Source organism: Alexandromys fortis, unplaced genomic scaffold (genome assembly GCF_014885135.2).
Source record: "Alexandromys fortis isolate MF-2015 unplaced genomic scaffold, M_Fortis_MF-2015_v1.1 scaffold_5, whole genome shotgun sequence".
Lineage (NCBI taxonomy): Eukaryota > Metazoa > Chordata > Mammalia > Rodentia > Cricetidae > Alexandromys > Alexandromys fortis.
The window spans coordinates 4549702-4621101 of NW_026067924.1; the positions used below are offsets into that span (position 1 = coordinate 4549702).

At 45.9% G+C, this 71400-nt stretch overlaps 2 protein-coding genes across 3 annotated transcripts in view; both read right to left on the reverse strand.

Moving 5' to 3' along the window:
• Positions 1–366, reverse strand: part of Snrnp48 (small nuclear ribonucleoprotein U11/U12 subunit 48) — an 18330-nt gene extending 17964 nt beyond the window's left edge. The window contains exon 1 of the mRNA XM_050142471.1: positions 169–366. Within this exon, the coding sequence (XP_049998428.1) occupies positions 169–324 (156 nt within the window). The 5' untranslated portion in view covers positions 325–366. The remainder of the gene's footprint in view (positions 1–168) is intronic.
• Positions 367–4564: 4198 nt separating this feature from the next.
• Positions 4565–52012, reverse strand: Dsp (desmoplakin). 2 transcript variants are annotated; one of them, XM_050142225.1, is made up of 24 exons: positions 51506–52012; positions 38654–38756; positions 35837–35985; positions 34765–34939; positions 30027–30155; positions 29083–29133; positions 27769–27930; positions 26528–26632; positions 25590–25685; positions 24336–24461; positions 23705–23857; positions 21659–21813; positions 20772–20898; positions 19782–19983; positions 18950–19176; positions 17662–17828; positions 17209–17347; positions 16062–16255; positions 15082–15244; positions 14433–14516; positions 13377–13484; positions 12649–12747; positions 9539–11833; positions 4565–8454 (listed from the first exon to the last, which is right to left on the reverse strand). In XM_050142225.1, exons 1-24 carry the CDS (start codon positions 51700–51702, stop codon positions 5218–5220), a joined length of 8643 nt encoding a protein of 2880 aa, XP_049998182.1. In that variant the 5' UTR covers positions 51703–52012; the 3' UTR covers positions 4565–5217. The 2 variants fall into 2 exon arrangements, with proteins under 2 accessions (XP_049998182.1, XP_049998183.1); XM_050142226.1 differs by having other exon boundaries at positions 11336–11833; positions 51506–52008.
• Between the last annotated feature and the right edge of the window lie 19388 nt (positions 52013–71400).

Below are 71400 nucleotides of genomic sequence, written 5' to 3' on the forward strand. Positions count from 1 at the left end.
AATCCCCAAGCCCACAAGCCCACAAGCAGCACCCCCGGAACGTGCACCCCACGAGCCCTGTCCGCCTCTGCACCGCACCGGGATGGAGCGGTTGGAGAGATTTGGGCGCGTCTTCCCCTCGGCGAGAAGCCCACAGCTCCGAAAAGGCCAGGCCACCGCCTCCCTCACCTCGGCCGCCGCCTCGTCCCCAGGGTCCAGCTGGTCCAGGCTCCATCCCAGGGACGCCGTCACCTCCTCCAGAGTCCGGCAGCAGCTCTCTACGAACTCGCTCAACTCCTCCTGCAGCCGCCGCCGCTCCTCCAAAGGTGGAGGCTCAACCTCCATGGTCGCCGCTCACCTCCCGCAGGAAGTTGTCGAACTGCTGGCCGCGCGCGCCGACTTCTGGGAGCTGTGGGCGGGGCCTAGGGATGACGCCAGCTTATAGGAAAGAGCCGCGGGAACCGTGGTTTTGAAAGGTGTCTTCCGGGTTCTTCGGGGCCAGATTTCGTTTGCTAATAGCTGGTTTGTACTTGCATCCTGGCTTGCCAGAGCATCATTCTCCACGCCTCTTCAGCGTTTTTAGGAAAAATGATTTATATCGACAGAAATGCTTAAAGACAAACAAACAAAAGTATCGGTTTAGCCTTCCTCCAGCTCATTAGCATTTTGCCACTCTTAATTACTCTAAATGTCTTCATATCTTCTTGACTCTTCATCCCTGATGTTAGTATGCACGTCCTCAGAACATTTTCCTACGTAATTGCAATGCATGACCAAACACAAAATTCGTAAAATCATGTAACGTATAGTTTGCTATCTGCCGAATTCTTCTTGTATTATTCTTGTATTATGTTTCAACCAATTGACTATTAGTTATAATCTCTTCATTTAAGACAGCCTCCTCTCCTCTCTCTACAGTTCACCCTTCCCCTTTCTGAGACAAGAGTGTCACTATATAGTGTCACTGTCTGGCCTGGAACTCAGTTTGGATACCAGACCTAGATCTGCCTGCTTCTGCCTTCCGAGTGCTGAGGTTATAGATTTGCACTAACCAGTCTGGGGTAGTAATAGAGAAGAAAAGAGAAAGAGGACTGAAAATTTTCTCTGGGGCCTTTGGTGGGCGGTTACAAGTGGTAGCTAGGAAAACAGAATGATGGGATGTCAGATGACAGAAAAATATTTCTCACACCCAATCATTTCTGAGCATGGATGGGACAGAGAAAGCAAGAATCTTAAAAAACAAACAAAGAAACAAAGTTACCTTAGTACTGTAGTATTCAGATGGTATTCATAGATACTGCTTTGAATATTTTTTTAATTTTAAGAAGTGTATTTTTATGTGTATAGGTGTTTTGCCCGTATATATGTCTCTATACCACATGTATGCCTAGAGCCTTTGGAGGTCAGAAGAGGGTGTGAAATCTGCTGGAGTTAGGAGTTACAAATGGTTCTGACCTACCATGTAGGTACTGAGAAATGAAACTTGGTTCTCTGGAAGGTAGCAAATACTCTTAATCTCTCAGTCTTCTCTCCAGCCCCTGTTTTGCAAATCCATTCCCTAATAACATCGCAAGAAATTTTATTTAACGGGATTTATATATTTTCATAGTGACACAGTAATCATTTGTGTGGAGGTGGGCCCCTCCCTCTTGCTTCTCTTGTCATCCATATAATGTAACCTGAACATGCTTATCCAGCTGTAGCTCTTTAGGGATAAAAATCAATGGCTTTATTAAGTATTAGTCTTCGAGATTTAAAAGAAAATATGACTTTCCATCACCTACAATATGACGTCGCTGTGTGGTTGGTCTCAGGACATATTTGTGTTTGGTGTTTCGTTTAAGCTTTTAACTTTTTTAACTTCCTGTACGGGTGGGTGTGCTTCTGTCTGACCTGGTACATCTTTCTTTCTGTTTCAGCACTTTGACTTCAAAGTCTACTTATGCGGTGCGGGTTAAGACTAGAGTGGCAATTATGTGATCATTTTCTAAAATGGAGTTTGATATAGGCAAGCTTGATTCACTAGAGCAAAATGTAAACATTTTTGTTTAAAATTAAATTGTCAGAAGCAAGTTTATGAGCCACCCTGGAGCTCACCATGTGATTGTGTCAGCCGGTGCGACCTTACGGATGGCTGGGCGTGTTTATCTAAGGAAGGGTCATCGTTAAGAAAGATACATGCTATACCTTCATAATAAAAGACATGAAAAAAATACTATCCCTCACAGAGGGATTCGTGCTCAGAGGTTCATCTCAGGTAACTCCAGATTTTGTCAGCTTGACAGGTGACACCAACCACCCTAACGTTCTGTCTAGTCTCCATTTTATTATTTATTTCACCATAGATATGGGGGGGGCGTTTTAAATTTGGGTTTTAAAATGTAGTATTGTTATTTCACTATCATTATAATTCTGTTAATAGCCAAGTTGCCATAAATCTGACCAGTGGAAATCATCCCTCCCTCCTCCATGTCTGTGACACAGCTCTGTTAGTGTTCTGCACTTCGCTTAAACCCAGGCGAATCTCTACTTTTATACGACTCAGCCTTTCGTCTTCCTGTCTTATTTTGATCCCCAGAAATGAATATCTCTCCTTATCAGACCCATGCTCCCCTCCCTGTTTCCTTCCACCAGGGGAAGAACTATGAGGGAAATTTTGGTTGTCAGTCATTTCCAAAGGCAACCACCTTTTAATTTTTAAAAATGGTCATTCAGCAAACAATAAGGAGAGTGTTCTGAGGAAAACATGGCACCAGTAGAAACGGAAGGGGGTCAGCAGTTTCAAGCAGATGTGGAGTTAGGGTTGATGCTCCACCCAGAGTCGTTGCTTTTTTGTTTTATTTTCATAGCCAAGTGGTAGATGTTGATCACAGACCCAGTAGCTGTGCCCCCTTCCTTTCCTGGCTCTGCCCTCACCTTCTCTTCCAGAGTGCAGGCTGCAGCTGACTAACCCCTGTTGTGGAGGTTAGAACACACAGATGAGGTGGGTAGGCGGCAAACCAACCCAGCCCGCTCCCACCCCCACAGCTGCATGGTAAACTCACGGTTCTACCCAGCAGAGGCTCCTTGGCATGTATGTGGGGTGGAACTTCACGCCAGCAATCCTAAACTAAAAGTCAGAGTCTCCTATGTTTGGGGGAGATTTCTCTGTAGGTTTGTTCTCTCTCTCTCTCTCTCTCTCTCTCTCTCTCTCTCTCTCTCTCTCTCTCTCTCTCTCTCTCTCTCTCCCTCTCCCTTCCAGTTTCTCCCCAGTTCTCCCTGTCCATGCAGTCCACAGGGGAGTTTTTGTTTGTTTGTTTTTTAGGTTTTTCAAGACAGGCTTCCTCTGTGTGACAGTCCTGGAACTTACTTTGTAGACCAGCTTGGCCTCGAACTCACTGAGATCTTCCTGCCTCTGCCTCCTAAGGGCTGAGATTAAAGGCGTGTGGCACTACTGCCTGGCGAGGGAGACCTTTTTTAATCATCCACTTTAAGCTCTCCTTCCTAACCCTGTCTCAACCCCAATAGCTTATCTGATCTTATTCCTTTTCTAGCATTTTATTTGCGCTTCTATATTTTATCTCTATGAAATGTGTTTGAGTGTGCATATCCTGTTGGTGAACGGAAGTTATCCCGCTGATTGTTTTAGGTGTCTCTTGTCCCCATCCAAACTGCAAAGGTCTTGCAGTTAGTAAATTCTATTGAATTTTTTAAATATTTATTTATTTATATTTATTTATTATGTGTACAGCATTCCTTCCATGTGTGTCCGCAAGCCAGAAGGGGGCACCAGGTCTCATAGACGGTTGTGAGCCACCATGTGGTTGCTAGGAATTGAACTCAGGACCTCTGGAAAAGCAGTCAGTGCTCTTAACCACTGAGCCATCTCTCCAGCACAGTATGTGTTTGAAATGTCTTCCATAGGCTTGTCGTGGAACAGTTGGTCCCCAAATGGTAGAGATGGAACATACTTAGAGATGTTGGAAATTTTAGGGGGCAGAGCCTAGATAGAGGAAGTGGGGTTACTGGGCGCATGCCCCTCCCCCCCATCTCCCCGCCCTTTCCTGCACACCCTGAAGTATCCTATCATGTGCTCTCCATGTCATGAAGTTCTGCTTCCCTATGCGTCCAGAGGCAGTGGAGCCAAGGATTATGGACTGAAACCATGAGGCAGAATAAATCAGTCCTTGTTCATAAGCTCATATTTCATTTTTCAGTTTAGAGTCAAGAACTCTTCAGGGACCATCCTCATAGATTCAAGAACACATTTTTCCTTTTGAAGGATAAAATGCAACGTTACTTATTTTGAGGCTCTCCAGAAAGAAATGTCAGCCATTTTATTTTTTCCCCTATTTTATTATGATTTATTTTGCTTGGTCCTTAGAAAGATTACTTCCATAAGCTTCTTTGCAAGGAGCTAAATTGAAAGAACTAGATTCAGAAGGCCGTCTCTTCTTTAAAACAGTAAGTTCCAAACTAGTATTTTCAGGGGTTTTCTTACGACGTTAGTTAGTAAATAATCGTTGAAACCTATTTAATGGCACATTAAAATCAGTCACTAAATTTCCTTGTATGTAGAAGGCCTAATTAAGTCAAAACACAAAGATTTCCAAAGTCTGAAAGTTTATTGCCAGAACAGCAAACTTCATAAAGACACCTTTCTAAAGCACATAGAAAATGACAAGCCAAACAAACAGAAAACCTTGACTAACAAAAAAGCAAAGTTTGCTGCTGCTGTGGGCATAGTCAAAAGTAATACCAAACCGAACAAGTGCATGTAAGAGGATTCAGGTAATACAATCTATGCTCTTAAACTAAAGGAAACTTGGGCCTACAAGCTTTGGAGTGGGGAGTGAGCAGTCTTTTCCTCGTACAGAAAGATGACTATTTAGGTGGGAAGCACCAAAAAGGCACCAGCAGTCAGCTTCGCTTCTATCTCCAAGTGTAGAAACTGGACCTTATAGGCCAAAGAAAAGTTACAGAAAATTGATCAAAACACAGAAGAGAAGCAATAAATTCTAAATTCAATCTGTGCCATCCTTACAAGTGATTGCCGCTGCACATTCGCTTCAGGGAAGGATACTACATTAGCTGAGCCAAAAGCTGCAGAGCCCAACGAGCCTTTGCTACGGGAATTTTATTGCAGCTACCTTTTAAGCCTAGAACTTTCTACCGCTATACTGCAAGCACCAGGTTTTCTTTGTCATTTAAGATAAATTCGTACAAATGATTCTAAAGTATGGCCACCACTTCTGACCACTAGTGCCCAATGGAGCTACTGCTAAATGAATAGGAGTAGGAGTAGGAGGAATTCCCGGTAGCGTCGAAGCTTCCTCTCCGAGACCCGCTGCGGGAACCAGAGCGGGAGCCTGAGCGAGATCCGGACCGCGAACCAGAGCGGGAACCTGGGGCAGACATGTTATAAGGGCTGGGCAAGCCCTTGGAGGACACGGAGGCAGCTTCCAGAAGGCGCAACCCAGTGATATCTTCCACCATGGAGCGATTCATGGCATCCTTGTAGGAGATTTTTAACTTGGTTTTGGGGCAGGTGAGGATTTTGGCATAGCTGCTGATGTCCTGCAACCTCTGAGCTGCACGGCCATCGATGAAACCTTTCCGAATGGCTTCTTCGGTGCTGATCCTCCCATGCACTTCCGGGTCGACAAGGCCTCCAGTGAGGAACTGGAACTCCAGGAAGCGCTGGCCTGCCTCATAGGGGAGCCATTTTTCTTTCACTGCCTCGGCTGCAGACATCTTCTTCTTTCCCTTCACACCTTCAAAGCCAATGAAGGCTTTCTGGGCAGGCTTCAGCCTGGTGGCCATATCTTGGTCGATGAGACCCTGGGAGACCGCATCTTGAAGAGACAGCTTCTGACCCGTGGTCGGGTGGATGATGCCGCCAGTGCAGGCCTGAGCCTCCAGAAGCCTCTGACCAGTGATGCTATCCACAATGCCCCTCTCTATACCCTCTGTAATAGAGATCTTCTCCAGGTTTTCTGTGTCAAAGATGGCCGCGATGGGGCTTGACTCCTCCAGGGGGTCAGACAGAGAGCTGCTTCTGATGGTTAAATTTCTAACGCTGGACACGGTGGAGATCTTACTTACTGACTCATGGCGGGAGCTGCTAAAAACATCATCGTTGACACCGCCGCTGCTCAAGCCGCCGTTATTCCCAATGCCATTTTTCAAGGAGATCATATCAGCAAACTGCGTGAGGCTAAGGCTGCCGGATCGGTACTGATCGAAGAACTTCCTGTCAACGAGGCCTTTGTCAATAGCATCTTGAATGTCATACTGGCTGCCTGTCTTCCTGTCTACCAGGACCACCCTGGTGGAGCCATCTGATCCCGTGATGGTTATTTCTTCCCATTCACACTCCTGCTCACAGAGCTCTTTGAAGGTTTCGTAATCGATAAGGCCTTTCTTGTAGGCCTCCTGAACAGACATCTCCTTGTCGGTTTCTGGGTCAACGATGACCACTCGCCGCTTCCGGAGGGTGTTCTTTTGTGACGTCTGCACCTGCTTCTTCTTTTCTCTCAGAGGCAGAAGACAGAGCCCTGTCTCCTCGTCTTTGATGCATCTCTCCTTCAGCTGCAGATAGGTGAGGTTTTCTTCAGTGTTTGGATCAAAAAAGCCTTTGGTATCATCACTCGGGTCTGAGAGGATCTCACTCAGCTCCTCATTAAAATATCCCCTCTTATACGCCATGTCGACCGGCAAACGGTGGCTCTCCTTGGGATCGATGATACCGCCAGTGGCGATCTGTGCTTCCAGTAGGCGGATGCCGTGGCCCTTCTCGATGAGTTCTTTGTTCATCGCTTGGAACAAAGAGATGATGTTTCCGGTTTCAGGATCGTTGTACCCCGTGACGGCTCGCTCTGCAGACAGCAGCTTCTCTTTGAACTCAATGCCCACCAGACCTCTTTTGTAGGCTTCCTCCACGGGTAACCGCAAATTGCTGACGGGATCCACTATAAAACCAGTAGCTGCCTGGGCTTCGAGCAACTCCAGAGCGGTACCGGGTCGAACTAAGCCAATCTTCATAGCCTCGTAAATGCCAAGCTTCTGCTTAGTGGTCTCATTATATATGCCCGCAATGCAGCTTGAACCCTGGAGGAAGTCCTTAATTCTCTCACCAACCTCGTCGTAAGAAATCTGACCCGATTCCAGTTCATTTACAGTGGATGGTCTCAATATGCCGGAATTAACCAGCTCAGTGACGGTCACAGGTTGTCTGATTCCCTGGAAGGACATGCTTCTCCTCTGTACTGACAGGAGCAGCAGACCCGTGTGGGGTTCGATTCTGCACCGTTCCCTCAGCTGCATGTAGCTGACCTTCTTCTTGGTGACTGGATCCACAAAGTTTTTCTGACTATCCCGGGGATCATTCAGGGAGCGGTACAAATCTCTGTCAATCAGCCCACGGGCCAAGGCGACATCTTTTGGCAAAAAGACGCTGTTGACGGGGTCTACTACACCCCCTGAAGCAAGCTGGGCTTCCAGCAGGCGCATTCCGGTTTCTCTGTCAATCAAATTCTTCTTGATGGCTTCCGAAACAGAGACGGTCTTGCCTGAAAACGGGTCATCAAAGCCAGTGATGGCTTTCTCCGCTGTGTAGATCTGCTGCCGGTCGTCAAAGTCAATGAGATCGCGAGCTATGGCATTGTCTACGGTGAGCTTCTCATTCCGATGGGGATCGATGATACCACCCGTGGCTGCTTGGGCCTCAAGAAGCATGACCGTGGATTCCGGGGTGATGAATTTCTTTCTCTTGGCCTCCACCAAAGAGTATTTTTCCTTGGGAGAAGCGGAAGCACCAGCGATGGCCCCTGCGCCCCGGAGGAAAGGTTGGATCTCGGAAGCCACCTCCTCCACTGACTTCTTCCCCTTCAATAGCTTGTCCAGCGTGGCCTTGTCGATCAGCTGGCACTCATAGAGCTGCATGGCCGTCACCTTCTTCCTGAGCCCATCAAACACCAACTTAGAGGAATCCACAGTCCACTCATACTCTGTCTGGGTCTCCCGATGGGACCCATAAGGGCGCTGCCTGAGTTTGTCAATCTCCCTCTGGAGACGGCAGCGCTCAGTTTCCAGCTGGGACTGAGTCTCCCTGGTAGAATCCTCCAGCTTCCGCCTGCACCTCTCTTCAATCCTCTTGATCTCCGCTTGGAGCCTCTCGATCTCACTTCTGAGGCTGTTCTTCTCTCTCTCGCTCTTCTCTCTTTCTGACTCTATCTTCCTAATGGCCTCCTCCTTGCGGGAATACTGCGTTTTCCACTGGTTCAGGTCGTTCTGGATCTGCTGCTTCTCACTCTCCAAGCGTTGCTTCACCCTGCTTTCTGCCTCCAGCGTTGCTTTGGCACGGTTCAGCTCGTCCTCCAGCCTCTGCAGCCTTGCCTTGTCTTGCTCCAGGACCTTGATTTTCACCAGCAGGCTCTCTCTCTCCTGAACCACTTGAGTGCACTGACTCTTTGACTCCTGAATCCTATTAGATGCCTAGAATTTAAAAAGAAAGAAATGGAAAAAAAATATTGTTTAGACGCTAACATCTGATCATTGTAATTTAACCTCTCTTCATATATATACGTATATATAAAACATAGTCTCATTTTTCCTGTCTGTATTTTCCCTGCATACTGTTAATTTGTTACCTTACACAGTTCTGGAAAAAAAATATGAAAATGTAGATTGCCACTTTGGTAAATGGCTTCATACTTACTGTTTTGTGTTCCTTTTCCATAGACAGAACTAGAAGTTGTAGGCCTGCCTTACTTCTAACAGTAATTATAGTTTGAAAAGGGGGGGGGGCAATAATTTTCTTCCAAGTTAGCATCCCTGCTGTACCTACATCTCAGCTGGTATATTATACTGACACATTTAATAAAGCAATACAAATTTACAAATACACACACAACACCCCGCCCCACACAAATATTGTCCACAGAGGTCAAATATATTAGAGGTTATTTTAAAATTAGAACCTGTTATAGGAAGAGAAGTCAAAAAGAAAGAAATGTTAGGCTCCTAATCAAAAGACAACAGGATAATGCATGCAGAAAAGTCATCTAAGCAAGGTGGAGATTTAAAATTGTGTAAGAATTAATAAATTTCACTGAGAAAAAAAATTGAATTAAAGATGTACATACAGACCATGAAATAAGAACCACCTCCTATTTTAGTATGTTAAAATTTTGATGTTGGGAATTGAACCCAGGACCTTGTGCATGCCAAGTGCATGATCTACCTACCACTCAGTGAGAGCCCCGGCCAAGAGCAACCCTCTAGAAGGAGAGTGGGACATTCATGGGAATATCTTAGATGTTTTTCTCATGCTAAAGCTTTTGAAGTAGGACCAAGCACAGGCTTCCAATGGACTGGCATTGAACACAGCGACAGAGCAGAAGGGCACACGGCATTAGAATTATTTTAAAGCCATAGTATAGATCTAACAAGTAGTAAGTGCGTGAACAGGAAAAAGGAAAAAATTATATATTCTAATAGCAGCAAGAGAATAGGTCAGATTAGAGCTGGCGTCAGTATTTGAGAAGCAGTGAAGCTTTGATCAAATATTTGTGAATACCTCTAAAGCCTGCTTTTGGAATTTCTCAATTTCCTGTCTCAAATTTTCCCTCTCTCTCTGTAAATCATTAATGAGCCCCTGCAGTTCCAGGGTTCGGTTGTTGCTGATCTGCAGCTGGCTCCTTAGCTCCGAGATGGTTGCGTTTTTATCGCTGTCTGCTTCGCTGCGGCCTCTCCGCAGGTCGTCGTACTCCAGCCTCAAGTTGCGCAGCTCCTCCTCCAGCATCAAGTGCTCCTTGGTCAGGTTCTCGGTGAGAGACTGTAACCTCTCGATCTCTATTTTACTCTCGTTGAGGCTTCTGCTTTTGTCTTCTATGGCCTTCTGGAAATGCTCGTTCCTCAAGTGAGCCTGCTTGACATTCTCCTGTTCCTGCGCCAACTGCCGCCTGAGGGCCTCCACATCCAAGGAGAGCCTCCTCAGCTCCTCCTGGGTTCTCTGCTTCTCCCTGAGGTGGCCATCCAGCACATCCCTCTGCTGTCTGAGATCGTCCTCGCTCCTTTTCTTGACAATGGACGCCTGCTCCAGTTGCTGGGTCAGGCTGGTGATTTTAATGGCTTGCTCTTTCAAAGACCTCCTCATGCCTTCCAGCTCCTCCTCCAGCATCTTCCTCTTGGAGGAATCATCAGAGGCTGTTCTTTTCAGCCTGTTCAGCTCCTCTTCCACCTTCTGCTTCTGCAACTGCAGATCCTTCAGGGAGCTCTGGAACCTCGTGATGTCCTGATCCTTCACGGTCCTCTCCTGGGAAACCCTTTCATAGTCAATTCTCAGGCGCGTCAGTTCCTGCTCCGTCCCCTTCAGTTTGCTCATGGCCTCGGCTGCGCTGCTGTTGGCTTTCTGCAGATCATACTGGACTCTCTGTAACTTGGAGTTTTCGTCCTCCAGACATTTCCTCTCATTGGTCTCTTTTTCTACCAGTTGTTTGAGCCTTTCGATCTCCTTGTTTTTATCCTGGATGGTCTTGGCAGCATCATCTAGGGACTGCTTGTATCTCATGCTCTCTTCAGTTCGCATCTGTGTGACCTGTCGTAGCTCCATCTCCAGCTGCTGTTTCCTCTGAGACATCTCTGAGCCAGTGGCCTTTTGCTGCTGGACATTTTCTTCGACCCTCCTGAGATTCTCGGTGGTCTGGGCTAGTGTGTTCTTCAGCCTCTTGACCTCCTCGGACAAGCTCCTGTTTTCTCTGGTGAGGTTGTCTATCTGAGCTCGGTAGCCACTGGTGTCCTCTTCCTTTTGCATGGTCAGCTGGTGGATGGTGGTCTTGGTGATGTTGATCTCCGTCTCAAACTGGTTTTTTAAGCTAATGATCTCCTCATCGTAACTGTTTCTTACCTTACTCAGTTCATTTTCGTATTCCCAGCGGCGCTTGGCCTCATCCTGAAACTCGGCTTTGAGCCTTTCGATCTCTTTATTTTTGTCCTGAATCGTCTTAGCAGCCTCCTCCAGGGACTGCTTGTGCCTGGCATTGTCCTCCGAGCGCTGCTGGATGACCTGCTTCAGTTCGATCTCCAGGTGTTGTTTCTTTTGCATGATTTCGGAGCCACAGGCTTTCTGCTGAAGGGCGTTTTCCTCGGCCCGCCTCCGCTGCTCTGTGGCCTGCAAGATGCTGTCGTTGAGCCTGACAATCTCATCCTTGAGATCTCGGTTCTCCCGGGTGACTCTGTCAAGCTGGTTTCTGAGATTCTTGGAATCGTCTTCCTTCTGCATCGAGATCTCCTTGATGGTGGTCTTCGTAATGTTAATCTCTGTTTCATACTTGTTCCTCAAATTACTCATCTCCTCATTATAGTGGTTTCTTACCTTTGCCAGCTCATTTTCGTATTCTCTCTTCCGGGCGCCCTCCTCCTGCAGCAGAACCCTCAACCTCTCTATCTCGTACTCCTTCTCCTTGATGGCTTTCTCAGACTCCAGCTTCTGCCAGCCAAGGTTCTCCTTCTCACATTGCCTTGCCTTCTGCAACTGGTCATAGTCATTCTTCTGTTGGTCAAATCTGTCTTCCACGGTCTTTCTCCTGCGCTTCTCATCTTCGATCTCGTACGTCAGCCGGGTGATCTTCTCATTGAGCTCTTTGATTTGGCCGTAGCACTTGTCTAGGTTTTGCTTGGCTGATTTCCCATCCAGCTCAGCTTGTCTCTTCAGCTCCTCCAGGCTCACAAGCTTTGCTTTGAACTGGGAACACTCTGCCTGGTATTTCTGCAGGTTCTGATCCAGGAACTTATTCTTATTGCAGTTTTCAGAGTTGGCATCTCGGGCCAGTCTTAGCTCCTCTTCCAAAACTTCAATCTTGGTGTTTTTCAGCTGTGGATATGAAATTAGAAATCATATTGAAAAGAAAGCACTTTGTACCACAAGGAAGAAACAGCACTTTTCCTCTTCAGACCGATGTGTATTTTATTTACACACACACGATATAAGATGAAAGTCACCAGAAAAAAATTCAAAGACCCTCCGTGCCTATCGTAATCTTCCATCAGCTACTCATCTGATCTTAGGGAATGACATACCAACTTTGAACTCCAGTCTCCTCCGTTTTTTAAATGAAGTTGTTTCCCCCACGATCAAAAGCTTACGATTAACTGTGCATGGTGGCACATCCTATAATCCTGCACTTCTGAGGCAGGAGGATTGTGACTTTGAGGCCAGCCTACTTTTGTTTTTTGTCTCAGAAACAAAATCCAAAAGCTTATGACTTGATACATCCATGTACCTTTTATTCAAAAGATACAGAGCAAATATCCATGTGAACTCAATTCCTCTCTCAAAAAGGGAGAATAAATTGAGTAATTACTTGATATTAAAGATTAAAAGCCACCTAATCCACGGTGAGCTTCTCTAAAATTTTACATAAATAAAGCAAATTCCTCAGCTAAGCACTGAATGAAAACATGGTGTGGGCAAAAGTACTGTAATCACAATTTGGCAAAAACTACCTAAGTTAACTTGGAACAGCCACACAAGAGCACAGCACTGAGCCCAGACTCAAACTGTGTGATACCAATGTTTGGAGGAAATGCAGCTTGACAAAACCATGTTATAATGAAGCAGAAATAATAAGGTCCTATGCTGTTTCTTTCTTTCTTTAAAAACAACAAAACTCCAAGAAAATGAGTTACCTTCAGATCCTCCAAACTCTTCAGCATCTCGCTTAAGAACCTATAGTAGTCTCCAGATCTTGTCAGCAGTTCTATGTACCGTGCATGAATATCTGCAGCCTTGGGGAAAAGAGATAAAATATATATATATAGATAGATAGATAGATATAGATATATAGATATTTATGTATACTGCAGTTTTAAAAAGTTCTGTGCAAAGTGATTAATGATCGTTCTCTTAAAATAATAAAACAGTAGCATTATAGTATGAAGAGTGAATTCCCTTCGGTCAGTTGTGCTGGATCCAGAATCTAGAACTATAGCCACACAAAGGACCAGAGAGTTTCATCCTCACCATTCCAGGCATTCCCCCCAGCCCACAGCGGACATTCTCTGACATCTCTGGGGAAAGCTGTCATTTAGAAGTATACTACATAACTTCCACTTCTTATTAGGAGTCTACCTTATCCCAAACACAGCAAGTCAAGTTCAATATATACACGACACATGTGGACACCGGGATCATTTCCTAAACTGTGTCATGTGTAGATGGCTCTCAGGAGAGGGAGCTCAGAACTGCTAATAAGCCTTGAATTTCAGTGGATCCTCTATACCAGGCATGTATTCAGGCATGGTAGGGAAGCTGGGCAGGAATCAGGGAAAAGACAGGCAGGAGGGACAACAGACACGAAGGGATAAGCAACGACTTTTGATGGCAGACATTAAGAGCTACGTAATGACTTATATACCTCTTGAAGAATCACCCCAGATGGGGACTGAACCATGGTCCTCTTGATAGGTATGTTCAGTAGAGTTTCCAGGCCGGAGGTGTATGATGCCAGCTGGAGTTCATAATCCTGCAGAATAATAAAGTTTAAGAAGGGCATCTTTATTTTGGTGGGTATTCAAACCCAGGATCTTGTGTGCCAAGCAAATACGACCACTAAGCTATACCCCGGCCCTTTATCTTTGTTTTTGCTTTTGAGACCAAGTCTCACTCTGTATCAGAATGGCCTGGAACTCATTGCCTTGTTCAGGCTGGCTTGAATTCACAGCAATACTCCTGCCTCAGCCTCCCGAGTGCTAGGGCTGCATATGTGATCCATCACATCTAGCTCAAAAAAGTCTTAGGAGACCTAAAAAGTCTAACAGTTTATAATTCCGCAGATCTATATCACAAATTATTTCTTAAGATTACCTACAAAGGCCATTGGCAACAATCAGTTAATATTGTTATTAAATGAAATGCTCATTTTTGCATAGAGCGCCAGCCCAACGGATAAAGACTTGCCCTTTGCACAGGGATATTTCCAAAGTGCAGTGATTCAAGTAAACAAGACCCAAACTTTGTCGGAAGTGTGGGCCTTGAATGGTTGAGCTATCTCTCCAGCCTGAATTCAAGTAAATGAATAACAAACTTTCACAGGTTTTTCAGGTCAGAATATATACGATTACCACCTTTAAGAAGTTTATAATCTTTAAAGCAAAAAACAAATGAAGCAATTAATAATATTCTTGATGAATAACAACAACCTTTCAATTTTTGAAAGATTTACTTTGAGGTTATACATGTGGAGGTCAGAGGACAACTTGTAAAAAGCCAGTTTTCTCCTAACACATGAATTCTGGGGATCAAACTCAGGTTGCAGACTTGGTGGCAAGCACCTTCCTCTAAATGAGCCATCCTGCCAGCCAGCACCAACCACTCTTTCTTCGATTCTTTGGTAGTTTCATACATGAATACAGTGAATTCCAATTCTATACCCTCCCCCACTGTACCAGCATTCTTAATGAAACCAATATACCTTAATTGAGTTTGCGCAAAGTTCAGCAATTTTACTGACTTCTTCTGATTTATCTCGTTTGCCAGATATCTCACCGTGCAGGTTCTATACAGAGAATGAGACACGTGCAGATGTTAAAGCAGACAAATGCAAGCGTTATTTCACTTTTACAGCGGTTATTTTTTTCTTTCTGTTTACTGCTCTGGGGACTCACATTCAGTAATGGCTTGAGAGAAGAACTTTTCTCCATTCAGAAAGGAGAAGAAAGCCCTGCGATCTATTACTTACAAGGGGATACTTTCAACCAGCACAACTTCACACGCCTATCACGTCTTTTTTACTTTTTCTTTTCTTTTTTGAGATAGATCAAGGGTGGCCTTGAACTCAGGGACCTCCTATCTCAATTCCCAAGCCCTGGGACTACAGGCATTCATGACATCAGCTCAACTCCAACAGTTCTTCACCTTGACATGAAAACAACCTCCGTTGTTACTATTTTCCAGTTGTATTTCTTCCTAAACATCCCAGTGGCTTCTCCTCTGTGCACGCTTTAAACATTTACAAGGTAGATTCATAATATGAAATATTTATCATTTCAAACCAGGCACAAAGACAGTTTAAAACCAACTAGTCTCCACAGAGAGCTTGGGAATGACATGTGTGTTTATACCTTCTGCTCATTCAAAAACCGCATGACTGTGTTGGAATCTCCAAACTTCATGGACTCCAAAGAGTCCTGGCGGCGCTTGGCGTCATAGAGCCACTTGCAGAAGCTCTGGTAGTTATCGCGGTAATTCCTCAGTTGTTTGATCTGCTTCTCCAGGTCCCACAGTCTGGGGAAAACGGACAAAATGATTGAGACTCTCTTATTAGCTTCTAAAATTCTTCTTAAGAAACCGAAAACATGCAAACACAACAACTTCAACGGGAATATTCATCATCGCATGTTTCATCCTATCCCTAATCTAAAGCCGCAAATGTCCATCAACTGTGGTACCATTCCAAACAAAGGGATAGTTCCGAGCCATAAAAAGAGATGAAGAACTGGGTGTGGGAGCACTTGGGTAGAGGCAGGAAGATCAAGAGTATAAGGCCAATCTTGGCTACATAGGGCATGGGAAGTCAGCCAGTGTTATACAAGGCCTGTCTTACCACCTCCCCTACAAAAAACTAAAAAAAAAAAAAAAAAAAGACCAAGTTCAACTTGTGGAAAGTTAATACCATTTTTTAAAGACAGATGAGAAGAAAGGACTCAAGTGAATCCGAGTACTCAAGAGGCTAAGACAGGAGGATCGCAAGTTCCAAACCAGCCTAAGCTACATAGCATGGACCTATTTCAAAACCCCTAGGGCTTGGGGAGTAGGTCAGAGGTAGTGCACTTGTCTAGAAGGGGCAAGGCCATGGTTTCAATCCCTACTACCAAAGACATAAGCAGATAAGAGGAAATGAACTAGGTGCACAGAACATGCCACAGTAGACATGAAGCGTGGAAGCGACTCACAAAAGTCTACACGCTGAATGAGGACACTGCACAAAACCAGGGACAGAGAGCAGGCTGGCCAAGCAAAGGCTCTGCTTTTGGACAACGGTGGTTTCTAGTGGCATTTGAACCAGCGAATGGGAAGGCCAGGGGCAAGGATGCTGACACACCTGAAGTCTATCTGTTTGTCTATCTTCTGCCAGCGGTCCGTCAGCTGCATCACTTTCTCGCTGAATTTGCCCAGGTCCAGGTCGTAGAGTGGATACTGCTGCGAGGACTGAGCATGGATCTGCTGGGCCTTCTGCAGCTCTGTCTTCATGGTGGCCAGCAGCGACTTCTTCAAGTTCAAGTCACTTTTTATTTTCTGCAAATTAAAGGGGGGGGGGGGAGTTCATACAAGTGAATCTCTTCCTCCATTGCGTGCCACCCCCAAGCCACTGTTTATTTTGTTTACCTGTTTATCTGTTTCTGGTGCTGAGGCAAATAGCATCCTACGACTCACCACAGAGCTGCATACTGGCTCATATCACTAACTGTGAAAGAGGAAGGCCTACGGGTACAGCCCGGCCTTGGAGCAGGAACTTCACAGCCACAAGGCTCTGGGCTTGATCCTCAATATCTCAAAGACAGTAATCCCTCTGCCTCTGCCTCCCAAGTACTGGGATTACAGGCATGAACAACCACATTTGACGGAGAGGTCCCAAAGGGAAGAAGTCATTCTAACTCTGCACTCTCTCACCGATTCCCGCCATAAACCACTTCTATACCCGTCCACTGACAACAGAGCTCCCTGTCAGCGACCGACATCAGCCACATGTGGCCAACAAAAGCAAGAAAGTTTCGAACCCCATAGTCCTAGGTGCACATATGGATAAAGCATGGGCTGTGGGTGCGTCAGGTGTGGCACACCTGTAATCCCAGTGCCGGGAGGAAGAGGCAAGAGGATCAGGAGTTCTAGGCCAGCCTCTGCTACGCACACTGGTGCTTTTGAGACCAGTGTGACATTCATGGGGTGATTTCTTTAAAAAGGAACAAAAGGTGTGGATTTAGCCTGTAGTAATATGTCATCACCAACTCACCAATTCTAGCAAACAGACCACACAAATACATGATGCTGACCCTAAAAGGAACCAGACCCAGGGTATATGGGCTCTATCCTGTTCATTTTCCTATAAGCCTATAATTATTCAAAAAGTGTATTTTCAAAGAGTGAACTAAAATAAAACATTCATGAAAACGGAGTGAGGTTTTGCTGCCGAGGGCCAAGTCCCCGTCACTTCCTGGAGGCCAGGCCACAGCTGCGACCCCTTGCGTCACCTTCAGTCCACAGCGGTAAGCCTCCACTTTATCCAGGTCCAGACAGACAGTTTCCTCCTCCGTCAGCCTCGCTTCGTAGACCTTCAGCATGTCTTCTGTTTGCAGGACGGCCTGGAGAAGAGCTCTCACGGAGCACAGGCTGGAAAGAGCAAGAGAGGCGGATAAAGTTCCCAGTGACATCATGGGGGATGATTATCGGCTCTCATCACTGTTCAGGAGACAGGATGACGCTAATACACCGGGGGTCTATAAGGCACAAGCTCCAAAAAGCGCCAAGCACATACAACAAATGAAGTCAGGCACGAATGAAGCCTAACGGGGCTGGGTTGGGGATGTGGCTCAGTGAGAGAGTAGTCACACCGGATCCTATCCCACTCCCACCCACACCAACAGGGAAGGCAGAAGAAAACTTGAAAACACAAACTATTCTTGAGGGATATTAGCCGTGCTCACCTGTTTAAGTAGCCATCTGTGACACCGTTGATATTTTCCAGCTTCTGGAACAGTCCGAATATCTCGTTCTGCAAATAGCAGTATTTTTCAGACCCTCGGAAGTTGGCGAGCATGTCTTTCAGCTGATTGAGAACCTCGGCGATGGCTTGTGAGTCATTCTGTACGCTCTGTCGGAAAAGAAGGGAAGCGCATCTCACTAGCTGTGCGATTGTTTTAAACTCATTTTCGTCACGCGCCTTTAAGGTCTGCAGCATACTATTCTGCTCTGCACACGTATATGCATATGTGTGCATACGTGTACCATATATACATATGATAATAAGCATATATTATATATGCAAGTCACGTGTCAGGTGCCTGACAGGTAAGAGCACCCAAAGTCTAATCCCTCAGCAACACTCAATGAGTATGTTATCACCCACAGTCCCCAGCTGCATGCCAGATCTCGGACTTACCTTACTGCAAGTGTGCAGCCTCAGACCTACATCTCCTCACTCCCTCCATGGCCCCAACCCTGGTCATCGCTATCCATCTGTTTCTCTATGTTTGACTCCTTTTTAAACTGCACATGTACGTGAGACCACAAACTGTTTGTCTTTCTGCACTTGGTCCATAACACTCAGCATAGCATCCCTCAGGGCCACACAATTCTCAGTTTTTCTTTCTTCTTTAAAACTGAGATTTTAAAACTAATATTCCATGTTGGGCTGGAGAAATGACTCAGGGGTTAGGAGCCTGCACGGCTCTTGCAGAAGACCTGAGTTAGGGGTCCCAGAACATACCTGGGGCAGCACACAACTGTATACAACTTCAGCTCTAGAGGATCTGACACCCTTTTCCGTGGGTACCCATAGTCATGTGCCCATGTCTCTCTGATCTTGCCATAATTTAGAATAAACACATATTCCATAATGTAGCAATACCACAAGTTTAACAACCTGCATACACACACACACTGCACTGTAATTGTGTGATTTTTTGGGGGGTGGGGGCTGTGTTTCTCTGTGTATAGCCCTGTCTGTCCTAGAACTTACTTTGTAGACCAGGCTGACCTCGAACTCACAGAGATCTGCCTGCCTCTGCCTCCCAAGTGCTGGGATTAAAGGCATGTGCCACCACCACCCAGCAGTGATTCTTAAGATTAGCTTTTAATCTTAAAAACATCTCTAGTGTAGCAATGGAAAGCAAATAAACTTGCCTGTAAACATGTAAGCCATGGGGTTTTTCCTCATTTACAGATAAGCATGAGGCCCCGTGGACTCAGGAGACTGACGTGAACAGATCCTACCTTGAGCTCGTTGATTTTCACTGTGATGTGATGTGTGGAGCCTTGGTCTGTGAGCAGGAGATTTTTAAGTGTCATCCTGCCCTCGCAATGCTCCATCTGCCTGCGGACCTTCTGCAGCTCCATCAGCAGCCATGTCTCCTGCTTGTCGTTCTCTCTGTTGGTTTCAATTACTTTATTGTGGTTGACATCTTGGCAGGAGCCCACATGGGTGATTTCTGTCTTGGTGACTGTAAAAAACAGATTAGGACCATAAATACAACAGGCTGCCCAGCTGGCAAGGTGCTAGGCACCTCAGCTGTATAAAAATATACTACTCCCCGTGACTTAATTCTAGAACTCTGGCTTACAAAGTATTTTCTATATCTGCTATGTAAAAGATAAGGCTTATTATCCGCCACGTATTAATTGCTGGAAGACTGGGCCCTAATAAAGGGAAGCCTTTGAGAGGTGGATCTCGTAGAAGATGATCAGATTATGAGGGTACCACACGCAGCAAGGATGAATGCCTATCTCCTGGGTGTTGGTTAAGTTATGGCACTGACTAGTCCTCAACAGAAACAATTGTTCTAAAGGTGCTCCAGGCTTTCAGTCCTTTCTGCACGTTACTGTTCCCCTTCTACTTCTCTGTTGAATTATGACAGAGCCCCAGGCTCTATACCGTCCCCCAGCCTTCAGAGTAATGAACTAACAAACTTCTTTTCTTTACAAACCATCCAACCTTAGGTGTTTTGTTCTATCAACACAGAGCATCCTAAGCATCTTTCTGAGAAACAGCTTGACACAACGCCACGTATGTGACTGATAGAAAGAGAAAAAGGCGGTTCAGGCTGACCTGTCTGGTGCTGGGGGTGGCCAGGAAGCTGAATGACCAGGGTCTGATAATGCTTCTGAGCATCAGTGAACTGAGACTGCATCCTCCGCTTGTCATCGTCCCCAAACATCTCCGAGCCTTGGCTGTTTTTGATGAAATCTTGGTAATGGAGCTCGAGGTCTTCGATGGTCTTCATGTAATCCTCCTGTCTCATGGTTTTCAGCTGGAGGTGTATAAGGCACGGTGAGTTGAGAAGGTATGAATGTTCTCATATCCCCAGGCAAGAAGAGGGCAAGACAGAGGGGGCAAGGCAGCACTCATCACAGGCCAACTAGGATGGAAAAGGGTTTGCGGCTTCTTCCCTGTGGCTAAGGGGCACAGCAGTAGCTTGCCAGTGGCTTTTCCTTCGCAGGATATTTTTCTTCAAACAAAATATTGTACAGAAACTCAAATGCAAATAAAGCTCAATGAAGCACCGCCATTCCATGAATAGAAAGGGGCTCGAGGGCCCTAAAGCTTCCTAACCTGTTTCTTTCTCGCTTCTCATTTCACTAAGGGACTCCTCGACCCAGTGCTCTGCCAACCATACCTTAAGAACCTCTGCCTTAGAGAAATGCTTTTGGGAATCTTCTAAGAATCACCCTGACTTCCCCTCTCTGCAATGTTTCAGTGGGTAGGTATCGTTGCTGGGTCCTAATGGACCTCATTCCCATCATCTTTAGGGAGCTAGGGACCCACACTGTCTTTTTCCATAGGTATTTGTGGCTTTTCAGGTCGCTACAGTGAGTGCTTCTGTTCCTCTCATAACCAGTCATGTGCCAGTTCCTTCCTATTTTGGGGCACTAGCAGAAGCACCCGAGGCTTCACGCGTGCTAAGCAAGCTTTCTACCCCTGAGCCCCACTCCACTCTGTACGGCACTGAGCAGACCAGTCCTGCGGAAGACCAAGAGGCCTCCTGTCCAACGAATCGCCAAGCAGTGAGGGGCCCTCTAGGCCGCCCCGGGGACGCACCTTGGCAATCGTCATAGCCCGGATCTTCTCGATGTCAATCATGCAGTAGTGCCAGGACACCAGGCTCTTCATGTTGATGTAGAGCTGGTTCCACAGGGCCAGGATGGCTTCATAGTACTGCTCGATCCTGGAAGGCAGAAAAGGAAAAAAACTCCAGCCCAAACTGCCCGGAAATCTAAACCAAACCTTAGGAAGCGATCGTGCGATTGTTAAGCTGTCAACACTTCAAGAGATACAGACTAACCTACTGCCCAGAAGTAAATTCTCAGCGTTATCTATAGTCTGTATCTATAGTCTGTATATGACTATATGGATCATTTAAGTCATTCTGGTTGAGACAGGCTATCTCATTTTTTGGTGGTATTGACTGCTGGCAGGGTTTTGATTGGCAAGTGGCTCAAATGCTGACCACCCCTGAACTTGACAGGAGAAGGACGGACGGCATTACCCAACACTCCCCACTCTGTGTAAAGGCTCAAGATTTCCCAGCTAAAACATGTGAAAGAATCTGCTGTGGACAGTCTATAAAATGCAGTGTTCCACCTGCTGGTGAACAAATCCTGACCTGAGGGGCGTAACTATACACGAAACAGCTGATTTGCTAGAAAAGGGAGGAACTTGAAACAGCAGCTTCAAAGGGTGTGGCAAGTGTCACTCATGCCTGCTCCGGCTCTCCTAAATGGTCAGACGTTCTCTTAGATCCGTAATAAAAGCTTCAACATAACTTACAAGACACAGTAAAGGCGACTCCGTTAAGTTCCCTTTCTGGGGGACGATGACAGTAAGCAGGCAGGGCTTTAAGCATCTCGTTCGGGCACAAGCACACCACTCCCCCCTCCCCGCCCCCACCGTTTAGTGCCACAGCTGCTAGGGACTTCAGAACTTACTTGCAAGAAAGGTCCACGGCCAGTGGGTTTGGAGGAGGGATGATCAGGCCCACGGAAGGAACGAGCATGTCGACGCCTCCGGGCCCCGTCACATACCACTTGCTGCGCTCATTGTTGTCCTTCAGGATACATTCATCCCCTTTGTGGACGATTTTCTGCCAGGCAAAGAAACAGGGATGAAAAGGAAGCCACGGATACCGCGGACACTCCCACGCTTGCTTTCCGCCATCGGGATCCTCCCTAGCAGGATCTGTGTAAATAATACACGTGAGCCGAAGGGGCCTCAAAAAAGTTAGCTACATCCTAAGTGAGTCAGAGAAGGAAACTCTTCGAAGGTCGCCCAGGAACGTGAGAGAACCTCTTCCACAAGGCAAACCCTCATCATATCTTCTTCCTGTTTTGAGTTCATGCTTTTTATATTAGACTTTAATATCGGGGGGGGGGGGTCACTCATCTCACTCACTTGCCCTTAAATTTTAAGAATAAAAACACCCTGGCATTAGTCTGTTAAAGAATCAACCTTCTAAATGAACGTCTGCTGGGCCTGGTGGCTCAGGCCTGTAGCCCCATCTACTCATGAGGCAGAGGCAGGAGGGGTACAAATTCAAAGACTGCCTGAGATATGAGCGAGATTAAGGATAGTCTGGTCCATTTAGCAAGATCATGTTTCAAAATAGTAGATACAAAAAGACCTGGACATATGTGACTGCCTCCATGTGTGGGGCCCTAGGCTTAATGGCCAATACAATAAATAAATAAATAAATTCAATTAACTAATTCTAGCTTTTTTTTTTTTTTTTTTTTTTTTTTTTGAGGCAGGATCTCACTGTGTGGCCTGGACTGGCCTGAAACTCATTATGCAGATCAGGATGACCCTGAATACACAGAGATCCTCCTGTTTCTGCCTCCAGCATGCCGGGATTAAAGGCATACAGCCCCACACCCAGCCCTATATGACTTCTTAAAATAGGGGCTAAAGGTACAGCTCAGTGGGTGACAAGGTGTTTGTGTAACTCTGATTCCAAGCACCACAGAAGAGAAAAAAACAAAATAAAAAACTAACCTACATATTAAGGCAACTATATAAACTGGTAAAACATAAGAAACTATATTTTTTTCACCCCATATTTCGATCTGATCTTTTTTTTTCTCCTTTCCTTTCCTTTTCTTTTCTTTTCTTTTCTTTTCTTTTCTTTCCTTGTGTGTGTGTGTGGGTGGGTGGGTGTGTGTGTGTGTGTGTGTGTGTGTGGAGGTGGGGGTAATTGCTTGAAACAAGGTCTCTCTCTGTACCCTGGTCTGGCTTCCAATCTGAGGGAATTCTGTTCCAGCTTCCCAAATGCTGGGGTGACAGGTGTATACCACCATGACCAGTCCAACTTACTTCTTTCTCACTACACAAGTTCTTGAACATTCCACAGGGAAGACCAGACTCCTGTTTAATAAAGCTCACCTAACCAGGTAATCACATCTCGTTTCTTAGACCCCTCCTATTCTTATTGTAAGAAAGCAGAACGGTGGGAGTCACACAGACAAGAACAGAGACTAGCCTCTCTCTCTGTAAGCCTGTGCTTCTCACGGAGCCTACGGGACTGGCGTGGTTGAGAACTGTCAAGAACTTGCAGGAGCAATGATGGCGTCACTTCACACTTCCATTTATCTCGTCTGAAACTTAAAGATGGGGGCGATCACAAATAATATCTAGGTATCTCCAGAAGGAAGTAGTCAACCTTAGAAAGATTCTAAACCTTCAGGATAACCGCTGTGCAGGTGAGGGGTGGGGCTCAGAGGTGTGATACACACTCCACATAGCATGAAGCTTTGCCTTCCTTCCCCATCACACAAAGAAAGCAGCTACTGTCCCGAGTCCTGACAGTCCCCAGTGATTCAACTAAGTTCCTGTATTTGTTCAACAGGAGATTGCCTTATTTAGAAAAGACATGACCATGATGCCTATTGAAACCAAGATTAGTTTTGCTCTCTTGACTGACGAAAGCCCGGGTAAAGAAAGGGAAGGCTTTGCTATGCTTCTGAACACAAAGTACACACCTGGTCTTGTTTGTAGTCACAGAGAGCCCTGAGGATGATGGGCTTGTTGCTCCTGTAGTCTGGGTTCCGAGGTTTCAGCTGCACAATCTTCTTAGACTTGTTTACCAAGTTCTGCACCTGGCGCTTGTATTCCAGGATCTTCTCCCGTTCTTTCTGCAATTGCAATGACAATCTGCCTTAAACACGGGTGCTCTGTGAGGTCTAGAGACCTCTTGGGGAAGCTGCCATGCCATCAAAGTTAAATACGTTTAGAGTTCCACTCGTGGTAATGAGCCACAAATTCATCGCAAGGGAAGATAGCCTATTGGAAGCCTGTTGAGTTAGCTGGGAAGGAGAGACCACCTCTGTGAAAGGGCCAATGTAGATAAAAGGAGAAACATGTTTTCCCAAGGACCTTGGCAAGCAAAGTCAAGACATTCTTGCCACTCTGGTTGTCAGCCCATTACTGAGCTACTGAAGCAAAGGCCCATCCCTACCAAAGCTGGGCACACAGCGAAGCCACTGAAAGATGCAGAAATCAGGGTATAGGCTCTGGGTGTGTGCTGTACTCCATCACAGCCTGCCCTGGGTCTGGGGTGCATCAACTCCCCTGGGGGGGGGCGCTGCTGAGGGTCTGGGTGTGTCACGGTACCTCCAACTCTTTGATCTGCTCCAGCAGGTGCTGCAGGGGCATGTTCTTATCGCAGGGGTACTTCTTCCTGATGGAGTCCTGCAGGCCCTTCAGGTAGGCTTCGGTTGACTGAGCCTCTTCAAAAAACTGTTAGGGATGGCAACAACCCCAGTCAATGAAAAGGCACGCCATGGCAGGGTTCGGATCTTGAATGTCACCCAAAGGCGTTTGGGTTAAAGGCACGGTTCCCAGAGTGGCACTTCATGGGGTGAAATCTTGGGATCATTGGGGTCCCTCAGAGAGAAACATGGGACCCCAGCCTCCTTTTCTTCCTCCGCCCACTCTGGCTGTTTTATTCTATCCTGCACTCCCCACTGTGATGCCTAAGCTCTTCACTGACTAGTGGATCATGGGCCACAGACTGGGCCTTCTAAAACTGTTGCCAAACACACGTTTTCTCTGTCTAAGTTAATTATCCTGGGCATTGTGCTAACACTAGGGGAAAGTTAACCAACACAATCACTTAGTTCTGTTTCAAGAACCGCAATCCCTGCCCCAAGCCTCTGCTAAGTAGTTGAAGGAAAAGATCAGAGAAGCCTTCACAGGCTTGGTAGCAGGGCTGAGGGACAGCGTTACAGATCTGTGTTCCTCTAGGCCAAGGAGAGTATGTAGGATTTACGCAAGACCTTCAAGAGTGCTCTCTTGCTTCAAAAACATACTCAGAAGATAAGGTAGTGATGGCATTGCACTGCATATGACTCCATTATTCCTACAATATCTGTGTAGCATATGTTGTTAATACCCTCACCCATAGAATGCATGCATGTGCCATATTATCTTAGACTAGGGAAAGTTCCCTGGAGATGGTGGGTCTGATCTCCCCATTTCATTTCATGCATGAGAAACAGAAGCCTGGAGCTGTGTGTGATGTGTTCGAAGATTACGCAAATACACGGTAGAAGGGCTGGAACCAGACTCCATCATTGTCATCAACACTTTGTCTCACAGTCCCATGGCCACTCTACATTATCAGCCAGGGCCAGCAAGGTGGCTCAGGGGGTAAAGATGCATGTCACCAGGTCTCAGGAGCACCCACACAGTGGAAGAAGAGGGCCAACTCAAGCAGGTGGTTCTCTGACCCCCATGTGCCCATGGTGGCATGCAACCACGATACACACAGAGACACACACACGCACACACACACACACAGACGTGCACACACAGAGACACACACAAATGAATGTAGATTTTTTTTTTAAAGCTATGCCCAACAACCTGAAAGTAGGCAGCATTTTCTTTGAGATGGACATCGATGCACTTGGTAATCTGCAGAATCCAGCTCCACTGCGTCTGAAGCGTGTCCATGTACGCCTGAAACAAGAAAGCGCCAAGGCATCAGCCATCTCACACGCCTACTCAGAGGCACAGAGGGCTGCCTCCTGCACAGAACCGTGAGCCAGATGGAACAGATACCTCTCTAGGCCACCCCAAGTCAAGCAAACTTTCACCAATGGCTGGAGACAGACTATCCCACTGGAGATCCCTTGGTGCAATTCGTTCTTACAAACAGCTACGATCGAAGGGCTAACAGCCAAAATAGGTCTTGCCCAAATCGAGCAGTTACTGACCAATCAGAACAGACACTGGGGACAGCGCTGGAGTGGGATTCCCTCTGGCACACCAAGCCTGTTCTTAGACGGGCACTCGATCATGGGGAGGTGGAATGCATTCGGGTGGAAGGCTTTAGAGACTTAAGGTAGTAAGTTTTACCAGCTCACATGGGCATTTCAGTTTAACAACTAATATGGCCATAGCAGCACCACCACCTACATCAGCCTTGAGTCAAGTTCGCAGACAGCAGTCTCCAGCAAAAGCCAGCAAATACTGCCCAAGGGCTACATCTGGCCCACTGCTTTTAGGTATAAATAAAGCTTTATTGGAACATGGCCATAGTTATTCATTTACACACTGTCCATAGCTGCTTTTGTGATATAAGAACAGAGTTAAATAATTGTGACAGAGAGTATCTGGTAAAGTATAAAATATTTCAAGATTTTCCAGGAAAAAAAAAAAAAACCTAGCCTAGGGTGCTGATCCCAAAATATAAGATAAAGTGGGCACAGCTTTATAATGGAGAAGTATCATTCACCCACAAAGATGTATTTTATGAAAAGGTTTTTCCCTAGTGGAAATGTAAATCCCATGAAGCCTACCTCAATTTTGTCTGAAGCTGGATGCTGATTGAGGACAAGCTGGTCACTTTCTTGTTTAAGCTTATTTAGTTCCTTTTCCTTGACTTCCAGTTGGCTCATGCGGATCTGTGAACAGAAAGACCAAACCCTTTACAGAGAGTCACAGTTAGGCTTCTGTTACACTGCACTATGTAGAGGCGGCAGTACATGCCGAAGTGTATTTTGGGAATGAGTGATGCTAAGGACTCACATTACCTTGTCCTCAAGAATGACAGCATTTAGGTTAGAAAGGGGCTGAGGCGAGACGTCTGACATGGCCTGACTAAGACCACTCAGGGAATTAACAACATGGCCACTAATACACATTGAGCAACCCTAACTCCAGACGCTTGGGACCACGGTGTTTCAGATCTGGGATTTGCTATTGTGGAATATTTACATATACACTGGAGATAGGACCCAAGTCTAAAGACAAAATTCATTCATGTTTCCTACCCACATAGCCTGAAGATAATTTTATACAATATTTGGGGGGGCCCTAGATTTTGATTGCCACCTCTCACCTGAAGTCAGGCGTGGAATATTCTACTTATGGTATCATGGTGGCACTCAAAAACTTTTGTAGAGAATCTTCTGGATTTCAGATTTTCAAATTACAGGTGCTCAACAGATTTTGATTCCTAACTCCGGGTTTTGATCCACTGTTCTACAGTGCCCCCCACTCTAGGGTTTCCGGATGGACTAACTTCCATGCTACCAATGAATCATGATCTTCAGGGATACTAAACAATGAACTTGTGTGTAGGGTTGCTTAGCCAGCAATGGCATGTCCCCATAGTCCTATCTATTTGATAGGATAAGGCAAGATGATTATTTGAGTTCCAAAATGCAGTGGCCTTAATGACTACCAGAGGGAACCCCTACCTTTACAAATAAGGGGGAAAGGCTGGAGGGATGCTCAGTAGTTAAGAGCACTGATTACTTTTCCAGAGGACCTGGATTCAAGTCCCAGTACCCACATAGCAGTTTACAAGAGCCTGTAACTCCAGTTCCTGGAGATATGATGCCCTCTACTGGCACTTGTGGGCACTGCATGCACAAGACACACAGGCAAACCCATTAAACTAAATAAATCTTCCATCACTGAACAGTGTTCCCAAGATTAAATTACAGGCTGATCAATTTATTTAAAAGATCTCTCATCCTCCCCCACCTCCACCACCCTTGCCAGAAACAGGCTAAAGGCAAGGCGGGGCACTTACAGAGAAGGCCTCCTGCTTCTGAGCGATGTTTGTGTTCTTGTCGCTCCAGTCATACAGCAGCTCCTCCTCCTCGCAGTCATTGATCCACATGATCTCGCGAGAGGTGGCCTGGATGATGTTCTGCAGCTGGCGAAGGTGGTCCATCCTCTCGAAGGACGCTTTCTGCAGACAAGCCCGGAAGCAGCGTTAGGATAACAGTGTTTTCACGGACTGTGCAGACAAACCTGTGTCGTTCCTTACCCAGACCATCTGCGGCCAGGTAAAACCTCTGAACCTGCTGCATTCAGCTGGGATAGGAGAGAGGCCCTGTCCAAATTTGTGAGGCTTGTGAGTTTATGGCAATCTCAGATTCAAATATCCTAATTCCAAGGGATCGTTCTCACCCTTTTCTCCCCTGGTGCTGGAGAGACACGGGGTCTCCCTCATGCTCTATTTTTGAGCTACATCTCCAGCCTCTGAAGAGTCTTGATTCAGACAATGATAATTGAGGCCAGCCAGATGGCTCAGCGGATAAAGCATTTTCTGGACGATCCTGGTGACCTGAGTTCAATCCCCAGGACCCACGCGAAGCACTGCCTACAAAGTTGTCCTGTGACCCCATATACATTATAGTATATAAATACCTATATACATACACACACCCACATACACATACACCCACACATGTACATGTATACACACACCAATTCTAATAAAAAATTAAAAGATAATGATGTTTGGATTTAATAATTTTACATAATTAAGGGGAACTAGACTCTTAGATAAATCGGGTGCTTTCTCTTAGGTATGTCGCTTTGCCCACATAAAGTTAAGGTGCCATCAGTTTTATGCCCATCCCGACAGGAAAAGTTGTGTGCTCCCAGTAGCCACACTATTTTAAAAGCATTGTAACCAGCAAGGAAATATGGAAAGGGCGAAAATAAGATGGCACAATTAGAAGGTGGAAACCTCTGCTTAGGAATGATGACAGGCTGGTAAAATCTGTGAGGAAAACCTATTGTGTCTCTGCTTATATTTGCTCAAAAAGGCTGCAATTCTTTATCACCTCACACCATCTAGCAAGAGTCATTTGTGTGAAATTTAACCAGAAAACAGAACAGTGCTAGGCACTGCCTTCAGAAACAACCAAAACAAAGCCTTTGAAACGTCACTTCTAAAAGAAAATCAGCAACAACAAAATGATCATCTGTGAACACCGGAGCCAGTGAGTGCCCAGGCTCTTCGGTGAGCACTAAGCCACGTGTGTGGTCCACCAGGGATGCTTACCACTCGAGGAACTGAACTGAGTTGACAATAAAGGCTAAATGGGCTTACCAGTAGGTTTTCATATTCCTCCTCCAACTGGTAGATTGCAGACTTCTCACGCTGGGAAAAAAGAAAATTCGGATAATTATTTCGTCCCCTTCATGGAGTTCTATAGAAAGTAGAGCCCCTCTATGCCTCTTTATAAGATGCTGGCCTCGGCTCCCTCAGTGATAAGATGTGATTGCTCTATGAAGTCTTTTGCCCACAGTGACCTGTCCCTGGATGGTTTGAAGGCCCGTTTCCAGACATTCATGCCTTCTCCACAAAGAGGATACTTCATCAATTAAAGACTTGCTGAGGAAAATAGACTTTTGGATCCTCCGGTCCTTAGAGACTTGAAGGAGAAAGCTGGGCAGATACTCAAGTGGGCAGGAGTGAGGTGTAAATTGTAAAAGAGGCAGGGCAAAGTGAAAATGAAAACTCTGGTTTAAGTTTTACTGCTAGTGATTTCAGGGAAGGGGTGGTGGGGGCAGGACGCGGGGACACGACTGAGTGCCGAGATCCGACTACCGTCTACTGCTGCCACCCTCCACTCGCCCCAAGTCTGATTTTTATCCAGCACAGGAGAGGCATGAGACACAGTTTCCTTCGGACAAATGTGACTTTAGTCTCACCCAGAAGGGAACTCGCGGAGTTACCAGCAATATAAGCTACATGCTAATTTTATATTCTTCTGATAGGTGTGTCCTTGCTTTCTACAGTAAAGGTCTACCTACCACCTCCCCAGAGACTTATTCATAAGCCGTAAGCTTGTGATATCCTGTACGAACTCAGCATTTGGTTCAACTCCTTCTCCGGGTCCCCTAAATCTATTTCCACTTCTCTTTTACACAATGGAGTGTTTTGTTTTAATTTCTAGACTCTTGAAAAGAAAACAATAGCCGTGTGTTTCAGACAGATTTTGCCTAAGCGATACACCCTGCTAGAGAGTCCAGGATGAACGTGAGAAGTACCAGGTCGGCTTTGATTTTGTCCAGCTGCCAGCGGTAGTCTCCGATGGCATTGTGGATGCTCCTATGGCTGTTGATGTGTTCTTCTACTGCGCCCAAGTCCACACCCCAGGCCATCAGGTCCATCTCTGCCTGCAGAGAGAGAGGGCAAGGCACACCCTTTATTGTCCCGCCTCTGCCAAGGACTCGTTTCTCTATAGCGTCGGGGATCAAGATAGCATACACAGCTCTGCTTCAAATAAAACTCAAAACATACAACCACCCGGGAAGCTAAGGCAGGAGGATTGCTTGAGCATAGGTGTTCAAAACTAGCCTAAATACACAGCAAGGCCCTCTCTCAAAAAGGAAGAAAGGGAGGGAGGGAGGGAGGGAGGGAGGGAGGGAGGGAGGGAGGGAGGGAGGGAGGGAAGGAAGGAAGGAAGGAAGGAAGGAAGGAAGGAAGGAAGGAAGGAAGGAAGGAAAAACTATATGAAGTATGTCTGAAGCCAAAACATTTGTTGATGTTTCAAGATTGTCAAATAGCCAACGAGAATCACCAAATACATACTCAGTTAATTTGGCTCCAGGCCAAGATGAACTGAGGAAGAAATTCAGTAACGGGTTCCTTGTGACCTAGATCATTCTTCCGAAGGAAGAATCTACACACGAGAATGCAGGAGTGGGGTGGAGCTGGCAAAATGGCTCAGCAGCTAAAAGGAATTGCTACTGGAATCTGATTCTCAGAACCCGCAGCAGAAAGAGAAAACTGATGCCCGAAAATTTTCCTCTGACCCCTATATCCACGTCCTGCACTCACAATGGCAATGATGACATTGTAAAAAAAAAAAAAAAAAGATAAAAAGGAGGATGTAAATTTGTATGATTAGATACTAGCATGAATATGATACTTTGTAGGCACTAAAAGACATTTCTTTATTCAATCATTTTATTTTTTTATATTTATTATGTATACAATATTCTGTCTGCATGTGTGCCTGTGGGCCAGAAGAGGGCACCAGACCTCATTACAGATGGTTGTGAGCCACCATGTGGTTGCTGGGAATTGAACTCAGGACCTTTGGAAGAGCAGGCAATGCTCTTAACCTCTGAGCCATCTCTCCAGCCCCTTCAATCATTTAAGAAGCGTGTCAGAAATCATTAATGACACAGTCAGGCACTGCCTCTCAAACTAAATCACTAACCTAAAGACGTCATTGGTTTTTTTCTTTTAAGTGGCCACGAGGCTCCACATCCAGCCCTAAGTAATGCTGATGAATGTTATATAGTTAGTAACTGCTGGCTCAGAAATACAGCACTTTAAAAACCCCTTTCAAGCTGTAAAAAACTCTATGGTCCACTTCAAAGGGAAGTTCCTACTCAAACTCAAGACTCCTCATTCCGATTCACAATACGAGGATTATGGGTTTACATTTGCTTTTTAAATGTGAAACCCAACAAGATTCATCACTTAAGTATGAAATTTAAGAATGTTTCACGGTAAGAATCAAATATCTGGCAAGTTTCATTCCGGCCCAGTCCAGCGTCTCTTCCTCCTTTTGCATGAGCACATGTAAATGTCTAAATCACCTGTGTCATCTCTCGGGCACGCCAAGGGCAAACATCCCAAGCTGGGAAGGCAGCAAGAACAGAATGCAATTGTCCTAAGCCACACCCGTGTTCTTAGTGCCCTTGGCAAGGCTTCAGAGAGGAGCCCTTCCAGAGTCCGAGAACTGAAGCTGAGCAAGAACTTTGCCCTGGTCTCCTGCAACTGCAACTGCCCGTGCCTCAAAGCAGAAAAGGCAGGTGTTCCCCTGGGAAGGTAGAGATGACCCGGGGCCAGCCCACACAGCTCATTACCTGCCAGGTGTACAGTATCTGGCCCGCCCATCGGCAGAAGCCCAGATCAGGGAAACAAAGCAGAAACCCGGCAGGGAGATGTGTCTGCCTCCTGAACACGTGGCTAGGGAAAGGGCTCCTCTTATCAGCTGAGGCCGGGCAGCTGGGTCTCTGGGGAGCCAGAAAGAATGCAGACTATGTGTGGGGGGAGGTGGGCTGGGAAGGGAAAGGCCACACAGAATCCCAGCGAGCCTAAAGCAGGAATCAAACAGCTCTTAGTTTGCTCAGAACCCTGAGCCACCTGACAATATTAAAAGCTTGGTTCACGTAGAGGTGTTAGACACTGATGGGACAATATGTTTGTGTGCGAACGTCACTTCCTGAAGTTTAAAGAGGTAGAGATTTTTCTACCAAGTATTTTGTTTTAATGTGTGTGTGTGTGTGTGTGTGTGTGTGTGTGTGTGTTGTTTGCCCATTTGTTGGTGTTGGAAACAGAGTTTCCCTATGTAGCCCAGGCTGAGATTATAGGCACACCCAGCTCTGAAAAGAATTCTTACAGTACTACGCCCACAGGTATACCGAAAATGACTAACTCTGAGCTGTCACTTAATATAACTGTCATGCTGTCTCAGAAGACATCAGGGGGATGACGTCTCATAATTGCTTTGGTTCAAAGTTTGTCCTGCCACTCATCAAGGATCCTTAAGGGTACAGGCCAAGCCCCGTGAATTCAAGTCTCCCCCAACTCCTGAGCAAGATTTTATTACAGCTCTCGCAAGGCAATTATTTGGCATTTGACGTGTATCTTGTTGCTGTCGATAATATTCATCTTCATAACTACGGACCATAATTTTTGAGCCCTCAGTTTCTACCATGGTGCCAATATAGATAAACCCTCAAGAAATGTGTGTTCAGAGATGGAGGTCAGGGCCTGGGCAGCTCAGAGCCATGCTGAGTTCCGTAGCTAGTTCAAGGCACTCTGAGCTCTATGAGACCCTGTCTCTAAATAAATAAATAAATAAATAAATAAATAAATAAATAAATAAATAAATACGGTTTCAAAGACTTGCAGGGAATCTGAAGACATGCAAACAAGTTTATAGTTAGGTTTCTGACATAATCGCTGCTTCTCCACTGTCTACTCCACCTTCCAGAAGAGTTTATGGTCTTCAAAATAAAAACAGGTTTGGGGATAGGCGTGGTAGAACACACTAGAATTCCAGTATCTTGGAAGATGAGACAGGAGGGTCACAAGTTCAAGGCTCACCTAAGCTACAAAGCAAGACCCTGTCTCAAAAAAACAAAAACAAATTAAGACCTGGAGAGATGTCTCATGGGTTAAGAGCCCTGACTGCTCTTTTAGAGGACCTGGGTTTGATTCCCAGCCCCCACATGGTGGTCCACAACCCTCTGTAAGCCCAGTTCTAGGGGATTCAGTGCCCTCTTCTGGCCTCCGTGGGCACTGCATGCATGTGGTACACAGATATATGCAGACAAAACACCGTACACATAAAAAAAAAAAAAGAAAAGAAAAGAAATCGGGCAGTGGTGGTGCATGCCTCTAATCCCAGCACTCGGGAGGCAGAGGCAGGCAGATCTCTGAGTTTGAAGCCAACCTGGTCTACCGAGTGAGTTAGCAAGTTCCAGGACAGGCTCCAAAAGCTACATGGAGAAACCCTGTCTTGAAAAACCAAAACAAACAACAACAACAAAAAAAGCAAACGGAAAAAAATAAAATAAAAAACTGAATGAGTGACTGCATAAATGATTAGAGGCAAAAGAAATCGCCACACAAGAATACACCGAGAACCTTTTAAAGGCTGGGCTAGTGTCGGTGGCACTTGCCGTGGTCCTAGATATACTAGAGGTTGACCTGGGAGAATGACTTGAGTTTGCATGTTCAAGACTAGACTGGGCAACACGATTCAACACAGACTCAAAGAAAGGGTAGGGGGGATGTTTAAATAGCTAAGAAATTTTAGAAGCACTTAGAAATTGGTCCAACAATTAATCAAGTTCTTACAGCATAGCATAACAATCTCCCCACAGTGTATCATTCTAACACATCCAACGTCTCAAAGAAGGATGGCTCCGTAGAAGGTTTTCATTATAAAATTCCCATCTACATGATTATGGCATGTTTCCCCGGCCACCTGTTCATTATCGGGCTTAATTACTACGTAAAACAACAAAACAGTAATTAGCATTGAAAAATACTTTGTAGAAATTCCAGTTGCAGGGAAAGGATCAGCGCATCCTTCTGGTGCCATGACTTGACTTCACACCCACACGAGTGACGTGAGCCTTGCACAGCCGGACAGCTGAACTTCAAAAATAAAATCACCAAAGGTGTGGAGGAGGGGACCATGAAGGAGCCCACACCAGAACACCCAGTGTCACGGTGTCTAGTTCTTCCTACATGATAATATTTTATAACTTATTTTTTAATTTTAATGTTTCTCACTCTTGTGTTACTATTTCAAATTAGCCATCAAAGAATTCTTCCTTCCTTCCTTCCTTCCTTCCTTCCTTCCTTCCTTCCTTCCTCCCTCCCTCCCCCCCCCCCCCCCCCCCCCCCCCCCCCCCCCCCACCTTGTTCTCTTTTTTTTTTTTTTTTTTTTTTTTTTTTTTGAGGCAGGATCTCACTGTGTGGCCTGGACTGGCCTGAAACTCATTATGCAGATCAGGATGACCCTGAANCCCTCCCTCCCTCCCTCCCTCCCTCCCTCTCTCTCTCTCTCTCTCTTTCTTTCTTTCTTTCTTTCTTGTCTATGTGTGTGTGATACAGATGAGGCCAGTTGTAACTCAGACAGAACGACCCTGTGACTTGGCAGGCTGCTGCCACTGGAGGTCTGCCTGCGGTTGAACTACCTGGGTTCAGGGGTCTGAGAACCAGCACACGTGGGTTTGCCTGACCGCCACTTACCCTCTGCTGCCTCATCCAGCCCAGACACTCGCCCGTGAGGCGCTTGGTGAACTCATCCCACCCAGAGCCGCTCTGGCAGGTGTAGCCTCCGCCTCCCTTGGAGCTGGCCCTTCGGACACGAGGGACGCTGATGGCCTTGTAAAGGGCTCGCATTTGCTCCTGAAGCTGAAGCAGTCTGAAAGGGAAGGCAAACAACGATGTCGTCACAAGAAAACAGCCTACGAAATCCCTTTCCTGGGTTTCCTTTGGGTCAATCTACAGCCAACCGGGGTGAATTGGAAGATTTTTTTTCTTTACCCCATGACCCCCCAACTTGATCACTTGATGGAAATATCAATGCTAGAAAACCACTCGCAACCCAAAACATCATGAGAAGGGTCACTGCCTGTGCCTAGCTTTGATTTCTTGAGCTCCATCCAGGAATTCATCTTTCTAGTACCCTGGGCCTCAACAGCATGGGAGCAAATTCGTACTACACATCTCTGCTGTGGAGTGATCTCTTCCAACTCCAAGAGTCTCAGTTGACTAAACAAAACTTGGTAGTAGCCTCTGGAGAGGTCAGCTGCTGCACCGGAGGCCTCTGCTGCCGTCTAAATGGAGGGAAGGCTCATGACCCATTTGGCCTCTTCAGACCGTCATAGAATCTTTACAGCACTGGGGACTGAGCCCAAGGCAAGTACTCTACCACATCCTTTGTCCTTCTTTAAAAAGCAAAATCCATTTAATTAATTAATTAATTTTGAGCTAAGGTCTCACTAAATTGTCCAGGCGGGCGGGCCTTGAACTTTTGATTCTCCTACCTTGGCCTCCTGAGTACCCAGGATGTCAGGGCTCTACTACCATTACAGGAGGAGCTAGAGTTTTTGAATGGTTATTTTCTTGCGGGTCTAGTTCATTCTCGTAGCATCTCTGGGGTCCAGAAAAGATGAAGATTGCAGTTTTATATTCGAAAGGGATAACACTGCAAAGCTCCAAGCCAGGGGGATGCTCTTGGGGCATGTGAGGGCTTCCTCTGAAGAAAGCCTGAGGTCACCTGCTAGAGGACCCCCCAACCATGCTCTGCAGACCACACCTTTTCTGATAAGCGTCACAGGGCTGGCCCATCTGCCGCATCTCCCGGATCAAGTTATCTGTGATTTCCATCTGATCGTTGGCCTGTGCGAAGCACTCGTCCAGCTCCCGACTCCGGGCCAGCTGTATTCCATCTCCGTACTTCAGTTCCTAGCAGAAGGGATTCGCATGAAAATGTGTAAGCTTATTAGGAAAAGTTTCGCGTGAGTCAACGAGAGTAACCCTTCTACTGTAACGGAACAGGCGGTACAAACCCAGTATAAACTGCTTATTTCTAACTGAGCTGAGCATGGTGGAGCACGCTCCTAATCCCACACCTTTGGAAACGGAGGCAAGAGGATCAGGAGTTTGAGGCTGGCCTGTACTATAGAGAGAGAGTCTGTCTTAAAAACAAACAGGGCCAATGAAATGGCTCAGTGGGTAAAGGTGCCTGCCACCAAGCCTGGCAATCTGAGTTTGATGCCAGGCACCCTCATGGTGGAAGGAGAGAGCCAACTCCCGGAAATTGTCCTTTGACCTCCACACTCATTCCCTGACACTTACTCACTCACATACACAAGCATGTGTGTGCACACAGACACACACAAATGTATTAAAAAATGGTTCAAAATATTATATACATATGTATGTATGTATATAATATTTGTATGCATGTGTGTGTGTGTTTATGTGAGGTCAGTTCTTTCCTTCCAGACTTATACAGGCTCCAGGAATCAAGCCACAGCCGCCAGGCCTGCACGGCAAGAGCCTTTACCCACTGAGCCAACTTGCCAGCCCTTCAGGAGGGCTCTAAAGGTAAATCCGCTGTTCATCTTCCCACTTCTTCAAGGTGCTGAATTTCCATCTTCCGTCTTACACCAGCCCCTGTCTACTGTGCTTTGACTGAGCTAAAATGGCTGGACCATTTACTAGGTAGGCCTTCTGAACACCGCTGAGCCTTCCCTGTTTGACAGAGGAACAAAGCTTTTCAGCTCTTTAAGAAAAAAAAAAAAAAAAAAAACTACAGCTGTGTCAGATGCCACCAGTGGAGGGGGCTGGGTGCTAGGTGTGTGAGCATCACACTAAACTGTTAAACAGAAAACCTCCCCCGTGGCTCAGTGCCTTTCAGCAGTTTGTTCTCCATCTTCCTCTTGCTGCTCTCCTCCATGGCAGGCAAACGAATCTTACTTCTATACACAAAAGTGCTAACCAGTGTGATACTACTTCCCAGGCACTCGTTTGTAGTATCAGAATGCATGTTAATAGAAGTAAACTGGGAGGCCGGGTGGTGGTGGCGCACGCCTTTAATCCCAGCACTTGGGAGGCAGAGGCAGGCCTGAGTTCGAGGCCAGCCTGGTCTACAAGAGCTAGTGGACAGGCTCCAAAGCTACAGAGAAACCCTGTCTCGAAAAACCAAAAAAGAAAAAAAAAGAAAGAAAGAAAGAAAGAAAGAAAGAAAGAAAGAAAGAAAGAAAGAAAGAAAAAGAAAAGAGATAAACTGGGAACCGTACGGCATTACACTGTGGGTAAATGTACCCACGGTTCACCACAAACTAACACACAGGGCTTCATGTATGCTCTAAATTGAGTACTGATACCCCTACCTGCTTTGGATGAAGGTGTCAGTCAGTCAGTAGGTAAGTGACCGGGCTGACCCCCAAATCTGTTTACAATGAACTGAAAACTTGTATTTTCCCCCTCTCCTTCCCTCCCTCTCTCCTTCGCTATACCGTCAATCCCTCTGGTTCATTGGGAGAGTTTCACTGTGCAGCTCAGGCCAGCCTCAAACTTAGAATCCCCTGCCTCTGCTTCCTACGTGCTGGCTGTGATCACCAGCATGGGGCAGCACACGCGAATGGACATAGTCTTTGAGTCGGGCACTATGAGAATCTACACAGTATCTAAATTAAAAAATTGGAACATTAAGATAATCTTCAAAAGGGAAAAAAACATAAATTTTCTGGATTAAAATGCTTGCAGTGTGACAGGTTCTGGATGTAATCCAAGCGTTAATGTCAACCCGGGGGAGACTAAATCTCAAGTCCTGTGCTGAAAACATGTATCACTCATGGAGGAAGACAGAAAAGGTGACTACCAGCCATCATTCTCGAGCCAGTTTTTAGAAAATCCAGAACCGCTGTGAGCGCTACAGTGTTTTAAAAAGACTTAGGGCCGGACAGATGGCTCGGTGGTTAAGAGAACAGACGCCTCTTCCAGAGGATCCAGGTTCGATTCCCAGCACCCACAGGGCTGCTCCCAACCACTGTTATAACTCCGGTTCCAGAGGGCCTGAGTATCCTTCTGGCCCCGGCAGGCTCCAGGCCTGTGGAGCACAGACATACATGCAGACAAAACACCCAGACACAGAAGATAAAAGTCAAAATAAATCTTTTAAGAAGTGAGAACTTCAAGGGGTGACTAATCGTTACATGTGATTAGTGGATGAATAGGTTATCTTCGGGGTGGATCTGTTACAAAAGCTAAGTTGGCTAGAAGTAGTGTGTGCTCTTGTCTGTTGCCATGTGATGCCTTCTGCCACCTGGGGACTCTGCCAGGAAGGAGGTCATCGCCAGACGCTGCCCTGAGCTTGGGCCAGAACCAGGAGCCAAACCAAACCTCTTTTCTTTTATACTTCGCCCAGTCTGTGGCGTCGTTGCTAGCAACAGAAAAGAGATTAAGATAACATCCCTGTCTCGTCTGGTCTGAAAGGACCATCGCAGGACACTAATAATGGGAGAGCCCCAGCAACAGGGATGTGCAGGCTGTGGCGAGGGCGTGAGCTCCTCAGAAACCAGCGTGGGCCAGGACCAGACTCTGAGGAGTGAGAAGAGAGAGTTACCGGCTGGGCGATCAGCTCCGCCCGCATCAGACAGTCCGCGCAATTCTGCAGCAGCTCCTGGATAGTGTTCTGGTTCTGGTGCCTCGACATGGTGCCAGTTTGACTGCGGAGATAAAGAAAACAGACAGGAGATTATTTTAATCAATTTAAAAACATATCAAACTTTCATAAAAGTTGCACACACTGGCCCAGATGTGGTCCTGTGATCCTCACTCCACAATTGCTCATGCATTGGTCACCCCCCCCCCCGCCGGCGTGAATATGTGTGTGTGGTTACATCACCCTTTCCTGACCCATCTGACAATGACAGTGCCCTCTCACACCAAATTCCAATATATATCTCCTAATAATGAAGACAATTAGTTATATAACCACAGCACAATTGTCCAAGTCAGGGAAATTAAAATGGATACCACCACTATTTTTTAACCTATAGAACTTTGTGGTTTGTTTGGTTTTGAGACAAGGTTTCGCTGTGTATCCCGGCTGGCCTGAAACTCACTGCGTAGATCAGGCTGGCCTTGAACGCATAGAGCTCTGTGTCTTTGCATCCCAGAAGCTGGGAGTAGAGCTGTGAGCCACCAAAGTTTCATAAATTAACTCAAAAATGTCCTTCGTTAACGATTTCTCCACAGGTCAAAGATCTAATCCAGAACAACTTTCTGACGTGCAAAAACACATGAGCAGCAATTGCAGCCAGTGACCTCATCAGTCTGTCACTCCTATTCCCTCCCAGCAGTCAGGTCCCCGGCTCATGTCCTTCTATGGCAAGATGTCAGCAGGTCAAGCACAGAGAACAGAGATGTCACTAGCAAATCCAGTCACAGGAAAGCAGGAGACAGGAGCAAAGGTAACTCAACAAAAGTATTTTCCACATTCGCACCAGGAGGCAGGAAGAACAAAGGGATCGTGGTATGGGGGGGAAAGATGGCAGACTTAAGCATATTTTGTCGCTTTCAAGATAGCCCATGAGTAGAAGTTTCTTCCCACGAGGAGGCTCACTCTACGTCAGTTCGATGACATGAGTCCAGCCTGCCTACTGCAGCTTGGCTTAAGAGAGATTTAAAGCACATAAACTGTATGTAGTGTGTGTGAATGGATAGATAGATGAAGATGCTGCAAGATGCTGAACTCCTGGGGTAGAGAGCTAGTGGCCAAGGGCATTCACACCTCTTGCAGAGGACCTGGATTCAGTTCCCAGTGCCCACACTGGGCAGCTCATACGGGAAGTTCTGTAACTCCAACTCCTGGGCTCAGGCACCCTCTTCTGGCCCCCAGGAACACCTGCATATCCATGCATATACACATACACATTGCTGAAGGCACCTGGTCCTTCAGCTTCCTCCGATTTGTACCAGTTTCTACCTGTCCGGTAACTCTACCAAACTGCGATCTGTGTGTGTGTCCCTCTGTGTCTTGTTTTATAAGGTTTATCTGGTTTTTAATTATGTGCCTTAGCGTGTGCAGAGCTGTGTGTGCATCTGTGCACGGGAATGCAGGAGGACATTTGATTCCCTGAGACTGGTGTTACGGGCAGTTGTGAGCTACCCAACATGGGTACTAGGAACCGAACTTAGGTCCTCTTCAAGACCGGTTGATGCTCTCAACAGCTGATCCATCACTCCAGACCACCCTGTAGACTTTAAAGAAAGAATGCCACTGTTAAAAGAAATGGGGCGTTGAGCTAGGGGTTCAGTTGAATGGCACAGCCCTTGCCTGGCATGTGCCCTGGGTTACAAGCTTAGCACTGGAAAAAAAAAAAAAAAAACCTTAAGAAAACAATAGCTATCACATACCCAGATGGGGAGGCCCACATGAATGTGGGAACCTCTCCCACAGTGCCTGACTACACATTACCACACCACAGGAAAGCATCTTCTTTCTTTTTTTTTCTGCCACCTATTTGGGGTTCCTCCCTGCAAGCAAGGCTCCCCAACAAGCCAGCACTAGCTGGATGTGGGTGAGGATCCCAGCTTTCCCTGGGAACCACTCCCAAATGACGACACTGGCTCCTTGAGGCAGGCCCAGGCAGCGCACCGCCTGAGCGTCCACCTGTCAAAACCTGGGCAGCCTCCTCCACTCCTGCACCGTGAGTACAACCAGTCTCGCTTCCGCTCAGCATGACAGAGGAAATCTGGCACGATTCCCACGCCGCTGGGTCGGAGACACGATTACATCTGTTGTCCTGACTTGTATACAGAATTCCAGCTGCCTTAGAACACTTTCCCAATGTACCTGCCAGAAAGCAGGAGGAAATGTAAGGAACAAAGGGAAAAAGAGAGACACACAGGGACTTCATTAAGGATTCTAGGACAAAGAAGAAATCACAGAGGACATTTGGGAGGCCGGGGTGAGAAGATGGCTTGGGTTCAGGAGTTCAAAACCAAGCTGGGCAACAGTGAGACCGCACATGAAATAAAAAAGGGAGGGAAGGATTGGATTAAGTCCTGTATTACTTAATTAATTAATAACTACAATTGTTTTCTTTATTTTTCTTCCTTTTTCTCCCTCCTTTTACTCTTTTGGTTATTTGAGACAGGGTCTCACCCCACGGCCTAGACAGGCCTGAAACTCACTATGTAGCCCAGGCTGGCTTCATTCTCATAGCAATCCTCCTGCCTCACCTTACTGAGGACTGGGATTCACAGCCAACTTGTTTTCTCCACTAAAAGGTGAGTACCTTCCTTCTGGAACATTTGGGAAAGTTCTGTTCAACAAGGTGGATTGGACGGCGATGTCCACAGAGAATGCCAGTTCTAGGCACATGAATGAAAGAGTTGTCTCTCCACACAATAAAAGTCAGACTTTCTTAACCGACTTAACAAGGTATGCCACAGTAAAAATGGCAATAACCTGAGCCATAAGACAGATAATTAAGAGCACCTGGGTATGGCACGCATTAGAGCTTTGTACCAGCTTGGCAACTTTCCTGTAAATCAAAATCTACTTCGGAATAAAAATGTATTAAATAGGGGTTTTGGCTGGTAGAGGATGTGTATAACACGAGCAAGGCCATGGGGTTCAATCCCCAGCACCGTGTGCACGCACGTACACACACACACACACACACACACCAAATATAGACAGACGCAGGAAGTTCAAACTCAATTATGAATAAACGTATCCAGAGTGCCATACACATTTTATGTCAGTTTACAAGGTTAAATTCTTTGGATCAGAAAACATAAATTCTGGAGCTTCTGAAACCCCACTATTAGGCAGGACACAACACTCACAGGTGAGTTGCCACCAGGGAGTCGGGACAATCACACTGGGTGAGAGCAGCCAGGTTGCTCAGCTTGGTTATGCCCTCGTAGTGTGGAAGACAGTTCTATGACTGGAGACCTGTTGGATCCTACCTAAGACAAGACGTCTGACCCTCTCACCCTGCCCACACGTACGTGAACAGTCCTTACAAAGGGGGATTTCCGTGTGCTGTTAATAATTCTAAACAGCTCTAAACCCTTTCCTAAAGGACTTGCAAGTGTTCACCAAATGCCCTGGCTACACTAACCTGTGTTTTGCCTTTCATCTTAGTAGATGAAGAGGGATACACAGAAATCAGGTTTCTTTAAAACTGAAACAAACAAAACAAAAAAGGGAAAGACTAAATTGTTTGAATAGTCAAAGTAAGAACTCTTGCCATTGTTACTTGCCTACTTGACTATATCTGAGCACCAAGACTCTCAGCAAGATGTCCGAAACCTTGGTGAGCACTAAAATCTATGTGTTGTTGAAGTGGCTTCTCACTCTATAGCACAGGCTAGCCCAGAAGCTACGATATAATCAGGCTGACTTCAAACTCATGGTACTCCTACCTTGGCCTCCTGAGTGCCGCAGTTACAGCCACCGAGCCAGGTGTGAAGCCTGTTTCACTGTAGCCTTAAAAATCTATTTTCACAGTACCAAAAGCTATAATTTCTCCTGTTCATACATGCTGTCGTTTCTCTTGTCCATACATATATATGGATTAGGTGATTCCTAATCTATAAACAAGGTGCAATAAGAAAATAGTGATAACAAAACAGAGCCGTCATACCTAAATGTAACAGCGCATCGTAGTAACAGGCATTTCAAACTGTAGAATGTTTGTTTCTAGAGTCATCCAGTTTTTTGCTTGTTTTACTTTTTGCATGTTGGTTTTGAGACAGGACCTTCATGTGTAAACAAGGCTGGCCTTACTGTCACGGCACTCCTCCTCCTCCGTCTCTTGAGTGTTGAGAGTACAGGAGTGAGCCACTGCCCTCACCCCACTTATTTATTTATTGTTTGAGACAAGATCTCATGTTCCCACGCTGACCTCAAACTGGCTCTGTGGCTAAGGGTCAACTTGAATTTCTGACCCTGCTTCTATCTCCCCAGTGCTGGGATTCCAAGTATGAGCCACCACTCTTGCCTAATGTCCATTTGGTGTTTGTGGACAGTGGTTGTCCAACAGGCAACAGAAAGAACAGAACACGAAGCCATGGGTAGCAGAGAGGAGTCTATTATCTCATCCTTAAAGGAAGCCTCCTTAGCCAGTGTTGGAAGCAGCTTCAGGAAACACACTATTTTTTAACTTTTCTTTCCTTTTTTTTTTTTTTGGTATTAGGAATCGAACCCTTGTCTTGAAGCAAAGCAAATGTTCAACTGCTAGCTTATATCACCAGTTGCTTAAGCTTACTCTTATCCAGTGTACCATGGCAGCCCTCTTTCTCCACCTCTGAGTGCTAGGCTCAAAAGGCTATGCAGCCACACCCAGCTTATGTGGAGCCCAGGGATGTACCCAGGGCTCTGTGCATGCTAGGCAAGCCCTCTGCCAACCAAGCTTCATTCCCAGCCCAAAGTGACGAGCTTATAAACCACATTCGGAATTGAACTACGTTCCACTTAAAAAATGTGTTTTGTTTTATAGACACAGAAGGTAAAAGATATGGGGGGGGGGGGTTACTCATGTGGGTTAAATGATAAGACTATTGACGTCCAGGCTAAAATTGATAGATATTCTTGGGTAATGAAAGAGTCATCCCTAGAAGATGAACTCTTCCGACATTGTTTTATCTTCAAACTCAGAAAGACAGATGACTCAGCCCGCACAGAACCTGCCTGTGCAAACATTTTTAAAAATTCATTCTAAAACTTGTTTAAACAAGAATGGCGCTAAGCTTTTGTAAAAGGATCCCTTCATCAGTGGTTAAAAGGAAAATGTGCTCTGGAGTTCAGTCCAAACACAGACTACACAATTGTGTATGTGACCAGCATCCAGCTGTGTTTTATCTCAGCATGTTCAAATAACATTAGGGTTTTTTTTTTGTTGTTTGTTTTTGGTTTTGGTTTTTTTTGTTGTTGTTGTTGGTTTTTTTTTTTTTGGTTTTTCGAGACAGGGTTTCTCTGTAGCTTTGGTTCCTGTCCCAGAACTAGCTCTTGTAAACCAGGCTGGCCTCGAACTCCCAGAGATCCACCTGCCTCTGCCTCCCGAGTGCTGGGATTAAAGGTGTGCGCCACCACCGCCCAGCTCATTTTTTTTTTTAAAAAAAAAAGGAAAAAGACTCCAAAATTAGCTATCTTAAAGCATTTGTTGAACATCTGCTCCTAAAAATATAATAAGGAAAAAATTGATAACAGACACAAAACATTTCAAGGCAAAGTTGCGTTGCTTTACGAAATAACTTCGTAATAATCTTTATTGCTCATTGGCCATCCAGTCCACCTTACTAGATTTCTTCTGTGTGTACACAACCTCTTCCAAATGTCACAGCTTTCCTTCCTCTCTCCCTCCCTTCCTCCTTTGTGCCATTTCGGGTCTTTTAGGTATGCCAGAAATGAAGTTGCATCTCTCTCTGTATTCAGATTCATCGAATAACGCCCTCCCCCGCAAAACCTCAGTAAATGTCTGTGGGAATTTGCAACTTTACCTTCGGGCCTAATCAATTCTCTTTATAATTTTCAAAGTAGTCTTTCATGTATCCAACATTGTTAGCTTCTTTCCAAGAATCTTAAGTAAAGCAAAGCAAAAGGTGTAATTTTTAGCCTATTAACGCTTAACTCACTTAACACCCTCACCATCAGCTGGATTGTTGGATGGCCATTCCTCAGGAGTGACAGACCCAATGACACCTCTTCCCTGGGGCTTACCCACACTCCCCTGCCTACATTTCTGCCACACTTTCATCCTCTTCCCCTCCTACAAGCACCTAACAACACAAGGCTTTGCACACTGCGGGCTCTTAATGCCAGCTTGTTGGGCTCAGTAGAGCGGAAGAAAAACAAAGGCCAATAGGACTATCTGATGACATTAAACTGATGGCCCAGACTGAGAAGCTCAACCAGGGAGTGTTCCCAGTCGCTGCTCCCATGCAACAAACGAGGGGTAAAGGACTCTTTCCGTACAGGTTTAGATGAACAAGTCTCCTCTGACCTTAAATTTTGTCCCAGTATAAGAACGGTGGCTGAGTGGTGGTAGCGGCAGTGGCTTACACATTTAATCCCATCCTTCGGGAGGCAGAAGCAGTCCTGGTCTACAAAGCTAATTCCAGGACAGCAACGTTACATGAAGAAACCCTGTCTCAAAAACAAACAAACAAACAAAACCCGTGGGGGCAGTCGTCCAATAAAATGCCCATCTTCTTTTAGGGTGGTTTTCCACCATTTACTATGTGTTAGGGACAAACTGGTCACACCAGTCTCAACCTTCACAGAAACCGAGAGTTGGTACCAGGGGAGCTCATTCCCAGTTCCACCACTCCCAGCTGTATAGTCTATGACTTTATAACGAAGCCGGCATGCTATTCCAGCTGCTTGCCTGACTGCCTGCATCTCCAGCAGGTGGGAACCCCCACCCCCACGGTGGGTAAGGCTTAGGTGTGTAGTTAGGTCTACAGAGGGCTGTAGAAGTGGACTCCAGGGGCTCTGCCTGTGGTGGCTGCTCCTGCTGTTAAGATGTGGTTCTGAAATTTCCTTTTTGTGCTACCGTCTTTGCCCCAAGCTATTATTTTAAGGACAATGTGCAGAAAAAAGTAGACAAGGAACAACAGGAAAACAAGAAAAGGATGGTGGATTCATACATGGAACTTCCGCAGCATCTTTTGTGAAGACATACAATTTTATGCTGCAGTAGAGCCATTAAAGTAGTGTATTTAAAGAGGGAAAGAGGGAACAGATTGGGTATTAAGTATGCAGCGTCCAGGAGTCCTGTAAGACTCAAAAATAACTTTCAGGCGATGAAGTGAGAGTGATGTGTTTTAGCAGTACAAAAGGATTCTTGAAGGAGTAAGAAAATTCAGAGAAAGAGGTCTTCCTTAGTTTGTTTTTATTGTTCAGTGGAAACGACACCAAAATATTTGGTTCTTACAAATTCAATGCCAAAATAGAGATTTCTGGTTTGAAATATTTTCCTATGTGAAAACATTTGTTTTATTGAACCTCAAAAAAAATATCTATATATTGTCCTGTCATCCCTGAAGATGTCAGTTCCTTCTTCCCCAGAAGGCAGATAAAACCGGAGGTGAGATGTTTATGTGTCAAAAATCTTATGTCCGTGCACAACCTTCAACTGTTTGCTGTTACTTCTCACTAAAGGGTCCTATTTTGATGAAATGTAGCCTTCTTGTCCATGGCGGCAAAGTAAATGAGCCCCTCCACCCTGTGGTGAGGTAGAAATTGAGGGTCTGAACTAGCAGGTCCTAGGATGTTGTTTCCGGTGATGGCTCATTGTCTTGGTGTCTTGGTCTTGGGACTCTGGGGCTGTGGCTTCACACCCAGTACCACCTCTGATCATTTTTAGTTTCTAAGAGTCAGGGTCACTGGGACCCAGGAAGATGGAGGAGGAGGAGAGTTGAGCAGGGAGCAGAGCTTCTAGCCACTCATCCAGACAGAACACTTCTAAACTCTTCTAGAAGTTCCTCGTCTGGAAAGACTGGTTACCCGGGCTAAGGTGGATTCTCAGAGTCACACCCAGCTTCTCTTTGCTCCACCTGAAGAAGTCAGCGCTGAGACATCAGAACATCAGCAAATCTTCTCTTCCCAAGACATTACAATCTCCTGAGCTACAATCACACCATGCCCATGTTCAGAAGAAAAAAATAAACTACTGTTGAAAGCTGTTTTGTCCCATTAAATAACAATCAGACAGCATCAAAATACAGAATCAACAATTAGTCTGTGTAATACAGAATCATGCTGGGTGGGGTTTTCCTAAACACATGAAGCTCCTTATAAGGGCATTAACAAAACAACGCATTAAAAAAATAAGTATCTCACCGAATGCAGAGTGAGGATGCAACAGAATTAAAATGAAGTCAAAAGTTGCATTGGCTAGAAAAAGGTTGCAGGTAGAAAAGATGAATTTAACGACAGAGGTCTGATCTTTTCTCAGCTGGCCTGATGATCTGGATAATAAATTAAACCACTCGTGAGCTGCAAGACCTTGGGCAAAGGGTTTTCCCCACTTCAGCCTCAGTTCCCCATCTGCAAACTGGGATGTTGGTGGTGAGGTTTGTGATTACATGAGGTGTGCATACTATCTGGCTTATCGTGGGTGTCTAGCAGGTGACGGGAGCTATTATTAACCATGGATCTACTGTTTTATAAAATATACAATTTACCCAGGCTTAATAACAATGCCAATGTTATCTGCCATATATTGAATTTACCTGAAACTTATTTTGCCATCATGTAAAAAAATTAGAATATGCATCCTCTGAGTTACCTAGGTTCTGAGCTCTGTCCTCAGGTCTCCTAATATCTCACACCAGGTGAAGCGTGACCCCACCTGGGCAGTGTCTACTTTCCCATATGGTTCACTGCACTGACCACACCCAGACTTCCCATTCGTCCTCCTGCAGTGGGGCAATGGCCCTCTCACCCAGTCTTCTGACAGGTTCACCCAGGGCACTACCCTCCTCAGAGCAGCCACAGAAAGAGCCCTCCTGAGGCACGGACCACCACACCTCCCGGTGCTAAAGAATGGGGGGGGGGGAGTCTGGCGGCAATGAAAACCTGGCATGGATTCCATCTCTAGCCAAATTCCTCCACCAGACTTTCCCAAAATCCTTCCTCCTTTCTCCTTTCCACTTTTCAGTGAATGTTCAACAAGGAGCCCACTCCACACACCTCTTGAACTTTGCCCTTGCTCTCCACACCCGTCTGTACCTGCCGAATTACTACACTAAAGTAAACACGGCTTTTTTATAAAGTCTCACCAAGGCCCCCATGACAGATGTTATCTCTACCTGTGAAAGCTTTGAAGCTATTTTCATACCTCCAGCTTGTGTGTGCTCTCGTGTGTGCATGTGTGCGTGCATGTGTGTGTGTGCATGTGTGCGTGTGCACACGTGTGTATGTACATGTGCTTGTGCGTGCATGCGTATGTATGTGTTGCAAAGGATGCAAAGCCAAGTCCTTGAGATTGCTGGGCAAACACTACAGCACCAGGCTAAACCTTCAAGTCTACCCTTTCGTATCTTTGTAGTTGTATGGTCTCGAGCACACACCCCTCTCATGTTTGCTCACCTTAACTCTCCATAAACTTCACACATGCATGAATGCTCAGAAAATACTTCCTAAGTCAATGAAAAACTGGGATTTTTTTCATATATTAACAAGTAACAACAGGTCTGTCCAGTCTCCAAGTCAGTGTGGGAAGACTGAGGTGAGGTTGGGTAATCCTTAGTTTAGAAACTTGTTTCTGGTTAGTTTTGGTTGATTTTATTGCTACTACTACTATTATTATTACTTTGTTTTTGCTGTGCTGAGGACGTAGTATGCTAAGCAAGAGCTCTTCTCCTGAACCACATTCTCAGCCCCTGTTTTGGTTTTGAAATAATGAGATCTGGACAAAAATAAGCCTTGATATTACAACCACAAATTTCTGAAGCTGAATGCCTACTGCCTTTAATCCGTCCACAAAAATCTACACTTGGACTGGTGGAAGAGCTAAGGGTGAGATCTGGTTACTTTGGTGACAAATATATTTTAGTGATCAGTATTTCATTTTAGCTACAAGAATAAGACCCCAGAAATTCTGCTTTCATCCAAAGGAGCATTAATATGATGTCTTACAGAAAGAAATCCAAAATTTATTTTCAAAATTCAGACCTTTTATATTACCAAGTGTATAAACCCTACTAAGAGGAACACAAGGAGAAGGTGAAGTAGATATAGGTCCCATCTAACCTAAAGCAAACCCGGGACAGACGGATGCTGGGGAAAGGAGAGGGTGTTGCAACGTAAACGTGATCTAACCAACCCTGCTGTGAAAATGAGCAAGAGTTAATAATGAAACGGAGACAGAGACACTCTGAGGCGATGTCAGTGGCAAAAAGGAGATCCGAGTTCTCTACAGTGACTGTTTTACATAGGGAAGAGCCACACACACTCAACTTCAAAAGTCACCGATCGAATTCAACCCGTCGACACAAGTAAGTTTAAACTCAACTAGCAGCTTCTAAACGGAGTTCTGTACAGAGAGGAAGAAACAAATACTTATTAAATTCTTCATTGTTCACTTAGGTCTCCTACTCTCTCAGGCAGACAGGGCCTCCTTACTTCTGCAAAGTCTAGGCAATGAACGATCAGCTCCCTCCACGCAAAACTAAACCGTGACCAGAAAAACAGGTCTGGGTGCACGGTCGGACGCCCCACTTGGCCTCCATTAATTGAAAATGCAGAAGTCAGCACTTATGAGCCATTTTCTGTCCAGCAGCCCGAGGACAGGTCCAACAGGCTTGGGGGAGGGGGCTCTATCACCTGGGTCTCCAGGGAAGAATGGCAGGCTCTGATTCAAGGTCCACCCCCTGACACAGCATGACCAACAGCAATCCTTAGGAGGATAAACTCCTTTCTCAAAGTGAGGTCATTTTCCACTTTGGTCTGTTTTCCCTTCCAGAAGCTATAACGTTTGACAGGCTTATAAACAAGCTTTTCTTTGTGGGGGGCAAGAACACAGAAATACCGTACAACGAAAAACATCATTCCTCCACCAAATTAAATGTTTTAAGGAAGAATCCTAATGATACATGTATCTTTACACAGCTCACATATCAATGGATAAATTAAAAATATTACTTCTCTATAAAACTTTAAGAAGCCAAGGAAGTAAAATATCCAATTGCTAGGCACTGATGGTTGTCAGTTTAAGAGGGATAGGGTGTAGATCAGGAGGACACTGGCCTACTGTGTGCAAGGCCTTGGGTTTGATTCCCAAGACAGCAAAAATAACAAAAGAAAGCTAGGCTAGTAGAAGCAGACTAAATAGTAAGATTAATAATAATAAAAAACTTGGTTCATAAAGTGCTGAGAACTACTAAAGAATTCCTACGTATTCTGACCCAGACTAGAATTGTGTAACCCACACATTATTTTAAAAAACAAAAAACAAAAAACAAAAAAAAAAAAGGAGGACGCGGGGGCTCTGTAATTCCAGGGAGGCTAAAACAGAAAGCAAATTTGAGATTTAGATGGCCGGCCAAATTTTAAAATAAACTTTTAAAAATCAAGTTTTAAAACCTGGTGTTACCGGACACAATCGTTCGTGGAAATCCCCGGGCACATTTTGTTCAGAAAGCAAAGATCTCTAAAAATGAGGAAAGGTACCCTGACGCTCGAGAAATAAATAAATAACGTTAAAGAGAAAAGAGGTTGCTACAGGGAGGACTGTCCGGTCTCTAAAACTGCTTGCAAAACAAAACTCCAGCAGAGCCGTCAGGTTTCTCCTCCTCCGCCTGCGGCCAGAGCGCCGCGGAAGTCTCAACGCGGTGGGAGAGCCGCCTCTTTCCCAGAGGCGCGAGCAGGGTAGGGCTGGGAAGGGGCGGGTCGCAAAAGTCCCACGGCTCACGTGGGCTCGCAGAGATCTGCTCTGGGGGCTGTGTGAAAGGATGCTCATTACCTTCTCCCACCCACCCGTGACTCCCTGGCTGCATTTCCCCGACGGTCCCGTGAAGAGGACCCAGCCCTTTGTGCCGTGGGTTCCTCTGCGGTTCCTCGGCCTGGGCGGCACAGTGCTTTCTCCAGGGTCACCCTCCCATCCAGAACTTGAGCCCACTCTACCCAGATCAAAGAGATGACTAATACTTCTTACAAAGTCGCTCAGGAGACTTCTCCGCTAGGTTTGTTTGTTTGTCTTTTTAAAGAGGGAGCGGAGCCTCGCGTGCGATAGGGGTTGCCGAGTGCCCGGAGTGGGGTAGTGGCACCCCGCGCCCAGGCCAAGCCTGCAGAGGAGCCCTGTTTGCGTGACAGGGGAGTCTCTGGCCGGGCGGAGGACGCAACTTCCATGTAAATGCCCTCGGGTGGCCAAGTAACCTAAGCACCACCGCTGCCATAGCCCTGGAGTGACCATAAGTTGTGAGCCCCGAGTCCCTCCGAGGCCCCGGACGGCAAAGGGGACCCCGCCCCTCGACAGTTGTACTTTACTTTGTAAGCTGCGTTTTGTGGCCGCTGCCCAGCATTGCCTGACCTCCCACCTATCGGCTGGAACAAAAGCGATCGCAGCCTGGCCCACCGAGCAGGGGACAGCCGGGGTGGGGTGGGGGTGACACAACGGAAGAACCTGTGTCCCTGCCGTCTACAGCTCCCCTTCACAGCGGAGACGGAAAGGGGGCGCCCCTAGGGCCACGCTCTAGGACAGAAGCCAGGTGAGGTCCGTGGGACCCGGCCCAGGCTCACCGTGAGGCTGTTGCCCGGGTCCCCGGGCACACCCACGCTCCCTGGTCTCAGTGGAGAGCGCTGGGCGTCTGGACACCCGGTCCTGCGCTTCCGTGACCTGGGGCAGAGCACTTTCCTAGCCTAGACCTGGGTTTCCTGGTCGGCCCCGAAGGCGGGGCCCCTCCCTGGCCCGAGATCCAGGACTGAGTTAGGCGGCGGCAGGCGGGTACCCACCAGTAGCCGTCGGAGTTCTGGTCGTTGACGGTGCAGCGCCGGGAGTAGTACATCCTGCTGGTGCCACCGCCCCCGCCACCGCCACCGCCGCCAACGCCGCCGCAGGTCATCTCATAGCGCAGGTCGGGGCCGGACTCCGCGCGGGTCATGCGGCCCAGCGTGTTGATCCGCGGGTGGGAGCCGCCGTTGCAGCTCATGTCGCCGGTCACTCGGAGAGCAGCTCAGCACCGCGGCATACGCGAGGCGCTGCCTCGGACCACACGAGGGGCTCCCGGAGAGGAGCGCGGGGCGCGGGAGGCTGGCGAGGGCGCTCAGCGCTCCAGCAGGGCGGAGACGGGGACGGGGACGGCGACTGGCTGGACGCGGGAGCCGGACCGGAGCTGTGGCTCGGAGGGCGGCGAGGGCTCAGAGGAGCTGGGTCGTGGCTGGGTGTTGGTGTTGGTCGAGGCGGCGCGAGTCTCCTCCCCGCTGGCACCAGGCGCCCAGGCCACACCTGGCCGGTTTCTTCCCAGGGCCGGGTGCGGCCGCCTCGCCTCCCCCGCCCCCCGCGTGTCACCGACGCCTGGGGCCGCCCTCCCCAACCTGCGGCTCCGCCCTGCGCCACCTAAGCCTGAGCAGCCCAGAGAGGCGGGGGCCTGGCGACCCGACCTCCTCTGGGCGCCTGGATCGCAGGAGACTTGCTCCAGCACTAGGTGTCCAGCTTGGCCACGGTGGCCCACCTTTTGGGGACCCCCCTACATGCCAGGGGCGGAAATAAAGTGGACTGGAAGGGACACTCGATAGGACGACTCTAGTGAAACATTAACTTTTTGCTTATCCCAAGGAAGCCACGCCAGCTTCTATTTAAATTGCCCCAGGAGTTCGATTTTTACAGAGAAACTATTTTTTACAGAGAATCCCGAAAAGGGCTTCTCCAGAAATAACGTGTGGTGAGGATAAAGACATTTCTTCCACTGTTTCCCATTGAATTACAGAACAGTAAAAGTTAGTTTCTTATTTTCCCTTTTGACTCTCGTTTTTAACAAGAAGCTGTGAAGATTTAAAACAAAACACAGGACCTAAGTTTTCAACCTGGTGTTGTTTATAATCCTGGCACTCCCGAAGCGGGACTGAGTTCAAGGCTAGGGCTACATACAAGGACTTTGCCTCAAACAGAAACCAGACACGGCCTTCCATTTTGCTAAAAGAATCATGAGTGTGCTTGCAATAGGTTCCTGAGCCCCAACCTGGGTCCCTTTCTGTGCCCCAGAACCCAGGACAGATAGCGTCGCAGATGAGTAACGCCCAGTCAGGACATTCCACCGGTTCGTTCCAAGGCCACTCCCAGTGAGTAGACAGTGTTGACTACACCTTAGTCTCCACGACGTGGCTTTAGATACAGACTCAGTACACTGGACAGTAAAAGCTGTTTGGATAACTTGGGACAGCTTGGATAACAACACTTAAAGAACTTTGGAATAAATATTTCTCACTTTCCAAAATAATGCCAGTAAGTTTTCCTGATTGTTCACTGTATTCTCGAATGTTTATAAGTGGTTAAAGCAACCCAAAAAGTAAATATCAGCCGAGTGGTAGTGGCTTTAATCCCAGCACTTGGGAAGCAGAAGCAAGTGGATCTCTGTGAGTTCGAGGCCAGCCTAGTCTACAAAGTGGGTTCCAGAACAATCAGAATTATTATACACAGAAACCCTGTCTCACAAAACCAAAATATTAATAACAATAATGAAGATCAAACTACACTGACATGGGGGAAGGACAAAAGAGGAGTTTCTAAATGTCTAAATGTGTGTCACGGCTACTTCTCCACTGGCACGTCAACCGTTTGGACACGGGTTTTGACAACAGAGCTTGCATGTGCTTTTGTTTCATGACTGGCTGGAGCAGACCAACTTAAATCCAGGGAGATAAACACACTGTGAGGTAACAGTTTACCCCTGTTAACACTCCCACTAATTTCTACTGCCAGCTCAGTTTCTTGTCGTTTCTAATAAAGAATTCACCTGGCCAAAAAGTAGCCAAAGCTGCTTTCTCAGGAACAGAATCAGTATCTGAAGCCAGCCTCCCCACAAACAGCCCCTTTCTCCAGTACTCAAAAGGATATACAACAGACCTGGGAAATTCACCTTAAATACAAGCCATTTATCTGCAAAAACACCTCACAGCGAGAAAAACCCTTCTCAGCCAAAGGTCTGAGCGCTCACTTTGGCTCCTCAGGAGCCAGGCTGCCCACACCACAATTGGTCAATTTATTTGCAAAGGGGGAAAGAATTGAAAACCATAGCCCACCTGATGTAGATTTGTGACCATCCTTGCTTCCTGACCTACCTCACTGCATCTTGCTCCTCTTCTGGTCCTCCCAAGAATATTGTGGCTCTAAAACTAACCAAACATACCTGCCTGTGAAGACTGTGATTTCGTTTATCTTTTTCTGGGGGCGAGTCAGGTAGATAACAGGAAGAAATAAGTAGGTTGACCTGCTAGGAAGATGGACTCCAGACATACACAACATCAGTTGTTTAAGCTGGCTCATGCCATGATAAACACTGAACATCAGAAGGCCACCGTTCTGACCTTTGTGCTATTATAATTTACTCAGCCAAGGATGCAGCTCAGAAAATGGAAATCTCAATATCTGCCTTGCCAGATAGGTAAGGACCAGAGATGAAGTACCACATGGAATTGTTCTTAAAAATGGAAGCTATAGGCTGCGGCCAGGATGTAAACTAAATAAATGAGCCAGGCGGTAGTGGCGCATACCTTTAATCCCAGCACTCGAGAGGCAGAGGCAAGAGGATCTTTGTAAGTTTTGAGGCCAGCCTGGTCTACAGAGTGAGTTCTAGGACAGACTCCAGAGATACAGAAAAACCCTGTCTCGAAAAACTAATAATAATAATAACAATAATAATAAGTAGATGAATAAAAAGAAAAAATAAAGCTTAAGGTACCACCCACTGAACCAAAAACTCTTGGCTAGGTGTAAAGCTTTAGTGTTTCCATCTTGATATCTACACCAGAAATCTTCTTGTTAACATACATTCCTGTAATGAGCCATATTGAATATATAGCATGGACCAGCCCACAGGCTCAGTGCTAGACTCGCAAAGGTAGAGAAGATGCAGCCCTTGTCCTGTAGAACATCGAAATCCGCATTAGGAAAGCGACCACAACAGAGCATCGCATATGCTATTATATTCCTGGATCTGTGGGGACACCGTACAGGGCTGTAAGCCCTGTTTCTTACAAATGGCTTTTCAAAGTACAGGACTGGAGGCCTGGAAGTCGTCACCAGCCGGGCTGACTGAGGTCAGCTATTTTTTCCCAGCCACTTGCAGATAGCTTCCCTCCTGCTGATAGACGAGACAGTTCCCTGACAGGCAACCTTGTCTCTGGTTAACGTTAGAAATGACCTTGCAGCTAGGAAAGAGCCCTGAACTGTCTCCCGAGCAGATTTAAAACACTAAACAGACCACCTGGATTTCAACGGAGATTAAGAGATACCCTTTGCTGGCTCAGAACCCCACAGGATCCCCCCCCCCTCATTAGCTCTTTGTAGGAAGTGACACACCTTTGTTCAAAAACCATTTACAGCCCCCTGAGTTCAAAACAGCCAGCCCTCCTGGGAGAGGAAGAGTACTTTATAAACCAGATCGCACAGAAGCTTCGACAAAAGTATGTGCGGTAAGGTAAAAGATCTATTAAAATGGCAGATCATTATTTTAGTGACTAATATGTAGTGGTTAGAAATTGTGATTCTGGGGGAAAGCGCTTGTCTGACACATTTGAGCCAGTGCTTGATCCACAGAGCTGCAAACGCTCTGTGGGGTGTGTGTGTGTGTGTGTGTGTGTGTGTGTGTGTGTAAAACATGTAAGTATATATGATCTTTTTTTGATGAAGCAAATAAAATCTACTTCAAAAAAGGAAAATGTCCAAATATGTTTGTGCTTTTGTTTCGTGACTGGCCGGAGCAGACCAACTTAAATCCAAGGAGATAAACACACCGTGAGGTAACAGTTTACCCCTGTTAACACTCCCACTAATTTCCACTGCCAGCTCAGTTTCTTGTCATTTCTAATAAAGAATTCACCTGGCCAATACCTTCTGATTTAGGCCAAAACCGTTTTGTTTTTTTTTTTTTTCTTGGTTTAAGTTTCCTGATGAACAGGAGAATTTTTCTGTCTGCAGTGACTTTTGTCTGTCTATTTTTTTGATTTTGCTTTTTTCACCATAGTCTGTAAAAAATTTTTTGTTTTATGTTTTGCCTGTGTGTATATCTGCCACATGCATGCTTGGCTGTAGTCAGACTTTCTTTGGACCACCAGCTCTTAAATAATGACATGAAGAGTTTTTATTAAGTATGAAAGCTTGGCCTTAGCTTAGGTTTCTTTCCAACTTAAATTAACCTATTAATATTAATCGATGCTCTGCCCATGGCTCCTCATTACCTCTCCTCCACACTGTATGACCTTCCTTCCTCTGTATCTTGCTGGCAAATCTCTGCTGCTCTGATTCTTCCTCTGAGCTCCTATCTCTATCCAGAAGTCCCGCCTATCCTCTCCTGTCTAGCTATTGGCCATTCATCTCTTTATTAAACCAATCAGAAGGTATCTTGGTAGAGACACATTTTCACAATGTATAAAAAAATTATCCCACAATGCTTGGTGCCCATGGAAACCAGAAGAAGGCATCAGATCCCCGATACTGGAGTTACAGATAGTTGGGAACTGTCATGTGGGTGCTGGGAATAGGACCCAGATCCTCTGGAAGAACAGCCAGCGCTCTTAACCACTGAGCATCTCCCCAGCCACACCCTACCCCTTGGGCTTTTGGAGAGTAGAGCTGGAAAGCCTAGCCATCTTGAGCTAGGATGGTAAGGGAGGGCCTCAACTTTAATGCCCTGCTCTCTGTCTTGCTGCTGACCACTCTTTAGAGAAAGCATCAGGTATCTCTGACCTCCTCTCTGGGCAGGGACCAGGGACCAACTACACGGGCTCATCACACTCCCCCCCACCCCCACCACCCTGTTTCCTTTTTAATATTCTCGCTAAGTAATTTTCTAAGCTCTTCAAAATTCTTGTCCAGTCAGACATGAAAGAACACATTTCTGAGCAAGATTTGATGGCCACCTGAAACCAAGGAAGTGTTCTATTAATTGTTATTTTCCTAATCTAAGTGAACAGAGTGTCCGGATACTCGATAATAACGAAGAGATGGGCCTGCTGCCCGAGGTCACACAAAGCACAGGTATTATTATATTTGATCTTCTTCCTGTCACAAAGCATGAACAGCCAGAGCTCTACAAAACCCCTTCTCCTCCCACTGTCAGTAATCAGACTGAAAAAAAAAAAAGCTCCTACACTGAACACATACAGAATTCTGCCGGTATTTCTTTATACAGTATAATTATAATTTCATTATATTAGGTATTATACATAGCTAGAGATTATTTAAGAGATGCAAGGGACTTGAGCATACATGCATTTTGCTATCTGAGGAGAACCCTAGCATCAATTTCTGACTATTACAGAGACTATATTTGTGTGTCTTTCTGTGTGTATGTGTGCAGGTGTGTGTGTGTATGTATGGATGTCACGCTTGTGAATAACAGAAGACAATCACATTTTGTTACACAGAGAAACCCTGTTTCAAAAAAACAAACAAAAAAGAAGAAGAAAACCTCAGGGGTAAGTCCTTGCCATCTACATTGTCTATAAAAGATTTTTGTCACCATTTGCCACTATCCTGTGTACTCCAGGTAGCTGGCCAGTGAACTTCCAGGGGCATCCTCCTGTCTCTGCCTCCCATCTCACTGTAGAAATGCTGGGATTACAGACACACCTCACTGCGTCCAGCTTTTGCATGGGTTTCAAGGGTTTGACAAGTACTTTTTCTAACTGAGCCATCTTCTTTGAATCCTTGGCCCTTGGTTTGGTTTTGAACACAGTGTCTATTATACAGAAAAAGTGAAATTAGAGGTTTATATACTAAACAACATAGATTCAGATTTGAAGGCATAATCTAGTTTCTGAAGTGACATTCACAAGCCCCCAATAGACGAGTTCCCAGCACCCCACACCATTACCTAAAGCATACAGAGTGATACTCTGTCCCCCTGCCCTGTCCCCACCCCTACTGCAAAGAGGAATATTGGCATCCAGGAGACTAAAGAACTAGGAAAACAACCAATAAAACACAATAAGTGGGCATCTAGATAAAGCACCAACTGGGGTCGGGGGAGCATTTTAACTGAGTCCCCTAACCTGAGGATCCCGAGAACTTCCCCCAGGAAAAAAAAGAAAAACACCATACAAAAGTCACTGCGTAAAATCCCAACCTGTGAGCCTGCAGTAAAGCTCAGGTTAGAGACAAGAGGCCAATTAGCAAATCAAATAAGTTATCTCAGACAGATGAACCTGAACTTGGAGACTGTTTTCCTCCTGAACATACAAGTGTACATTGGCTGTAAAACACTCACAAAGGCAGTGGAAGTGGAGAGAAGGCTAAGAAACTGTATCTGTGCCAACCAGCCAAAGCAATCGTGCTAAATGTCTTTGGCTTTCGCCCAGGTTTCCTCCCTGACAATAGACATTTTTCCTAACTGATGTCCTATTATATGCGCAGTTTTGAGTTTAGCTTCTTATTTGAACCTTGTCTATCATAAGCAACTTCTCACCTCATTTAAAACACATTGTTAGTATCGCTTTTAAAGGGTGCGTGTGCGTTTTAGTGGTTGTTGGTTTTTTGTCTCGTTTTGTTGTTGTTGAAGGCTCTTTGAAAATGGCCACACGTCTCAGCGCCTCCCATAGAAGCGACGGTTTACCTTTCTTCTAGAATGTTTCATATTCACGGTAAGTAGGATTCACTCTTGATGGAAACCACGGAGAGGGAAGGCAGTGAGCAATGACTTCGTGTAAAGTGGTTACAGCCATCATCAAATGGTGTTTAAGAAAACAATACTACCCTGAGGAATGCAGGCATTTCCTTGTAGGGTTCCCAACAGTTCTGAGCTCTCAGCATAGGGCTGCAGATGCCAGAGATGGAATTACCTTCACTGCCTGAACTATCCCTGCTCACATAGACAACTGAGCTACTTCCGGTTTCTTGAACTGCTGCCTCACAACCTAAGCGAAAGTCCAGCAGGAGAAAGTTGTGCACATCACCCGGGAATCCAAAAGGACGGTTTCTGTGCCCCACATCCAGCTGCAGTCACTTGGTGCGTTGTCTATGTGCTTGTGGGATTTCACTCTGAAACAGCTAAGCCAGCCTGTCAGGAGACAGACACACTTCAACTCTAGCGAAGCCTAAGCATGTTCCGCGCAGGTGAATCAGTTTTGTCTTACAAAGGTGGGTGTTGAGAGGGACACGTCATTCTCGCTAAACCAGCCTGACCGCTCCTGAGTTTTAACTACTTAGCAGTTTGCCTTCAAGTGGACTGGAACAAAGCGTCCTTTCCCACCATGGCACCCAGAAGAAATATCTTTTGTCATCGCCCCCAAACCTTCGACTGTGCTTTACTAAATAGGGAAAAAAAAAAAAAAAAAAAGAATTGCATGGCCTTAAAAAGGGACTCCTGTCTTCTCAACAACAACAACAACAAAAAGCCAAGGCTCCTGTTTGCTTCCCTGGAGAATATGATATACAAAAGGAGGTGTTTGAGAGTTTCCTTTTTAATTATGAGGAATTTGGCTCTAAAGAGGTACTTACCTTAATATGAAACATTTTCCAGTTATTGTTACCAATATATATTAAGAAAATGAGTACATTTATTGTTATGCCCAGACTCTTGCCCCCTAAAGAGACCACCAGGGAACCGGGACTTAGATGCAAAAGCAAACTTTATTCCAAAGCGCAGTAGGAGCCTAGGCAGGGAACTCGTCCAGCACACTCAACCCAATGAGGGCAGGAGGAGCTGCCTTCCAAAGATTACAGGACTTTTTATAGACAATCCTGAAGGACCACCAGTTTTCACCTAATTTTCATACCTGGACCTAATTGAGAACAGAAAATTCAAAAAGCATGATATCATTATGTAAATGAAGTATGGACGTGAGTATGTTCTCAGTTGGCCCGGTCCTATCTGTAGATGAAGCATACTATCATACTATGGACATATTTTTAATTGGCCAGTTCTTTTTTTTTTTTTTTTTCCGAGACAGGGTTTCTCTGTGGCTTTGGAGCCTGTCCTGGAACTAGCTCTGGAGACCAGGCTGGTCTCGAACTCACAGAGATCCGCCTGCCTCTGCCTCCCGAGTGCTGGGATTAAAGGCGTGTGCCACCATCGCCCGGCTTTAATTGGCCAGTTCTTAAAGCAATACTTTTCCAGTTGTGATCAGCTCCTGGCCCTTGTCACGTATGAAGTATTTTAGCCTAGCCTAAACAGCGTGATTCAGGCGGAAAAGAATTAGGTCACTCTGACCTGTTTTTTATTTCTTTCATTATGTGAATACAGACTTGAGAGAAAACAAAATGAGAAGTCTTTTAATCAATGTGTATGTACTTGTATGATGTGTGTTCATGTGTGCATTTGGTTGTGTGTGCATGTTCATGTGTGTAAATGCAGATGCTCATACGCCTGATGCACATGCCGAGGTCAGAGGATAAGACCTCCCTTCCCAGCTTGTTTGAGGCAGAGTCTCTCGTGCACAGAAGCTGGCCTGAGAGTTGCCAGAGCTTCTGGTGTTATGCTCGGGTCTGGGGACTCCCACTTAGGTCCTCACACTTGCCCTACAAGTGTTCTTGGTGACATTGAATACAACCATGACCATCACCCACCTCCTGAACTCTGACACCATTTCAAACTGAAACTCCACCAAATGCCAACTCCTCATCCCTCCCTCCTCACCACCCCTGACACCACCATTCTAGAAGACCCTATGAATCTGATGGCCCTAGAGAATGGATTTAAGTAGAGTTACACAGTCCTTGTTCATTTCTGGCCTATTTCACCGATCATAATCCTTCAAGGATTACCCATGCTGCAGCGAGTGTCAGAATTTCCTTCCTTCTTAAGGTTAAGTAATATTCCATGGTATGGACACACCACATTTTGTCTGGCCACTCACCTGTTGACAGACATCTGAATTGCTTCCACCTATTGGCTATTGTAAACAACACTGGTAGATTATTTTGTGCAATAAATTTATCGTAATCCTTTCCTATTACAACTTCCCCATCCCTCAGAGCTTTAACTTTTCGCCTTTGCTTGGTTGCTGTTGTTATCACCGATTCATCCCCAAACTCTGCTCTTGTTGGGTATCTCCTCAATACATCGCTCGTATCAGGTATTCTATCCATTTCATTGCCTAAAGGAATCGGCTGGAATCACCGGGCTTGTTTTCAAGTGAGCCCCTTAGCTTCTGTGATTCCCCACTTTGTCTGACCTCTGCCAGGCGTGAGCTGTAACCTCTCTCTTCTGGGGCCAGTGGTTTTCCTTTTCTTCACTTACACCCTCACTTTGGAGACACACATCTCCCAGAAACTTGCCTGACTGTGAGTGCATGCATAGTCCATTTTTTTTTCTAGGACTTGTTTGTCTGAAAGTGTCCCTATCCCAGCGTTCACTTTACTTGATCATTTGGCGAGTTATGGAATTCCAGCTTGGGAACAATTGACCCTCATATTGTCGAGAGAATTACTCTTATCTTCCCTGCTTGCAGAGTGCTGTTGAGAGGCACAGACGTAGCCTGTTTCTCTGTGCATTTTATAAAACTTTCAGACACCAGAATGTCCCTGTTTTGTCTTGGTTTCCTTGTGGTCCTGGGGACGGGACCCAGGAACTCACGATGTGACACACTCCCAGACCCCATCACTTTTAGATCTTAAACTACAAGCCCTTCTAGCTGGATACCCAGTGCAGGAGAGATATTGTTACTGTTCTCAGAGAGTCACTGGGCAAGACAAAGCCTCAAAAGATCGTGATGCCTCCTCCGCCCCCATCACTGCAACTCCTCGACCCTTGTCTCACCTCAGAGGCATTTGTTTTCCTTGCTAGAGAAGAATCAGTCTTTTCCTATGCTGCAAGGCAGACTTGTACTTCCCTGGACCCTCAAGTCCTTGAGGCTTCCGTTCCCACACACTGGAAGCCACCCTTCAGGTGGTCATCAAAGATCTCCACAGGGCTTTCGGCCCTGTTCATACCCGTCAGGTCCCCACTGCTCTTTCTTTGGGTGTCCTTGCAGCTTCCGGGTCTGTCACCTAAGTGCACTTTTCTATCCCAGATCACACACCACCTGTTAGGAATAGGTCACAACCACAAAGATGGCTAGTCTTTGCCCTGCTTAGTTTTTTGTCAGATTGACACAGGACAAGTAGGACCTTCCATTGAGAAAAGCCTGTAGGCAAGTCTGAGGGGCATTTTCTTGATTCACGATTGATGCGGGAGGGCCCTGCTCATTGTGGGCTGTGCTACTCCTGGGCAGATGGTGCTGGGCTGTATAAGAGAGCAAACTGAGCAAACCTCGGAGAACAAGCCAGTAGCAGCGTTCACCTCTAGCCTCTGCTTCAGTACCGGCCTCAGTTTCTGCCCTGGTTTCCCTCAACGATTGTGACATGGAAGTGCAAACCAAAGAAAGGCTTCCCTAAACTGCTTTGGACCAGAATGCTTTATCTGACAGCAATAGAAAAGCAAACTCTGAATGGCTCCAGACATCATTGCTAATTGTTCCACCTTTTGTCTGAATTAATCCTTGAAACCAGCCCAGGTTATTATGAGGTGTAGCTGAGGTATGGATGTGATTGACTTGCCAACAGGATAGGACCAAGGCTGACATTCAAATGCAGTTCTCTCAGTTCAAAAGTACTGTTGTGCTTGGAACCGAATTGCTGGGTTGTTTTGGTGAAAGAGCATGCAGTTTGTGGTCATCCCCTAATCTTTTCTTTGGTCCTTGCTTCTCTCCTGTTGCAATGCCTCCAACTTGTTCCACACAAGACTTTGAATCTTTACATCCCAAGACTCTCCCATGTTCTCCAAGTCCATAATGCATTCAAAACAAAACACTCCACATCATCCCTTCCGTCTCTTCACTCAACAAAGTTTTTGGGGTCCCTACTATGAACCAGACATTGTGCTAGATTCCTGGAAAGCAAAATTAAGCAAGTTATACTTGCCACCCTGGAAGGTCCATGGCCTAAGAAAACAGGAAGCTGTTATCATTTTGTTTGTGTATATGTTACAGCTTAGTTAAGCTGTGTTCCCCTCCACTCCACTCTCAAGGGTTTATGTCTGAAGGCTTGGTCTCTAGCTAGTAAATCCAGTCATTGAGGTGTCTGGATCATGAGCACTTAGACCTACTCAATAGATCGACCCATTGATGATTTCATAATTAATTAAATGAACTATTGAGAGGTGGTGGACCGAGCATCCCCATTTGAGGCATGGTGAAGGTGGGTTCATGCCTTAGAAAGGTATCCTGCAGCATGTTGGTCTTTCTCTCAGGCTGTTCTCTCTCTTCCTGGGTGGTGAGAACAACCTTCAGCACACACTCCCTTCACTGTGATGTTTCAATTTGCTTCATCCCAAGAGTAGCAGAGCTAGCACGGCGGAGTGAAATCTCTGAAACCAGGACAAAACAAAGCAAAAGGAAAAACTATCTTCTTTGTTTGCTCCGGTATTGTCTCAGTCACAGGAAAGAAACAAACGCCGTGTACTACATCCCAGGGGCAACACATGCCACGTAAAATGTTTTGCCATTATCTTAAGAATAACACCTTGGGTGGCATTATGTAACCTTGATTTTATTGAGATAAAATAAGTTCATGGACCAGGTTATCGCTCCAATGGTCACTCAGCACTAATTAGCGAGGCCGGCGTTTCCAGGTTCTCTTTCTCCCTCCCTTAAGCTTCTTGTCCCTTCCCCTTTCTTCTGTGCACACAGCCTTTGATAGACCTTTACAGTGTGTTGTCTTCTTGCGTTTTCTTAGCTTGTCATTTCCTGTTTCGGCAAGCAGATTTGTAAATGCCGTGAGATAATCCAGACTATCATCTCACGTGCGGAGTGGGAATCACAGATTGGTTCTAGGCACTCTAACAGCCCTAACACCTCATCTTCACAAAGGTAAGAGGAACTCAAACATGAGTTAAACAGATCGCTAACCCTCTCAATCACCCTCTGAACTTTTAAATTATACTGGCCATTTTATTATTAAAAATCGTGTATCTTGCTCCTAAGCAAAATTATACTTCTGACAGCAGCCAAGGAAGGAAAGAATAATTACGTGTGAGTTTATTGAGAATGGGGAGGCAAGCAGGTCCTGGAGAGCCGAGGAAACTGAAGCTGTATCTGTCCGCTGTGTGTCCTGATAAGTCAGAGTGTCTGTTTGTGGTTAAAGTCTTTGAAGAAGCAGTTGGGCTAACCTCGCTTTACCAGAAAGGTGCCATGGGATCTTCTCAGGTGCCACATACAGAGGGTATTCATCTTCAGGTGACCCCAATTTTATTCTAATAGCATTCATTTTGTGGGTGACCTTTTCTCTTGTGTTTTTTTTTTTTTTTTTTCAAGCATCACCGGTTGAAGATGTTCTAAAATGTAGATCCAGTCCATCAAGCTTCGGGACAACTTATACTGGAGAAGATATGGGATAAAGGGAACACTTCTGCATTGCTGGTGCAACCTGGTACAGCCGCTTTGGATTTCAGTATGGCGACTTCTCAGAAGATTAGGAAACAATCTACCTCAAGACTCAGTAATACCACTTTTGGTTGTACACCCAAAGGATGCTCAATCATGCCACAGGACATGTACTCAACTATGTTCATAGCATCATTGTTTGTCATAGACAGAACCTGGAAACAACCTAAATGCCTTCGATCCAAGAATGAATAAGGAAAATGTGGTACATTTACACAATTGAGTACTCACACAGTGGAAAAAATAATGACATCTTGAAATTTGAGGGCAAATGGATGGATCTAGAAAACATCATATTGAGTGAGGTAACACAGACCCAGAAAGACAGATATAATATGTATTCACTCATAAGCGGCTTTTAGAAGAATGCAAAGAAAAACCAGCCTACAAATCACAATCCTAGAGAACCTAGACAACAAAGAGAGACAGACATGGATCTAATCTACATGGGAAGCAGAAAAAGGCAGGATCTCCTGAGTAAACTGGGAGCATGGGAATCATGGGAGAGGGTAGAAGGGAGGGGAGCGGAGAAAAATATAAAGTTCAATAAAACCAATTTTAAAAAAAGAAATGCATCAGCCATCAAAGAGCTGTTCAGACTCTTGGCCAAATGGTTAAATAACAAGGCTGACTCCATCCGCTGTAGTTTGGGTCTGGATCACAGTCCCAGAGCCTCAGCTTTGTGCTGTTAGGAAGTGGTAAATGCTTTAAGGAGTGGGGCCTAGCAAGAGGTCTTTGGATCACTGGAGGTATGCCCTTGAAGAAGACTGTGACCGCACCTCATCCCACCCCACCACTACCCCCAGCTATGAGGTGGGTGGCTTGCATCTAACATTCATTGCCCACTTTGGCGCGATGCCTAACACAGGCCTCAAAACAAGAAGACCACCTGACCAGGGACTTGCAAAATTTTCACCTTAAATAGGCCTTTCCTCTTTATAAGCTGAGCGCCCCAGGTACTCGTTAGAGTAATTGAAAGCTAACAAACGAACCACTCACTCTCTAATGCTTTATCCAACTTGTCTAATTCACATTGGGGCATTAAAGAAGAAGAAGGTGAAGAAAGAGTCCCTTGTTGTAGTCGCTCAGGTGAAATATGAGCAAGCATGTTTCCTGTCTATGGCAATGGATTTAAAGTGGCTGGCTGTTACAATAGAAACCCACAAAGCCAGAGAGTATTAGCACCCAGAGTTAGGATTAGGGCTGGGGTACTTTGAGTAGACGGTGACAGAGAGGGACAAAGAAGGGTTTCTGGAGTGATGGTAATTTTATTACCTGATCTAGGGACATGGCCCTATTTAATCAATCAACTTCAATGAGAGTTTACTTGAAGTGCCTATACAGAAATCTCCACATAAGCACAATTTCAAATCATATGCATATGCTCTTTAAGAAGTGTAGCTGATGGGTAGGCTACTGAGTCAAGCATTTGGAATTCCCCCTGGGGATGAGACACTAGTCGGATATAATTAAAATATAAACAAAATATAATTAAAAGAAATATTGACGACACTTACTTCAGACCCCAAACTGATCGGTCAGATAAAAGTCCCGACTCTCTGCAGGTCACGGGGTCACCTAGGCTGTACTTTCCGAATTGTTTTCTTCACCGAGGTCATTAAGGGCCTCATTAAACTGCTGGTAAACAATGAATCCAGATTAGGGGTCATTAACCAAGGTCACGGGTCACCTGGTAGGGACTGTTGGGTAAGCAGTCGCTGATGGATTCAGGTAGCACTTGCTACTGTTTGGCGTGGGAGTATCTTGCAAATGCCACTGTGTTAACGGCTTGGTCTCCCACCTGCAACAACAGTCTTGGGAAGCTGGTGGAAGGAAGTTAGGTCCCTGGGGTGTGTCCTTGAAGGCAGCCTCCATCCCTTCATCCTTCTCGTTGCTTCCTGGCTGCCCTAAGATGATCAGCTCTCTCCCACCACCATACCTTGTGCTGCCAAGTGTCCCAAACGAGACTAGAGACCATGAGTGAAACTCTTGAATTCAGCTTTTCCTCCGTGTCAGCCAGGTATTCTGTCACTGTGGCGGAATGCTGACGGATGGTACTCCGTGAGTCCTTAGGAACAACGGCATCCCCTATGACTGTGTCCCAGCTGTATCCTCACCTAGGAGGAAATGACCCTTCTGCCCATCTCTGGTGGATGGAGGCAGCTGAGGGGTGCCACGTTCTTCTCTGGTCAGACTTTGGGTTTGGCTTCTTTCCCGTTTCACCCAGGGATTCAGCTCCTCCACTGACAGACACGGGACTATAGAGGAGCTGCCAGTTCCCAGGAATGTGCCTTCAGTATCTACCATCCAGCTTTCCCTTCAGAAGTGAGAAACAGGATCGGTGATTCTACTTATGAAAAGAGAATCCTCAAAAGGTTTGTTTTTATCATCTTTCATAGTCAATGCTCATAATATGTCAGTGTTCTGTGATAGCCCAGCAAGGAGTTTAAGGCACTTTTACCAGCATTTCCGCAAAGCGCTCTCTGCTGTGACAGTCACGGCCACTTGCAGCCCTGGAAACAGCAGGCTTTCTGCAAGATATCATATATGACAGGATTTCTATGGCTAGGGAGCTGGCTCAGTCAGCAAAGTGCCTGTTGAACAAGGATGAGGACCTGTGTTCCATTCTCAGAACCCAAGTTTTTAAATAAAAAATAAATGAATGATTGAATGAATAGGTGGGCACAGTGGCAGAATCTACTATGTAATCCCAGTGCTAAGGAGACAGGGATAGGCAGATCTCTGGAACTCGCTAGAACAGGCTAGCCTACTCAGCAAGATCCAGACTAATTAGAGACCCTGTTTTAATAAACAAGGTAGATGGCTCCTTAATAATGACATCAAGATCTCTGGCCTGCACACACACACACACACACACACACACACACACACACACACACGATCTGGTACACGTAAGTTTGAAAACAGAGTTTGCATCCTCAGCTTAGCCACGGTAAGTGCAGCATCATCAGTGGGCCCAGACATGCACTGAACCAGCCCCACAAACGCTTTTGTTCTCCACATCTTGACAAAATACCTAGGAAAGGGGGCATCTCCTCTGCCTCAAGGGAGAGCCCAAAAGGAGTCTGGTGATCTGTCACCAGACCAACTGTTCCTGAAATAGCAGAACTCATTTAGAAGTCAGCCAATCAGCCAGCCAGCAAGCAAAAAAACAAACAAACAACAAAAAAAAAAAAAAAAAAAAAACAAAGCCAGGAAGTTGTAAAAGGAGGAAAAGAGTCCACCTGCCTGACCCAGAAATTAAAGATTCTCCCGTGGAAAAGTGAGCTGCTCAGACAAGTAGAGGCCAGGCGATGGATGATAGGGTAGAAGAACAGGAAGCCAAATCTGATTAGCAGCCAGGACCGAGTCTCAGAGTTAATCTCAGTATCACCTTCTCGTGGAGCCAGATGAATCGTTTGTCAACTATTTCATCTATGCAGAGGGTGGGTTTGGTGCTGAGGATGGAACCAGGGTGTCGTGAGGACAAAGCACTCAGTCACACAGGGCCTTTCTTGAGTAGATGCACGTACATTAGGCACAGGTAGAAACCTCAAAAGACTACTCTGTAGCAAGAAACACCATCAAGCGTCCGTTTGAAGACACGGTCCTGTATCTGTCTTGCTGGAAACATTGCACGTGCTTAGTTTTGTTTTGCTCTCTTCTGGTTGAGGACCGTTTCTAAAACTGCTTCCTGATCTGAGCTCCATGGAGTGTCCCCAGTAGCCTCATTGTCTGTGGTGGTCTGGCTTTCCTCATGCCTTCGGTGATATGCTGTGAAAGACTGGACACCCTGAGCAGTAGATGTGTGTGATATGAAATCATGAATTCTAAGAGGGGGGAGCACATGCACATGAATGTGTGGACATGTGTGCCCATGTATGCTCATATGACAGTCAGAGAAGGACAGCATGCCTTCCTGCATGAGCGTCTATGAGCCGTTATTGCCTCTGAATAGTCCCAGCTGAACCATGCTATGGGACAATAGTCTTGTACCCCGTAAAGACTCGTCACTTGTATTGATTTAATAAAACACTAATTGGCCAGTAGCCAGGCAGGTAGTATAGGTGGGGAGACCAGAATAGGAGAATTCTGGGAAGAGAAAAGGCTCAGTCTGCAGTGTCACCAAGACACAGAGGAAGCAAGATGAGAATGCCTCACTGATAAAAGGTACCAAGCCATGTGGCTAACACAGACAAGAATTATGGGTCAAGATGTAAGATTTAGTTAATAAGAAAGCCTGAGCTAACAGACCTACCAGCTTATAATTAATGCAGACCTCTGGGTGTTTCTTTGGGACTGAAGGGCTGCAGGACTGGGCAGGACAGAAACCTCTGTCAACAGAAGCACACCATTTTAGCTATGCAAAGTAGCCAGCAAGCTGTTGGAATTCTCCTTTCTCTGTACCCCAGTCCTGGGGTTACAGTCACACATTGCCACGCCCAGCTTTTTATGTGGGTGCTAGGGGTTTGAACTCAGGTCCTTGTGCTCACAGAACTAGCACTCTTACTCTGTGAGCCATTTCACCAACTCTTGGGGAAAAAATGAAGCTTAAAACATTATCATTATTTTAAGATAATGGCATTTGAAAGTTTCTTTATGTGTGCCTTCGTGCAGTCATGTGCGCTCACACGCCTGTGGAGACCAGAGGGCCTCAGCTGCCATTCCTCCCGTGGCATCCACCTTTTTTCAGTTTTGGTTTTTCTGTTTTTGACAGGGTCTCTCACTAGCCTAGAACTTGCTAAGTAGGTGAAGCTGGCCGACAAGTCCAGGAATGTGCCTGCTCTACCTCCTCAGTAATGGGGTTACAAAAATGGGCCACCATGGCCAACATTTTGACAAGTTTTAGAGATCAAACTTGCTACTTGCAGTGTAAGTACTTTACCAACGGAGTCTTCTCCCTAGCTCAAAAAGCCTCTTTTAAAGAAGGCACTGTTCTCAAGTTGTGAGCTGAAAGGCTAATCGGACAACGATCAAGCAAAAAGTTGCAGTTGCTTAGCTTTTTTACATTTTTAGGACTTGTATGAAAAACTACACACATATGTATCAACATAGACACTTAAGTCATTAGGCTGACTTTTGATTAGCAAACAAAAGCCAGTAAAATATCAATTAAAGGAAAATGCAAAGAAACCCTGTACAGTGGAAAGAGGACAGGATTGTGGTTTGGTGAGCAGGACTCTTACCCCAGGAGGGATGTGCCTTGTCTGACATTACACAAAAAACTGTGACAAAACCACAATTGGGCCCACAGCATCTCCAGCTTCTAGGCTATACTGCCTCCATTTCTCCATGTGTCCTGGTGGGAGTAACACGTCTTCCAAAGTCAAGTGTGAATCAGGGTCAAAGAGATGGGCATGCCTTCAATCCAAGACTACATATAGTAGTGATTTCCAACACCTGGTGTTTTTCAGATCACCTGGAGGAGTTTTGGAAGACTCCAGTGACCAAGACTCCTGTCACAAAAGATTCTCACTCATCTGCTCTGGGATGAGGCTTAGGCAGTGTGATTCATTTTTACAAAATCTCCCCAGAAGGTTCTACCATGCAGCCTCTTTGATGACAGTCATTGACCCAAGACCTGGTTCTTGACCCCAGCTTTACGCAGGAATTGCTCAGGTAGCTTTAAAAAGGACATAGTCATCTCTCCAGAGATGCTGAATCACCTGGTCCAGAGTGCAGCCTGGACACTGGACCTTATCAGATCTCCTGAGGCGATGCTCGTGCATAAGAACCATTACTCATGGGCTTCCTATACCACAAAGTCAGAGCCCAGAATCATCTCCTATGGGAAGTCAAAGGCTGATGATGGAAGGAGCATGCACCTCCATATCATACATGTGGAGGTCAGAGGCCAGCTTGTGTCATTGCATCTCTCCTTCTACCGTGTGAACCCCAGGGATTGAACTCAGGTCGTCAAGCTTGTTGGCAAGTCCCTTTACGGGCTGAGCTATCTTACTGGCCCTCCCCGCCATTCTTAAATTCCCAAGGCTTTCAGGATTCAGTAGCGCTTGTAGGAAGAACTGCCTGGTGATGACTACTCTGTTAGATGGGTGGAAAGGGAAGGGCAAGTTTCAGAAAAAAAATGAGCATTTGATATTAAACTGTCCCAAGGGAGGATTCAATAGTCAGCAAAGCAGATTAGCTTATAGGAGTACGGGTGGTTCTCTAGAGCTGTTCAGCTGCCATCCTAACCCCAGGCTGCCCCATTCTCAAGGGCATAATGATAGTAATAGTGAGCTGACTCATACTCTGGAGTAATCTCAGCACGCTGCAGACTGAGGCAGGAGGATCGCAAGTTCAAGGCCAGTCTAGAATAGCAAGACCCTATCAGAAAGAGAGAACTGATAACTCCATTAGAAGGAACTCTGCCTACCTAAACCAATTTCTATAACAGAACTGTATTTTTTCATTTTAAATTTATTTTTATTTTATGTGCATTGATATTTTCACTGTATGTAAGTAAGTCTGTGTCAGGGAGTCAGATTTTGGAGTTACAGACAGCTGTGAGCTGCCATGTGGGTACCAGGAACTGAACCCAGATCCTCTGGAAGAGCAGCCAGTGCTCTCAGCTGATGAGTCATCTCTCCAGCCCCCAGAACTGTATTTTCAAAAGGCCAATAAACTCAGCAGGAGACCTCCGGAGCATAGGAAAATCTCTTACCAAAAGCTGTGGGCAGCTTATAATGGAGGATGTGACCACACAGATGCATCTGTTTTCCCTAGTGAGTACAAGCAGATCAGAAAGAAAGAGGATTTCCATTTAATGTCATTTAACAAAAGCGTTATCTTTTTGACTACAGATGGGACATAACCAACTGCAGCAAGCTCTACAGCCCCAGCCACCAACTGTCACAGAGTCACCATGCCTGTTGGCCATGAAGATGGTAACCCTCAAAACGTGAGACTAAGTAAACCGTCCTCCCTTAGAAGTAAGTTGTGTGTATTACAACATCCCACAAATTGTTTTTTTGTTTTTGTTTTTGTTTTTTGTTTTGGTTTGGTTTGGTTTGGTTTTTCGAAACAGGGTTTCTCTGTAGCTTTGGTACCTGTCCCGGAACTAGCTCTTGTAGACCAGGCTGGTCTTGAACTCACAGAGATCCACCTGCCTCTGCCTCTCGAGTGCTGGGATTAAAGGCATGCGCCACCACCGACTGGCTCATCCCACAAATTGTAAACAAACAAACAAACAAAAACAGGAAGGGACAGGTGCCTCTCTGGGCATCCCCACCCCTTACAGGGAACAATTAGACCCACGTGACCAGCAGAAA

What these genes read in the sequence shown, in the direction of transcription:
- Dsp (XM_050142225.1), bottom strand. Translation starts at nt 51,702, where the DNA reads ATGAGCTGCAACGGCGGCTCCCACCCGCGGATCAACACGCTGGGCCGC. An exon ending in CAGAACTCCGACGGCTACTG is followed by an intron (nt 38,757 to 51,505) that starts GTGGGTACCCGC and finishes TTATCTCCGCAG; the next exon opens with TCAAACTGGCACCATGTCGA. An exon ending in GTGACTACAAACAAGACCAG is followed by an intron (nt 21,814 to 23,704) that starts GTGTGTACTTTG and finishes TTTGCCTGGCAG; the next exon opens with AAAATCGTCCACAAAGGGGA.